General features: G+C 33.0%; 1 protein-coding gene and 1 long non-coding RNA gene across 2 annotated transcripts; both read left to right on the top strand.

Moving 5' to 3' along the window:
- The first annotated feature begins 20,150 nt into the window (after positions 1-20,150).
- On the top strand, positions 20,151-26,677 carry LOC133197893 (uncharacterized). Its single transcript, XM_061334075.1, has 7 exons — positions 20,151-20,442; positions 21,812-22,066; positions 22,200-22,334; positions 22,703-22,840; positions 24,326-24,466; positions 26,267-26,375; positions 26,512-26,677. Exons 1-7 carry the CDS (start codon positions 20,151-20,153, stop codon positions 26,675-26,677), a joined length of 1,236 nt encoding a protein of 411 aa, XP_061190059.1.
- Positions 26,678-38,090: 11,413 nt separating this feature from the next.
- LOC133197981 (uncharacterized) lies at positions 38,091-53,544 on the top strand. Its single transcript, XR_009722474.1, has 3 exons — positions 38,091-38,252; positions 47,110-47,523; positions 52,961-53,544. It is a non-coding gene; the product is annotated as an uncharacterized LOC133197981 (long non-coding RNA).
- Positions 53,545-72,089: the final 18,545 nt, after the last annotated feature.

Raw genomic sequence — 72,089 nt, 5'->3', positions numbered from 1 at the left:
TATGCAGATTCATTGAAGGGTAATAGAAGGGTCGTAATAAATCGATATATTGCAAGGGCATACCCTCAGTGAATTATGACAAGCTTTTACACATAAACTCAAGAAGTAGGACGATATTCTATGTAAAAAATGTATTTTCTATGTAAAAAAATCGCCGATATTTCCATTTGGCACCTTAACTGTACTGCGTGCTCCTGGGCATTACGGTGATAAACTAAGTACATTATTATGATAAGGAGGTGGGCCTCTTCCAAAATTGTGAAAACCATGGCCTCTGGGTCAGGGGTTCTGGTGTTAGGGCGGGGCTCTATTGATTATATATTAAAATGCATTAATTCTTTGAAAATCTTCTTCTCTGCTCCTAGGTATTATTTAAACAAACTAAGTGCATTGTTTTGATGCATAAGGATGCCTTTTCAAAAATTGTGAATTTCATGACCCCAGGGTCAGGGGTTCTGGTGTTAGGACGAGGCTCTATTGATTATATAGTGAAAATGCATTGATTCTTTGAAAATCTTCTTCTCTATTACTGGAGATTATTTAAACAAACTAATTGCATGATTATGACAGGCAAGGATGCCTCTTCCAAAATTTTTAAATATATGGCCTCAGTTTTTGGGTTTTGAGGAAGGGGGGGGGTCTATTGATTATATAGTGAAAAAGCATTAATTCTATTAATTAATCATTAATTAATTCTGTCTGCTCCTTAGTGTTCAGCTGATAAATAAATTGCTTAACTATGATGAAAATGGGAGCTTCGAACATAATTTTTAAATCTTTTGGTCCTAGGGTCAGGGGTTCTGGCATAACGAGGGGGGGGGGGTGGATGGGCTTTTGATAATATAGTGGAAAAGTGTTAATTCTTTGAAGTCCATAGTTATGATGATGAGGGTAACTCTTCCAAACTTGTAAATTTCTTGACCCTTGGTCTTGAGTTCTGGTGTTAGGGTAAAGCTTTGTTGAATCTGTAGTGAAAATGCATTGTACCTGTGAAATTCTTCTCTGCTTCTGGGCATATCGGAAGCAAACTGAGTAAAAGTTTAAATGATATAAGTAAGCGTATTTCTACCAAATTTTTTAACATCTGGACCATTTGTCTAAGCATTCTGGTCCTGGGCAGGGCTCTATTCATTTTTATTCTACTGAGAGAAGTTATTCCCGTTTTCCATTCACCTTTGATAATTAATCACTGTAAATAATGTATTTGAAAGGTTAATAGAATAAGATAATTATGCAAGAATGTTTATCGCATAATTGAAAAAGTACTTTCTTAGTTTTAATAAACAGGTAGACCTGTAAGTAATAGATAAATAAAAATGAGACAAAAATAACTTATCTTATTAAAAGTTCTTCAAAGACCATAAGAGAGGTCAATGCTAGAGGTCTTAAAATGTGTTCAAGAATAGTACAGAAGCACTAATAGTTTGTTAATAGTCTGCATGGTGATGGTGTTAAGTGGGGGACAGATTAGAACTTAATTTATGAGTTGATACTGAATACTAGACTAATTATTTTGTTGATCCTGATCTTCCTACTTCTCTTGCTTTAGGGCAAGAAAGCTTAATTTATCAGTGTATTTACCTGCTAAATTGTTGTATTATTCTCAGGTGACCGTTAAGACCCTTGGGCCTCTTGTTGAAGAGGCACTCTTGCTCATCATAACTTTTTCATAGTTAGTCTGTTTAATACCCAGGAGCAGAGAATAAGATTTTTCAAAGAAATAATGCACTTTCAATATATAATCAATAGAGGCCCCCCTCCTGCAGAACCCCTCACCTTCACAAATTTCACAATTTTGGAAGAGGTACTCTTGATCATCATAACCATGCACCTAGTTTATCTGCTTTATATATGGGGGGAGGGAGAGAGAGAAGAAGATTTTTAAAAAAATTATGCATTTTTACTATATATAAGAGCACCTCTCCAAAATTGCGAAATTTGTGGCGCTATGGTTAGGGGTTCTGCGGATGCCGAGGGGTGTTAGATTCAGAATCTTTTGAATATATATATATATATATATATATATATATATATATATATATATATATATATATATATATATATATATATATATATATATATATATATATATATATATATATATATATATATATATACTTGTTCATTGAATATGCATGGTCCCTTCACTGCCTCGTATTTCAAGAATGGGGGGGGGGGGGGTGCCAGAAAAAAATAAGAAAAAATGGCGATCATACATGCTTACTTAAAAGAATACATTCCACAAGCTATAGGAGAGAGGACCTCCCCCCTCCCCTTCCTGCCCCTTTGTGTAATTTCTGTAAAATATTTAAAGTATCCCTACTTTGATTATGACAGGGATTATGGCAATAAACAATCTTTCTTTCACAGGGAAGAAAATAAATAATCTGACCTCGACTTGTTGTATCCCCCCACCTACCCCATTAACGAGTTTCGACAGTCCCACCTCATCTTTCTTTTTCTTTTCTTTTTTTAAATTTTTGCTTGCCAAGAGAATTTGGCCGGATGAATTTGATATGGATACAGCAGGTTTATGTGAAAACTAAAATAAACATTGATCCTTCAAATTATATTTTAGCATTCTAATGAATCGTGTTTCTGTGATGTAGGAAAGAATTTCTATTTATTTATTTTTTGGGGGTGGGTGGGTGGGGGGGGGTTGTGTTTTGATTTGCTAAAATATGACCAGATAATTCAATCGTACGGCGGTAAATTGGTATTTTAAGGTTATGATCTCCTATTTCATATATTTTTTCAACATCTGAATTAAGGTACTTTGTCAATTTGATTTAATTATTGATTTAATAGATTTAAATTTTGAGAACGGTTGCACATTAAGTCTGTCCTGTTGTGGTAAGTGGACCAAAACATTCTCTTGACTGAAAATTAAAGTATATTCCTGCAGCAAGATGCATTCATTTTCATTTATATTTATGTATCATCATGATGACATCATAAAACGTTAATTTAATAAGAGAGAGAGAGGGGAGAGAGAGAAGGGGTCGGTCTCATAATTAACTGATATACATTTAGCTTTCTAAAATAATTAGATTGAGAACACAATCATGTATGAATGTAACAAATTTTAAACGCATAAATACTCTACATTTCATTTTACGATTCAAAATCATTAAGACGCTAATAGTCACACTGTTTCCACTGAATGGAATATTGCATTTCGAGTCTTGGAACAGATTATCTCACAAGTAGACATAACATCTGTCAGTTACGCTTGTACTTATTCCTGCCCAGGTCTTTCTTTTATATGTGCGCTTCTGCTCCCTTACCGCAGCGAGACCTACTTTTAGTTCGACTATCCTTTTTATTGGGGGGGGGGGGGGGGTGAAGACGATCTGTTATCGAACAACTCTTGATAGGAAGTTTGACCGAAATATCTGAAAGCTGCTGGTTACTCTTCTGCACTCAAGTCAGTGTAAATCACCACATTCATCCACTGGGTTTTGTTGGGTTCCCATTTACAGTAATGAAGTATCGGCAACTTTGGAGCCCCTCCCACCCCTGTCGAATGCAAACAATTAACAGAAATTTCCAATAATCACGTTTTTTAGTTCTTGAGAGGTTTGAAATATTTCTTTATAGCTATATTTTTTTAAATCAAAATCACACTTTAATTTGAAAGTATACAATACTCTTTATACAACTTCCATCAGACGATCACGCCTACTCCTTCCTGCCTTGAATTAATTTTGTTAATTTTAAATTTTAATTTTAAGAAAATGAATTGTGATTTATCTTTATTAATAGAGATTCGAATATTTGACTTAATTTATAATATTCTTCAAACAATTATTTATGCTTTATAAAAACTCGGACAGTGTCCGGTAATTAGTGCTTTCGAGGGTCAAACGTCAAAAAGACTGCACTGTTGAAACCACTATTGAAATAACGACCACTATTGAAATTATTATTTCAATAGTGGTTGAGAATGCATTTCAAAACCAAACACATGTTGTAACCACTATTGAAATAACGTTCACTATTGAAATAATTATTTCAATAGTGGTAGAGAGTGCATTTCAAAACCAAACACATGTAACCACTATTGAAATAACGTTCACTACTGAAATAATTATTTCAATAGTGGCTGAAAGTGCATTTCAAAACCAAACACAGGTTGCAACCACTATTGAAATAATGTTCACTATTGAAATAATTATTTCAATAGTGGTTAAAAATGCATTTCACAACTGAACACAAATTGCAATCACTATGAAATAACGTTCACTTTTGAAACAATGATTTCAATAGAGGTTTTGAGTGCTTTTACAAAACTAATACAAGGTTGCAACCACTATTGAAATAATGTTCACGTTTGAAATTAAGATTTCAATAGTGATTGTAATAATGATTTCAATAGTGATTGAAATAATGATTTCAATAGTATTTGAAATAATAATTTCAATAGTGATTGAAATAATTATTTTAATAGTTGCTGACAATGATTTAAAATGATTTACTAAAACTTCATTGCAAGCCTTATTGAAATAACCCCACTATCGAGAACAGTATAAGGATGATTTTTTCATTGCGTTTTCCAACAGAATAAATTGATATATTGAGTTTAAATAATGATGTGTAAATTTATTTTTCCTTTCTTTTCTAGAAATTACCATTAATACACCGACATCTTTGATTTAACTGACGTACAAAGTATGCAAATTTTATAAGCAAGCTTCCGCTGAATCTGGCCAACTCGGCGAAAACCAACAGACAATCAATCAATATATGCAATTTTTAAGTACTTTTTGTACTTTTTGTTATATAAGGTTCATCTTTTGCATTGATTTGGAAAGGAAAGGATCATAAACACAGATAGTGGTATAAATTCGAATATCTACATTAAAAGGAAGAAAGAAGACTGATATGTATGTGTAAAACCTTTCTGATGAAGATGTGGTTATTTTTAATAAAAAGAATATAGAAATGAACTAAATTCTTGCTCATATTCATGGGCTTACCTACACTACAACTATGGATAGTAAATCCAACGTCTACTCGTCAAGACATTGAAAAAAACTCAGAACCTCAAGGGAAGTTAGTATAAGCATTATTGCAATAGTGGTTGGAACAATGCACACACTATTGAAATAACGACCACTACTGTAATATTTTTGAATAGTGGATATTATTTCAATAGCGGTTTTATACGTGTAATCACTATTGAATAACACCTCTATTGATATAGGCTTATACTTAATTTTCCCGAATGGTTGATTTTAAAGTATTGACGAGTAGAAACGTTGGATTTACTATATATCCATATTTGTAATGTAGGCAAGCCCATGAATACAAGCGAGAATTTACTTCTATTCTATATCCTTTTGATTAAAAATAACCATATTTTCATCAGAGTGTGTACACATAGATATCACATAGATGTTTTCTTTTTAATGTAGATATTCTAATTTCTACAACTATCTGTATTTATAATCTTTCACTTTGCCCAATTAATAGCAAAGATGAACCTTATATAACAAAATTACTTAAATTTACTAGATCAGTTAAATCACAGGTATCCTTGTATTCATAATTTCTAGACAGAAATTCAAACATAAAATTACATATATTTTAAACTCAAAAAATTAATTTATTATGTTAGAAAACATAATGAAGACTTTTCAATAGTGGGGTTATTTCAGTAAGGCTTGCAATGTGGTTTTGGTATTGAAATCATTGTCAGCAACTATTAAAATATTTATTTCAATCACTATTGAAATCTTTATTTCAAAAGTGAGCATTATTTCAATAGTGGTTGCAACCTGGTTTAGATTTTGAAATGCATTCAAAGTCTCTATTGAAATCAATGTTTCAATAGTGAACGTTATTTCAATAGTTGTTGTAACATGTATTCGGTTTTGAAATGCACTTTTAACCACTATTGATATAATTATTTCAATAGTGAACGTTATTTCAATAGTGGTTACAACCTGTGTTTGATTTCTGAAATGCACTCTCAACCACTATTGAAATAATTATCTCGATAGTGGCCGTTATTTCAATAGTGGTTGCAACACTGCACTATCGTCTTTTGAGAAAGAAAGACAACTCTTAATAGATTAAAAATTGCTTAATTCAGTCGATCATGATAGAGGATGGATTCATTATAGGAAGTCCGTTAAAAATAGCATCAAAATTGTCCGACTCTAGATCGTTCCGACTCTAGATCAGTTTACCCTAAACAAAATGTAAATTAGAATAACAAAAATAAATTAATTGAATTAAAGCACGTACATGTACATGTTCTTGTACATTATCTTGAGATGATGAAATACTGTAATTTGTCAAAGACCTTTTTTTTCTTTTCTTTATTTAGTAACAATTGTAATAATCATGATCGTTTTTTTTTTCTTTTATACAGTAAAGTACATATTGTCTGTTAAATTTACGTAATGTATAATAATGGATTTTAAAAATAATAAAAAAAGAAAATAAATATAATAAGCTATCTGGATAATTATAAAATATAAATGTATATATTTTTTTAATCATGTTAATAATAGTTTGTACATTAACATGTTTTGCTTGTACATTGTTTTGGTTTACATCGAATGACAAACCGGCATGCTGATTGATAGACGCGCCGATTGGTTAGCACACCTTATCGCTAATCCTGATTGACAGCTCTGTTCGCAACGACGAACGCGCGTTCGCTTTCTGGGTTCGCTACTGAATTTGGGGTTCGCTTTCGGCGTTCGCTCTGGGTCCGCTGCGGGTTCGCTCCTGGTCAGCTCTAGCGGACCCCAAGGGAACCCAGAAAGCGAACCCGGGGTGCGCTTTGCGTTTGCTTTCTGTTAGGTTGTGTCTGGTCGGTACTGTACATTCATTTTTAACCACATTTAAAACTGGATCAATATTATTTCAACCAGAGAATAAAATCATTCAAAATTGATCACCACTTTTCTGGACTCATTTACATCAGCGTGTCCTAGCATGTGTTGATCATTCTGCAATTGTTCTTTTTTTTATCTTCTGTGTACACAAAGAAAGGTCTCAACTTGAATCTTAAGGCTGTGCTGATGCTGTCGTCTGTCATAAATGCATAATCTAGATTTAAAAAAAAAACAAATAAACAAACAAAATGTAACCAAAGTAAATTCTTTACAGACCCAAGTCCACTAAATGGTGTTTCAATCTATCGAGAATTTTCATTACGTGTTACAATGCATTGTGACGCCATGACGTCATGCTATTTGCTTTTGTGATAGAGAAACTGTGTAGTGTGACGTTATGTTATTTACCCCAGGCTCAAGTCGGGTGTACTATTAGTTACATAGTTTTTTAGTGACAGGGTACGGGATGATACCTGGTTAGTAAATTTCATACCTGGCGAGGCGAAGCCGAGCCAGGTATGGAATTTACTAACCAGGTATCATCCCGTACCCTGTCACTAAAAAACTATGTAACGAATTTACCCCACCGATAAAATATTTATGCATTGTCTGTGGTTTGTAAAATTGTTTTTCTCACTATATATATGTTTCATCACTCATACAATGCCTATTATGACGTCACGTTGTGTGACGTAATGTTGTTTTGCGAGTGTTTCGTGCTGTAATAACGTACTGACAGTTTTGAAGACTTTCAGTAAAGGGAGAAAAAGGTTCCATCTTCGTTACTTACATTAGTTAACTGTAACATTGTCAACAGACACTCGGCAAATCGCGTGAACTCGAGTTGTTCGAACGTTACAAAAGAACGATAACTCCGTATCTACCATGTATTGATTTTCAAGCGACTAGGTATAAGTAATACACCCCCTTCATGTGACAGACTTCAACCAATCGTAAGCCAGGATTTCATCGAAAAATCAACAGAGGTGGGGTAAAGAAATTTACATCCGGATTATAAATCAATCAGATCTAATGTTACAAGTTTCATAGGAAATAATGACTTATATTTTTGCAACACCCTGACCAATGAAAGTCACAAATTTCATTTTTTTCGCATATTAGATTGAAACTGTGACTATTCTTCTGAGAATGTTTTCCTTTCAAGTTGGATGATTTATGGCCTCAGCTATGCAGTGATTACCCTTAGGTTTGAGGCAAATACGACTGTACATAACAGGAATCAGCTTTCAAAAATATTTATAAGTTCTGGATATTGGAGGAGTTGTTCAAATTCACTAATTATCACTTAAATTATTGAAGAAAATGCAAATCTCATTCTAAACCTAAATCTTCTTTTAAAACCCATCTTGTCCCATTCTAGAAATAAATTCCACATTCAAATAAAGAACATTAAACATCCTCCACATTAGGGGTTCTCAGCACAGTTAAGGCTACAAAAAGGGGGCGGAGCCTAATTTGTACCGGAAATATTAAGTATGACATCATACAAAACTTCTTTAAAATACCACAAAATGAAATTATCTGCTATTTTAAACTGTAGGAGACCATAAAACTACATCGTTAGTTAAATCCCACATAGCAAGCTATAAACAAGTCACTGATCGCGATGCACTTTTCGATGTGACGTCATTTCGTAAAACGAGATGCAGTTTGTGTGCAATGAGAGGCGGATCAAGTAAAATTTTCGCAACGAAAAATGTATTCTATAATTAAATAAAATATTATTTACAGATATCTAAGAGGCCAATAACTTTCTTTATGCATTCTTTATGATTTTATTGCGTAGGCCCTGAGGTCCACGCAGAAAATATATAAGCGGGGTTAAACCGGATGCCATGGGCTTACGTCAGGCTACGCATGCGCCAGAATGCTATAGAGCTCGCCTCAAAGACAACTTGCCCTTAGAACAATTCGCATTTTTTTATGCTAATCATTGGCAAACCTCGCTCTTAAATCTTCACATCGTATTAAGGTATTCTTTGGCGTAACCAAGATCCATTTTTCTCTTTTATACATATATCCATCTATACAAACTAAATTATATGGTACAAGCATTTTAAATAAGTAGGAAGAACTTATATAATTTAAAATAGTCTATTTTACTTATACTTAGATAGCTTAACAGCTTGAACATGTTGCATTGAAAACTTACTTCAATTACTAGGGTTTAAAAGATAGTATTCATCATGTTCACCGATAGTAGTTGTTTGCAAAATAATTATGTTAGACAGCAATCCAAATATAGCTTGATACAGACCTGAAGCAACTTTTTTTTCCATTTTGGGGAGAGGGAGAGACATCAAAAAATATTCACTACAGATCTGTGCTACACGTGTACCATCTATCTTTCAGATGATAGAATCTTCCGTATAAATCTAAGTACAGATGTCAAGTCCCAGCCATTATGGGTTACATATATCGAAGTAGCCCAATTCTTTTAAATGACAAAAATATAGGCCAATCGGGGATAAAATTTAACAATTTTGCTATAAGTACTATCTCTCGAAGTAGGCAGATCATTGTAGAAAATGTTAACGAAAGGTTAACTTTTGTCACCTTTCAGAGTAACCAATGAAATCGTCCATGGATGCATTGACGGTCGTTGTAACAAGAATAGGGTTACCCATTTCCAAGATATTCGACTTTTAATTTACTCGAATTTTCACGGTCCTCAGATGATTTCTAAAAAAAGAAAACTTGCACATTATGAAACTGATGTATAGTTCTTCATGTCCGTAGCAAATACTGTCACCAGTCTAAGCGTCACCATCAAACAGCCCACACACCTGTGCTTGCAAGACCAAATAGCCTAGGTCTACACAAGTATGATAAGATTGTCAATCGAAGTTACGATTGCAGGTGTTGTATATTAACCATTCCGTTATTTAAAAAGAGACAAAGAAAGAAATACACACTAAGTTAATCTTTTGTGTCTTAAATTGATCGAGTTAATCGATAACCTAGCGTCGCTTTAGATATCTCGAGACCCTCTAGTGCTCAAGTGCAGGGTCGGATCCAGCATTTTTTGAAAGGGGGTTGGGGGTTCTAGGTCACACCGCATGCACTTAAATTAAAGCCCTTAGCAACGGTTTTCAAAGGGGAGAACCCCCAAAAAGAGTTGACAAGCAAAATAAATAAATAAAATAGAAATAACAACGTGTGCACCACACTGTAAAATCCTATTTCGGGGGGGGGGGGAGTTCTAACTTTTCGGTACATTTTGATTTCTTTTAAATGTTTGATTTTTCGTATTTTGAATCTTCCCGCAACAAAAAGTGCGGGGGAGTTTCCAATGCAAAACAAAACTTATATATTAAAATTGTAACAATTTTTTTTTTAGAAAAAAGTGAGCCCCCCTCCCCCACATACTACGGGGGTATTTTGAACCTTTCTCTCCATTGATTAAAATATTCCTATAACATAAGGATAGAAATAATTATTCTCTTATGCACACTCTCTTACATAACATTTATGCATACTTCTAAAAGTTAGTGACTTCAGAAGATGGTCCAAAAAAGGCATAGCCGTACGTTCGACGGAATCTTCCGATGATATCAAAGTGAAATCTTTCATGTTACGTGTGGATGGTCGAGGCCCGGAGCCGGGGTTGTGAATGCACACGGAGGAAAGAAATAAGCAAAACTCTTATCTAGAGAGCAGAAAAGGCAGAAATTGAAGTACTTATTTTATTGAAAATACTAGACGTAAAAATATCTATATTACAGAAAAAACATTATCTCTGTCTTCCTCTTTCTGCAAAAATAAAGGGGGTTCCAACGCCCGAAACGCCCCCCCCCCCCTGGATCCGCCAATGGAGTTAAAATTCAACTATTACGATACCTGTACGCTTAAGCCTCTTTTAATTCTGTTGTTAATTTTAAAGGCTACATTACAATTGTGATAGACACCTAGATCAGCATTTCATATTCATATCATTTCAAGGTCATGATTCTTTTTAATATTACAGCCTAATTAAACAGACTTAAATAACGATGAAGATTACGAGATACATGTAAAAAAAAACATAATAAATTTACTGACGCCTTTGTAAAATTACTAAAAGAAATTTTCTTTTAATTTCGTTTAGAAACACTTGCATAGGGTCCACGTATTGCAGTCCTTTTTTAAAGGACAGCAATTTGTTCATGTGTTTTCCGTACATCTTATTTAATTGATACTGCCGTATATTTGTATGCAAGTACATTGGGGGTAATGTAAGGGTCTTAATAAATCGATCTGGTGCAGGGGCATACTCACTGGATCATTGTGAGCTTTTAAAAATAAACTCTAGAAGTATTAAGGTATATGAAATGTGCTGCTATCCTGGTAAAATCTTGAAAATGAATTTATCATATCTATATTTAATGCCATTGACCAGCTAAAAAACAGCTGCGGTCATACAAATATGATTTTTAACAATGAAATAGCAAAATCTATATAGGATCGCAGCACTTTTCAGAAACTACAATGCGTGTTGAAAATATTCATAAACTAAATATAAAATTTTAACTTTGTTAGGTCCTTGCACTAGTTAACTTTATGGTGACCTCAATGTTGCAAGTGTATGTGCTAAAATCATGTTACTGCCGCATCACGTGACAAGCCTTACTATAAAATCTAATCGTCCTCAATATGTAGTTATGAACCATAATTACATCTGTCCGATATAAATAAAGTTCTAAAAAAACACCATCCTGACTAAGAATATGTTTTTAATCACACATATTGACAATATTTCAATTGCGCACCTTAACTGTACTGCGTTGCAGGGGCCTGTATTATTCCCTATTCACAATGGTAAAAAGTATGTGTTTTTTTATCAATTCTTTAAAAGAAAAATTCCCGAAAGACAAATATGGTAAAAAAAGAAATGTCCGAACTCAGTAACATGTACATCAGGAATGGTTTTCCAAAAAAAAAAAAAAAAAAAAAAAAAAAAAAAAAAAAAATCTTAAAGGCATGTTCCAAAAACCGATTGACTGAATTTAAAATTAGGTGATAAATACCTTGCAAATGAAAAAAAAATCTTATTTGAATTTATTTAGAACTTTATGTGTCGTAACACCACGAATGCCCTTCAAGTTTTGTCAACATAGGGCTTATGGTTACTTGGAAATGAGATCTGCTCCAAAAATTTCAACCTAGTCACTCATCCGGAAAATGTAGGTCAGATCCATCATCCGAACCAAGCCTGGTAGTGTGCATCCTAACATGTATCATCCATGCAAGTTTGGTCAATAGAGGGCTTATAGTTACATGGAAATGAGACCTGCTCCAAAAACTTTAGCCTACTCCAAAATTACCAAAACCTGGTCATTCTTTAGCTGAAATTGCAGCAACTGAAACCTTGACTGGTACATTGAAACATACTAGAAGCATCCTCCATGCATCTCTGATTAATATAGGGCATAGAAGTACTTGAAACGAAATCTGCTCTAAAAAATTTAACCTGGGACGCCGACACCGAGTGTATTACACAAGCCCCCCCCCCCCCCAACTTGTTCAGGTGAACTAAAAACTGTATCCCTATTGTGGCCCTACGTAGTTAGTACCCTACCCTCCAGGGCAATGATAACAAACCTATGCTACATGTATGACAGGGAGCTATCATGTCTGGTTAGTGCTTATTGAGAAGATTCTAAAGTTACCCGAACATATTTATTTATTACCAATATTTCCCCCTCGGGATGGGGCATTCCCCTACTTTTGAACTTTTAAAAACCTTAATCCCCCTTATTGAAGAATACTTTGTGCGAAGTTGGTCGAAATTGGCCCGGTGGATCCGAAGAAGAAGAGAATGTGAAAAAGTTTACAAAAGATGACAACAAGGACAACAAAACTCACAATGAATGCACCGATACACAACAAAAAGAATTCAATCAGAAACTCCCTAGGGATTTATACTTTTGACAAATTCTGCTTTTCATGTCATTGAAATTGTCTCTGTATTTCTGGATGTGTCGGTGGACTGTCACTTAAACTAAGGTTTCTCTCAACAGTTATATGTTTGTGCTTACTTGACTTGTGCTGAGGGATCTTGTAGATGGCTGATTGTCCAAATCTATGTACCACTACTGTGTTTTAACATTGAGGTATGGGTTCAGCTCCAGAATTCTGTGAAATAACATTGCTGAAGAGACCCGAATGTTTATGCTCAATCTTAAAATGCTGATCAACATGAGGGCAAAAGTCGTTCAACAATGCGTAAAACCCTTTGGTATAACTTATAGTCAAGATATAGTAAATGCCGTCCTTTTGGCGCTAGATCCATCATGACATCCTAGTTAATTTAAACTTACTTTTTTCTCTACTTTATGCTATAATAACTATGCAAAAAATGAAGCATTTTCATGGATCAATTTGAATCATGTCAAAAGTAACCACGATACCTATATCTAGTTTATCATTTTAAAGCACATTAAAGAAGTTATGAAAAAAAAATGTTTCCTGAGAGACTATTGGCAATATTGATACATTTCCTTGGTCTGAGATGGGAAAAAACTCTGATTCTGATATTTGATTTTCTTCATTTTTCATTCACTCACTCAGATCATAGCACTATTTGTTTTTTTACTGAGATTACCTAAAAAATTATGTTCCAATACACCTTAAATTACCAAACTATCTTTGTAAGGGATCATTAAAAGATTGAATTCATTTCTCAAATTTGAATTTAGAAACCTTTTATTTACTATATTTTGACTTAAAAATGTGTGAAAGTATTAGCACATGAAAATGAGTACCAGACAAACAGCTTGTATATAAATTTGCATAAGATGTCAGAAGTTAATTGGTGCAGATTTATTAATCATCAAATCTAAGCTCTGAGAAATTTGTTCTTCAGTGTACAAACCTGCTCTTCCAGTATATTACTACAAAACAGCTTACACAACTTAAGAAAAGTCTACATTTATATTTAATTTTGTTAATAGTAGTAAATAGATTTGTGAACTATTCATTTTATAGTAATAGTTCTGTTTGAAATAATTTTCAAGATGTAGATGTAAGGGACATAACTCTTTCCATGTATTTATTTATACTCAGTATTACGTGTAATACTTTTTTATGATCTATTATTACAAAGTAAATTCATCATGAATAGTATTTAAAATGTAATATGTTTGTTTTCTAAATACTTATGATTTCTTATTGATATTTTCAGGGTTTTTATTTATGTATTTATTCTACATTCAACATGACAGTGTAAAATAAACGATCGAACCTGATACACAGGAGTTTTTCTTTATCCTCATAACAAAACCCTTTTACAGTTGTAAGATCACTTGCTGATCACTTGACAGTTGTTTACATTGACAACTTCTTATATTTTTAATGTCACATTCATTTTATATCCATTTAAGAATTTCTTCACAATGTTATTCATATACATCAACCGAGAAATTACCAGTATGACTGTGTATCAGCTGTTGTAAAAATAGACTAAAATATTTTCTGCACATTGAATCATTTCCCCCTTTATTAATACTGTGGTAAAATATTTCACAACATCAAGAACAACGACAATTATTCAGTATAAGATTTTAATAACATTGACAAGCCCTATATATTTTTATAGCTCCAAAAGATTTTTCTTTTTCCAACCACGTGGAGGCATGTAAACAAAGGACGTTAACTCTAAATGTATCTGATTTAACTTTGTTCGAGTCGATGGAATTCGAGAAATAATGACTGAATGAATCAAATTGTATGTGATTGATTGATTAATTGATTGTATGTTGTTTTACGTCCCATTCCTCATATAGAGTCCTCACCATATACCGGTGAAAGGCTTCAAATTTTGACCTTTACTCGGCACTCAGGGCCACTGAGCAGTGAGGGATCTTTATCATGTCAACGCCTGTCGTGACACGGGGCCTCGGTTTTTAAGGTCTCATCCGAAGGACCCGCAACTTTCACTTCAAAGTGCCGAGTGCATGGTGAAGGAACAGTTGCTACCCATTTTTTATCGACTTAGGTCAGTCGCGGCCAAGATTGAACTCACAACCTCCCGACCACGGAGCGAGTGCTCTACCAGCTGAGCTACCGTGAACGGTCAAATTGTATATGTAAAAGAATGTTTAAGGTATGTCACTCGTCAGCCTTTTAGAAAATTTCAGTCAGAACCTCTTACTTAAAAACTATTTATTACAATTCAATCTTTATAACATATTTAAATTATACAATGTAAAATGTTCAACATTCAATTAAAAAACTGCTCAAAAATTCAAAACGAAGCAAGATTTATAAGGGACTATTTCTTGTGGTGGAAGGATATTTAGCAGAAAATTCTGCAAATCTACACATTTATCAAATTTGATATCGTGGAACTTAAGCCTCACATACTTTTACTAAAGGAATATTTTCCGTTATGATATGCCTGGGATATTAAATATAGGTCTCAATTTATATTTTTATAACAAAATGTACACCTTCTCTCAACAAGTTTTGCCAAGAAAGGAAGATATATTAAGGAAGTCAAGATAAAATTTACGCAGTTTTTTGCCTAAAAATCGCATATTTTGACCAATATTTCAAAATTTACATCACTGACCCCAACTTTTTCTTTCATTAATTTAAACTTCTCGATACTTTTGACCGATCAGCACTTAAGTCGTAAAAAGTTTGATACAAGAAAATATTTTATTGCCTATTTTAGATTTTTAATACCCCAAATATGAGACTTTTTTAGTGCAAAAAGGTCACACAATAATTTACGCGTTTGAATTTGCATGATTTGTTCGATGATAAATATTATTCAAACTATTTTACGTAAAATAAGATTATGTTTATTGTCATGGTTACATCTGATAAAATATGATAACGGTTAAAGTGATTAACCAAAGAGTTACAATTTAAGTGCAAAAAGGTCAACTTAATTGTACCGTAGCTCAGTTAGATGCACACTGACCCCCCATTTTCTCTGCGATTTTGAGTCATACTAAATGAGTACTTATCCAAAATATACTTCTCAAAAAATCCTTGATATAACAAATTTCACGAGTGACATACCTTAAGTAAAAAAAGGTAAATAAAATGAGCTATACTTATTCTTACGTTTAACGTATATATTCAAAACCACACATCCAGTTCCTGTCCAAATCTTACAGGAATGGTAAAGATCTCATACAGTCTCGAGCATGGTCTCGTTAAAGGACATTCGACTCGTCGGATATTATGCTACACTTAAAAACAATAAAGAATATCATCCAAACACATTAGTAGGGGTTTTTACAATGTTTAAAAAGCTTAGTCTATTTTTGATGGTAGACACCTAAAATAAGGGTTATGGATTTCATAATTTTGATGGAACATTATACTCATGTCAATAGTTTGACTGCTTTCTATCCAAGAGGAAAAAAATGTATTTTCAAATGTGAAATAAATTTTAAATACATTTCCTGTTAAGTGTCATGCTGCATGTGCCTAAATTCTAGATATTCACAAGTGGAGTTAATACTCTAGCTAGATATGCAGGTGTACAGAAAAAATATTTAAATATTGCATGAACAAAAATGACTTCAATCTCACCCTTCATATAATTATTATCCTATAAAAACAGCTTATTACTTGTTACTTTTTTTTATATAAAGCCCTGACATTTATCGCTATTTTTAAAAGGCTTAATAAAACTTTAATTTTTTTTTTTTTTTTTTTTTTTTTTTTTTTTAAAAAGACGTTATGATTTTTTGTTGTTGTTGTTGTTGTTTTTTTTTTTTTCAAAAAGGAATAATAACTCTTTTCAAATGGAAAAGGTAAGGGTAATAGCAGAGATCCATCTAAAAAAATATCTATAAACAGTACAAACGTGTGTACAGGGCATAAAACCTGGAACCCCGGAAACTCCAGAGATGAAATCAGCTGTCTAGGAAAGATAAGCATCCCCTGCTGACCAAACACAAGCGCCGTGAGCCCTATGTATTGATCAGGCAGTCAAATTTAGTATAAAAATGCATAACAATTGGTATAAACACATTGAAATCCCTGTAACATCAACTCATCTGTCATTAACCTGCGTAATAACGCCTTTTTCACTTCGCGTTATTAATCTTTTTTTTTTCTCGTTATAACTTTTTTTCGCGTTATAACGTTTCTTCGCGTTATAACGCCTTTTCTGTTTGCCTTATTGCGCCTTTCCCCCCGTTTTAACGTCTTTTCATTTTGCTTTGTAACGCTTTTTATTCTTCCCCCTAGATTGATCCTAATAGGCGTTCGTACGTAGATAAATGTTACTTAAATACTACTTTAATTTTTATTTTACATTATTTTAGCATTACTTATACTTAATGAAGTAGCAATGGTGTGTGCCATGATTTCAAATCATGTATATTTTTGGCAGATATATAATTGTGATATGATAACATCAGTACACTGTGACTCACAACATTTGAATGTTATGTAAAACTCAAACAAACAAACTCTCTCTCTCTCTCTCTCTCTCTCTCTCTCTCTATATATATATATATATATATATGTTAAGCCTTTGTGTTTTTAACAGCATCTTTTGAATTTGTACTGTTAACACGTATTAACAATACACATGTACGAGTTTGGCATCAAAAAACATTTTTTTTTTGTGACATCTCATAAAATTTTCTTTTTGCTGGATGTAAAGGGTGAAAATGGAAAAAAAGTGATCGATGTCATAAAACGAGTCAAGCATATGAATCTTGAACAGGGAAAAAGACAGTGCCCTAAAAACGCCAGAGGTAGGTTCATGTGCCTAGGAGTAGTAAACATCCCCAATAGGACAGTCACGCCCTCACTGATCCCCCCCCCCCCCGTATTGATTAGGTACACAGAAATATGTTTCTGTTTTAGTAGGCCATGTAGTTGGTTTTATTTATACTCTAAAACTGCATGATTTTCCACGAGTACATAACAACACACAACGCATATTCAGCATTATGGTATTTCAAAAGATAAGACTGACATACACCCACACAGAGTAAAAAAAAAATAAATTATCGCAGTCGACAGACCTTGAAAAAGAAAAGTAATCAGATATTGATATGTTAGTGTGTTTTACTGCCTGCTTAGGGTTTGACAATTGCTTACTGATTGTTTATCAAAATGCATGTAACAATGTGCTATTTTGCCGTGATTATTGCTTGCATTCACGGATACAGTAAGTAATGTTTACAGTAGTTTATTGCTATGCGTTTCTAATATAAATAAAGTATTATTATTATTAATTTTAATATTGAAAGATTCTCTAATTTCTGATAAACGTAAAAATGTCAATTAAGGTTAAGTTTACACTTAAAAGTATTCGGTATGAAAATGGTTTGCTAAATTTATTTCCATGTTCAAAAATAGGAGTTCTTGGTCGAAGAATTTTTTTATGTATATATTACATGTAAAAATTTAAATTAAAATTCATTGTAACACATATCATTATTGATTTCCTTTCATTGAATTGTAAACTTACCTATCCTTCACTGCACATCGCACAAGGTAAATATTTCTACATAACATGCAGGTGATATAGGAGGAAATATATCGAAACTGCACGACTTCATAAACAATATACACTGCATCATGTTAATTTTTTTAAGTAGATGAACTATACAATTATTGACTTTTGATGAGGTCTACTCGTGACTTTACGGACCTGATCAGGTATTGGTTGACCGATGCCGAAGGCCGAGGTTAACCAATACCCGATCAGGTCCGTATAGTCACGTATAGACCGAATTCTAGAGTCAAGAACCGTTTTATTAAATGATCAGGAATTGTACAAGATTTTTGACACTTTAGTTCTTGTCTTCAACAAATATAAACACTCATAATATAATGCATAGTGTAACAACACGTTATAATTATATTTTAATTGCTAAACAAATGTTTAAAAGTGGAAAACAATATTATTAAACGATAAATACTCAATCATTTACTAGGAAAGGAGTTTATTCTCTTCGGTATTGGCGTCTACCATATTTAACTTCACAACGACACATGCGTTAGAACGCGCAATTTGATTGGTCGAAAAAAATGTAAGCAAATCTATGGTTTGTCAAGAGGGAAAATCCAAATTAACTCCCGGAACTTTATTTTGAGGTTATCTCACTCGAGGTATACCCCAGGAAAAGACCAATTAGAGAGCCTCAAAATTCCTGATCATTTAATAACTTAAAATGTTCTTCTCTGTCATAAAATCATTCATTGCGTGAGGATCATTAAAAAATACATAGACTTCTGTCATAACTTTTTTTTATGCAACCTCATATTATTGCCAAATTTGGTAGAGATATTTCAACTTATAATTAGAACAGTTTGAGTGAAAAAAAAATCAAATATATCCACATATTTTAAGAAATATTTGAAATTTAAAACTAGATAAAAATGGGGTCACGGAGCAAGTTCATTTGTTTTAATGTAATCGCAACACACTATTAATTTTACTAGTCATATTTCACACGAAGTCATTAAAACAAAATAGAAATTTAATATTTAAATTGAGTATGGATATATAATTTTTATGTCAAATTTTGATGTTATATATTACTTCGTTGAACAAAAATCAATGAAATCAATTGCAGATGAATCATAGTCCTCAATGAAAAGCGGAAAAAGATGACTTCACATGACGTCACGAAGCAGCTTGTAACGAAAAATTTTTGTATATTTCTTTTCAAAAATCGTGATATACCCAAAAATGATTTAATTTTGTGTTGCATTCGAAGGATCTCCATAACAAATAATGAAAATGCTGAGGGAAGCAAGATATATATCAAAAGTTAGTTTTGTATGTTTTATAAAATGGCACAGGATACATCTTTTTTTAAAATTAAAAAAAAAAAAAATCAATTTTTCAATTTTGGACGATGGGCGGCCTCGAAAGAAATAAACTCTCAGTAAAAAAATCTGGTCAAATCTGTTGGTAATGTCATGCTTTTCGCTACACTACTGCAAAGTTTTGAAAGCAGAGACGTAGTAACTAAAGACATTGTCGAACTATTTTGATATTCAAATAACTATTGGCAAACTAAGTATAGTGTTGTCTAAAAACATTTTCTTTAATGAATGGATGAGGCGACATAGGTTTTGTGTTAAGAGAAACTCATGACGTTATGTCTTTGACGTTACGTTAATGATTGTTCAATAGTGACAAAAGATGTTGATTTTAAAATAATGTAACATAAGTTCCACTTGATCAAATGGAATGAAACTGCTCACTTCGTCAAAATAAATGATTTTATATATATATGATAATTTGTTGATCTTATAAATTTTTCAAAAACAGTATGACGAAGGACGACATTTTCTCTGTTTTTAATGATGATCAGCAGAAGCAGCAGAAATGTGTCATTCTCAGCAATGCTGTATGTCATTTTCTTACTAGTGAATCTGGCCCTCAAAAAAAAAACCACGTGGCAAAGCACGTCCCATGACGCCTCTGTTGGTTCTGAGAAAGCTGTTGATGGTTTAAAATCAGATCTGTCCTACGTTGGACAACAGTGCAGTATTTCATTGGATGGACAGACAACTGTGACATGGTGGGTGAACCTCGGGGGGATCTTAAGTTTATATAACATAGTCATCTTCTACAGGACGGACAACCTAGTCTGGAGTACGTATAATTCCAATTGAAATAGAATAGCATTTTTTGTCTGTATAATTAAGTGATTTGCAGTTTGGTAGGAGCAACAGCTTTTTGTCTTACGGTAACAGAAAAAGAAAAAAAAAAAAGAAAGAAAAAAAAGCTAGATTTTAATTTACACAATAAGGATAAAATATAAAAACAGAAATGCGTTTCTATCTAGATATTACTATATATGTATCAAAACATTGTTTAACAATTTGAATTATTACCTGTATCATACGTACGATATTACATTATCAAAATATTGTTTGAGAAACCAATTCATAATATCTTATAAAGAAATATAATTGTGTATCATAATTCACATGTACACCACTATACGAAACTAGACCGCTCGGCTCTCTAGGCAAGTCTAACAACTGAGTTTTAATGTCAAGGAATTTTATTTTAATCTTTCCGAAATATTATCATCGATATTACAATATTTGTTTCGTTAAACAGTAATTGTGATATCAGGGGCTTGTTTTTCAAGCTTCCAGAATATTTTTTTTTTCAAATTTGATCTGGTTCATGTTTTGTTTTGACATATCGGCACGGATAATTTTACGCTGTAAACAAACAAACAAACAGACAACTTGAAACAAAAACAAACAAACAAAAATGAAATTTAAAAAGAAACACTACAAAACGCTGAAAATATATATTATTGATTCATATGGATTCTATGGATGTCTGTTTACTGGAATATTTTGAATAAAAGTCTGAAGTACTTTTATATTATATATTCTTTGAGTTAATTCTATGCTACTAGCTTATGAAACCCTGTGACTTGCGTGCACTCGTTTCGTACAAACTGTGCAGTAAAGTGTAATGTGGATCATCTGTTTTCTTTGTGTACATATATTTTGAGACCCATGGTTTTTTTTTTTCCGTGCAAAGCGTGTAACCTTTGCAGCGTTAATTGTGATAGTAGCACCTTTCGGACTTTGTGCAATGGCAAAAGTTCACAAATTTCGGATGCCAGAAGTAAATAAGAAAAAAAAAATCATATTGTAAATTTTACACATTTTTTTGTGAAAGTTATATTTGTAAATTGTGCATTTATACTATAATTCTAGAAAAATGCAGCTAGTTAATACATCATTATATATTGGGGGTTTCATATGATATGTTTCTAATAGAAAGAATTAAGATCTTTCAGCAACCAAACTGGTTGTTACCAACATCAACTGCATAGGGCACAAAAAAAAAAAAAAAAAAAAAAAAAAAAAAAAAAAAAAAAAAATCGCCAATTGCAAACACAAAGGATATTGGATCTTACATATCATCAATATTTTTATTGATAAAAAAAAATCGTGCACTGAATGAAAATAACGTGTTTTATTATTATTTTTAGATGCTTCTAATGACCACTCTGGTAGATTTCTGGGATTTTCTGTTTATGTATCCAACACAACAAACAGACTTGATGGCATGTTATGTTTTCACGATACAATGTACACCAGGGCCACAATACCAGCTGTCGTCATTATAACATGCATTGTACATGGTCAATACGTCATCTACTACAACGAGAGAATTCAAAATATTATTTATCCAAGTGAATATTCCACGCACGCATTTGTTGAACTCTGTGAGGTTGAGGTTTATGGTGAGAATTTATACAATGAAGCTACATGTACCTAATAAGATCAGAGACTATTTGTTATCGTATTAGGTGACTATTGCTCGTTGCCATAAACGATCTTTTCAAATATTTGCTATGCTTGCAAATATATTTAAAGGTTGTCCTGCTCCTAGACGATATGGGTCAAATTGTTCCCTGCAGTGTCCTACAAATTGCAAGCAGTACTGTCATATAGAATCAGGATATTGTTTTCAGTGTCATCCGGGCTATATGGGCGGTCATTGCGAACAGCGTGAGTTTTTCTTAATATTTGAGTACCTAGCTGAAATACATGTATACTCTACTGAAAGTCGGACTTTTTTATTTTATTGTAACAAACTGTCTCTGTCATATTTCACTTTACTATTTCAATTAACGTTATCTAAGGATATCTATGTCATAGTCCAATCCATATAAAAAATGTTATTATAGCATTTCCTAACCATAACATATGTACATATTTAAATATTTTGGACAATTAAAATCCCAACAAAATCATGATGCGTTTCATTTCAAAAAAATATCATCCAATTGGGTTAAAAAATGAAAACATTCATATCTTCTTCCAATCTGTTATATTGAAAGTCAAATTTTCTTTTAAAAATTGCCTGCACTAATTAGAATGCAGTACGAAGAAATATGGAGAAGACTGCAGTCAGGACTGTGGTATCTGTCTGGAATACAAACAATGTGATCACATAAATGGAACATGTCAGGATGGATGTGATAGAGGTTACCATGGGCACCTCTGTAGAACAGGTAACTAGCTTTTAAGTATCAGGCCCGTAGAAAACAATTTTAGCTTGGGTGGGTGGGAGGGGGGTATAGCCAAACACTCTCAGTATATTATATCAACAAACTTATTGGAGGAGAGACGGTCCCCTGCTCCATCCCATTCCAACCCACCCCCACCCCCTCTGATTCTATGGACCTTCCTACATTGTACTTTCCGAGATTTTCATAAGTGTATATCAAGAGGAAAAAACTGATAAAGTCTAAAAATGTGAATTAATTTATTTGGCATTATTGTTATCTTATATCCTAAACATAAATGACTTATATGTAGGCCCTGTTTTAAAGCTCGCAGGAGTAACTGTTGTTGTGCACCTAGCAAAATTCTTATATATATATATATATATATATATATATATATATATATATATATATATATATATATATATATATATATATATATATATATATATATATATATATATTCCTTTATACTAGTATACAGTGGAACGATATTTTAAGGTAAACTAAAATGAACTAACACTTTTCACAAACAATACAAGAAGATAAGAGAACTATAATTACATGTACACAATATCGAGTGGACAGAAAGAATCTTAAAAAAAAGCACATCCTGTATTTTCAATCGTTCATCTTATTATGTAGATTCGAACGAAGTCATAAAAAAATATTGTTATTTTTCAAACTGTAGTTCTGTTCACAGGAGTTCGAGGATATAACAGACAATGTAAATGAAACTTCACAATATCGACACCAAGTATAATTGTGCATTTTAAATATTCAAAATGGCTACGATTAAAACAGAAGGACAAAGAAATATTTTATTTTTTCTCAGAGACTGCTCATCCAACCTACAAGAAAGTGTAAAGGATTGTTTTCTGCACAATACAAATTCAACTAAAAATACAAACCGTGAATAGTGCAAAAAACAGACAACTGGAGAAATCAAGGGCTAGATTACATTCTTAGGAGGAGAAAAAAATCAAATGTCTACCAGCCCTTCCGCCGTGAGCCTTGTATTGATCATTGTAACGTCAAGTTATTTGTCAGTAACCTGCCGGTGTAAATATTTTTCAAACTTATTACATACTATTGTGTACTCAGTCAGTTGGGAGATATAAACACATATGCAGGTGATATTTGAATATATTACTACATGTTCATGTCGATTTTGAATAATTTCTGCATCTGATGAACATAGAAAGCCAAGCCTTACAAAGGTACAAAAGTAATATTAATCAATTCCGAAGACCTGCACTCAATTGGGAATATTACATTTTACATGTAACAGTAGTTTGTAAAATCAGAATGGATTTTAACAAAGTAATATTGTAGACAACAGATCACGAGATCTGAAAATTTCCAAATTCCATTTTTATAGAAAATGCAAATGAAACATAAGGTAGTAAGGAGACGCTTATATATGTAATTAGTTTACATTCTCTGTACCTGTGATAATTATGAAAGTTCATTTTCGCACTTTTAATTCAGAGTGTGTACCAGGACAGTATGGTGTGAACTGTAAGGACACATGTAGTGAACACTGTTTAGTAACAAACAGATGTAACCATACCACAGGGGAATGTCGGGGTGGCTGTAAACCAGGGTGGAAAGGATTATATTGCGATAAATGTGAGTTATTCAGATATACAAATGTTCTCAATTCAGTTTTACTTGGTGCACTTTAAAGAAAATAATGAAGAGATCAAAAGTTATAACAGATTTTAGTTCAACATAGATACTTTCTCAATAAAGTTTATGTTTTGTAATTTACGCGGCCTAATATGGATTGAACATATTTCAATGTATGACATTTCGTGTTTACCTTCAATCTAATCAAAATCTCTTTGTTTTCCAAAATAAGCTATATTTTGTGAAAATCCATATAAATATTTATTTCAATGTGAAAAATCATTTAAATATATTAACTTTTGAAAATTATTTGGAGGTAGGCGGCAGAACAATACTATCGTTCGCAGTTCTTAGCCATTGACCAGCCTATAAGTCGGTACAACATTTTGTCAGAATCAGTTGACAATTTCAGATCAATCCTCTAATGATTTAACATGTGTTTTAAATAATGTTACGAATCAATCGTTAATACCCACAAATTAATTTCATTTCAGTATCTAATATGTATTTACCTTAAGCTTGTTCTGAGTTATGGCACAGATATTAAACATTTTTTTATTCAACAAATCAACATTATACAATCATCGTCGTCGTCTAGAGAAATAAATTTATAAGATTCGCCTTTAAGTTGGACATAGAATTTTAGACCAAAATCTTACTCCCCCTTCCCCCAAAAGAGAGACTTACAGGCGAGTATATACAGTAATTGACGATCACTTGATCAAACAGGTGCACGTGATATCGCAACAAATGTATTTGTATGTAGTTTGGAGATCCATTTGGGCAAACTGTCTAAGCTTATGTTTATAGCATAGCTTCATATTGAAATCAAAACCAAGCTAGAAATGTAATGATATGCTTTAAATATGATTTAATCATTCCGACAGCCTTAACATAGCTGCGTAATGGAAAATATTCGCACAAACAATTGCTGACTGGTATAAAAATGAACGATCTATTTATAAATTAAATGTCCTCCTCTCTCTAGACTGGATTTTTTTTATCCAACGCATGGAAAGAATCTGGCCTTTGCAATAGACAGTGTAGTCTTATCATGAAGAAACAAAAGCGAGGCAAAGACAAGTTACATGTTTCTGTACAAAGTTCAAACCATCATATAATTGCTATGGGTGTAGGTCGAATACTATATTACGTTTCATTACATGATGTACGCAGTGCTAGTGACCTCGCACATGCATGACCTTGAATTATGGTCACGGTAAACTGTGTTGCATTTAGTTTTCTCAGATGGGTCTAAAATGATCATTCGTTCCAAATTTGACCATGTAAATTACAATGGAAATTTAATCATGTGGTTGAATACAGTATGTGCACGTACATAAAATGTGCAAAATTGATGCTTTTGAGGAAGGCATTTAAATGCGACGAAGAGCTGGCTGTAAGCAAAAAGAAGTAGAGTATCCTTAATCATAAAGCGTGGGTATTGAAACCAAACCAGTCAAATGATAAAGATTCATACTGCTCTGTTCTAATAAATAACTTTGTTACTTTAAATAGCAGTAAGAAAATGTTATAAGAAAGTAATGGAAAGAAAGCTACGACGCCTTTGATTAAATTGAAATTGAAAAAATGGAAATAAATTGGTAAAAAAAGAATAAATAAATAAATAATATTAGAGGTTGCGTCACTCATAATAAAACAACATAAGTGATCGCTTATAATTAAAAGTCCCTAATGATTTTTTTCTTTTATATTACAACTTGAAAATAGACAATAACAGACATTTTTATCATTTAATAATCTAATTGTGTGTTGTTATTGTTATCATTGTTGTTCAAGCTAAAGAAGAGCCCAATTGGCAAGTCCGATTTTATGGAGTTCTTGCAGCGCTTTGTGTATGTGTTACAGTCATTGCCGTGTTGATAGTTGTTATGTGCCTGCTGCAAAGGTGCGTAAAATGGTTGACCTAAAAAAAGATTTTATCTATAACTATATTATTTCATGTATTTTGGCAAGGGAAAAGAATAACTCTCCAGACATTAGTAACCACGATTAACTTTAAGGATTAATTTTTATTTTTACAGGCAGAGCAAGAGTGGGACACATAAGGGGCACCCATTAAATGAAAGGCAACATCCCAAGCTTAATGTTAGTTATATAGAAGAGATGACCGGTGGAAATGTCAAAAGTGAATACCAAGAGCTAAGTGAAAGAGATGATACCTCTCCATATGATGTTATCAAGTCATAGCTGAAATTGTAGAGAATCCCTATGAAGTTGACGATATGTTTTAGATTTTTAAATGATGAGGGCGCATTAAATATTTTCCTCTGAATACGAATTGTTTATTTGTTTTTCCTAAAACTATTCTAAAAGGGTTTTTAATATTTGGGTTAAATTCTTATTTTCGTAAAATGAAAGTTGTTTACATATACTTGAATATTTGCTAATTTTCTCTATTGCAAACAAAAAGGATTAAAAAAAAACATTTCAATAAATCAAATGGACTTTGTCGAATGAAATGTTTATCACGGAATGTGATAAGAGCAATAATTATGTAACTATTTTGAACAACAGGGGATGACTTCTTTTTTTTTTTTAATTCGGTACATAATAAGGACTTTTACAAGAATCAATTTACTAGTACTCTGAAAACTGCTGGGGTTTTTTAAATGGCCATCACATTTGGGAGAACAAAACAAGAGAATACACGATATGCAAGTCCTTTTATGATACGATGTTGTCCAAGAAACAAAAAAAACGATGAGTCTTTTTTGTTTCGGTTTTTCGTTTTCGTTTTTTTTTTTTTTCATTTTGTTTTTTCTTTTTTTTTTTTGTATTTCTATCTATTTAGTTTTAGAATATGCAATCGACACAACATTTTGCGGATGTATGTTTTTACTTTGGATGAAGGTATTAAAAAAAAACATTGGTGGATACAATTATTGGTAATGTAATGTAAAACATGAAATATCTTCTTGGAAAGCATGAGACAACGTTTATTTTATTGTTCTGAAACAGTTTCAGAATAATAAAATAAACGATATATATATATATATATATATATATATATATATATATATATATATATATATATATATATATATATATATATATATATATATATATATATATATATATATATATATATATATATATATATATATATATAATGATATATATATATATATATATATATATATATATATATATATATATATATATATATATATATATATATATATATAATACCATTTTGGACGTCCTCATAACTCGAGATGGAGAGAAACTGTCAACTGATATACACTTCGAAACGACGGGCACCTATCATTACCTACATTTTGCTTCATGCCACCCCAGACACACCAAACGTTCAATACCATACAATTTATCAAGAAGAATTTGTACCATAGTAAGTGTTGAGTCACGAAAAAAGGGACGCCTAGGAGAATTGAAGGAGTATCTTCTGGATCAGCAATATCCTTTAAAATTATAGAAGATGGAATTAAAAAAGCAGAACGACTAGACCGTAACCAATTAATTAATCCATCCTCTACGGACACTGCAGAGGTGAAAATACTTCCTTTCGTTTCGACCCACAATCCAAAAAAATAGAAACATGACTCCATTTGTTCAACATCTAAATGAAGTTTTTAAAACCGACGAGAGAATGTCAAAAATTCTTCAAAATTTCCAATTCATCAATAGTAAGAGGCAACCAAAGAACCTCCGCCGCTTATTATGTAAGTCGCATTTTCAACAAAATAACGCACATTCAGTCAGGAAATGCCCCGACCGTCGTTGTGGAACATGTCCATACATAAAAGAAGGGAACCTTTCAAATTGGGACCAAAAATTTTAAAGTTTTACATCGGCGAGACTGGAACTGCTCTCCGTACACGTATTCGAATCCACAGACAGCATATTCAACATCCGGAACATAGACAGGTCAAAGTTAGTGAACACCTGGACCTTTGCGGTAATGGACATTTCACCGTTGTTCCCTTTTACAAACTATTTACTGACAGCACGGTGGAAAGAAGAGAAAAAGAAAAAAACATTTTATTAAATCTTTAAAACCAACTTTGAACAGTTTAATATAATTTATTTTATATTTGTTTAATTCCTATATGCTCTTCAACAATTACGTTTTTGCTTGTTTCCCGAATTCTCATTGTGACGTCATTGTATTTTTGGTACCGTCATTACCATAACATTTTAACGTCAAATGTTTAAAGTAAAACGTCTGACGAATTTGAACGTTTACAACTTGAATTGTTTTTTTTTTTCTTTTTTAAAATATTTATTGCCGGACACTGTGATAATTATATAATTTATTATACATTTTGGATATATATATATATATATATATATATATATATATATATATATATATATATATATATATATATATATATATATATATATATATATATATATATATATATATATATATATATTTACTGTTGACATCTTTATTAAATATGTATTAATTGATATTTCAGTAATTGAGTATTACTTGTGTACATTGACTGATATTAAGTCTATGTATATTATGCATATAAATATACTTATTGTTATTTTGTTAATACTGTGTAGGCCTAATACTCATTGTTATATATTATTGATTGTGCGCTTAACGTCATTATATGTCAAGTGTGACGTCACAGTACGTCCCTGCCCGGGGTAGCCCGACGGTGTTGTTATATAGACGGTTGTTGTCATTTTAGAGAGAGTGCTGATTTCCATATTGGGGAGAGTTGATTTTGTTATCGGAGTGAGCGGTCGACATTTGACCTGTAAGCATTGTTAATTGTTATGGATGTTTTATTGTTGTAACTAATAAACGGTTAAAACTGAAATCGATTCCTGTCAATTGATTCGGTACTATCGGGCAACCGCCCGTAACAATATATATAGTGTGTGTGTGTGTGTGATCTTCTTCTCGTATTTCAATCTGAATTACGTTTCCCCGATTATTTTCGGTGGTTTTCAAGTTTTCAAGCATGTAAACATTTACTTTCCAACAACACTTTTACAAGCACTACATGTAGCTACATAGTTTGCATTACCTACGCACAGTGAAGTTGCCAAAACTTTCTATTTCCACCATGGAAGAGTTATAGTTCTTAGTGCAATCTTCTGTGAAAAAGTCGGAAAATGTACAAATATCGCGGAATTTCTGGGACAATTGTAACAACATGTTAACAATACCTTGAATATTGATGCTACTATCATATAGTCGAGTGGCTTCTGGCCAAAAGGTATCTCGTGCAGACCTTGGTTAAGCAACAAGCAGTGGCAGGACAAGATCGCGCGTTCTGACGACGAGGCAGACTATGCTGACGAAGACTGGGAGCCGGAAGACCATACTAGTAGTCATGATTAAACAAACATTTCTAGTATTTGCTTATTTGTGTATTTTATCATTATTTACACACATGTCGGGTAATCTCAGTATTTTTTCTTGGAATGTCAGAGGCATTATGTCATCATCAATTTGTCTGTCCAAAATGCTTGATTATGTTAATTGCGATATTGCAATTGTATCTGAACACAAACTCAAGTCAAATAATGCTACATATCTAGACTCCATCCATTCCAACTATTTAAGTTATGTTCGTACAGAACCCATTGTTGAAAATACCCAATTTTCACGTTATTTAGGTAAAGGTGGAGTTGGAATTTTGTATAAAAAGGATCTAAAACAGTTTGTATGTGAGTTAGCAGAAATGGACTCATCACGTATAGTAGGATTAGAAATCAAACAATCATGCGAACGTTCCCTGTTTATCCTTGGTGCTTATCTTCCGGCAGATAATGTTATCCAGTCCTATGCTAATGAGTTAAGCTTACTTGAAGATCTTGTAGTTCACTTTTCATCCATAGGAGATGTAGTTATTGGGGGTGACTTCAATGCTAGTTGTTATGACACAGACTCTGGTCATGTTAATGTGTACAAATCTAGTTTGCTCAAACAGTTTGTAATGCGTAACTTCATAGGATGCCCCCGTGTCTATTTCAACGCATCTGGTTCACAATTTACTTTTCTGCAAACTAAGTCTACACTTGATTATATATTTTGTAGCAATTCTCTTTGTAAGCATGTTAAAACGTATCATGTATTTGAGGAAGGCTTAATTAGCTGTACATCTGACCACCTTCCTGTTTCCATGGTTCTTGAACATTATGTTAGTAATCGTACTTTAGATATAGGATTTCAATGTTTGCCAGCATGGCATAAAGCTGACTCTTGTAAAATCAAATCATATCAAGACTTTGTTTCAAAAGAATCTAGAAGATTGCTACAAAGAAATCTGGATTGTGTTGATGATATTGATGTTTTTTGTTTTGATCTTAACTGTCTGTTACGCAATGCTGCATCCCAGTATATCCCTGTGTCTAAATATAAACCATATCTAAAACCGGAATGGACGCCAAAAGTAAAACAATCCCATGATGCAGAACGACAAAAACGCAGGATATGGTTAAGTGAAGGTCGTCCACGCGGTATGTGTCACGAATCCTATAGAAACTATAAAGGCGCCAAAAGGGACTTTCGTAAAGAGCTTCAATCCGCACACGACGATTTCTTGACAAGTGTATTTAAGGACATCGATGAAGCTTCTGAGTGTGATGTGCGACTCTTTTGGAAGCTCATTAAACGACAAAGACCTCGTAGCTCCCGAATATATCCTGAAATAGAACTTGGAGATGTTACCTATTCAAACCCTGAGGATATAGCTAACTGCTTTGCGCATCACTTCGAAAATATCTACAATCCACAGGATAATGGAACCTTTAACTCTGACTTCTTCCAATTTATCGAAAAATCTTACTACGATCTTAAATCAAGTGCCAAAATTCTGACCGATAAATCCTTTCCAGGTGGAGATGTCATCACCGACGAAATTTCCACAATCATTAGTGAGTTAAAACGCAGAAAAGCTCCCGTGTTAGACAAAATCCAGAATGAACATATTATCTACGGAGGCTCGGGACTCAAACTGTGTATACAGCATCTTTTTAACTCTATTGTTAAAATCGGCCAAATCCCAGATTCCAGGAAAAAAGACATTATTGTCCCTATACACAAGGGAAGCAACAAACCACGGAAATCACCTGACAGTTATAGACCAATAGCTTTACTTCCGTGCCTTCTTAAGATTTTCGAGAAACTGCTACTACTCAGGATTAAAACACACAATCTTTCCACTATTGATTTTCCAAACACACAACAACAAGGATTCCAGCAAAAACTCGGCTGCCTCACTGCATCTTTCAACCTTCAAGAAACCATATATCACAATATAGAACTCAGAAGTCCGGTATACGTCGCTTTCCTGGATACCCAGAAAGCATTCGACACAGTTTGGAGACACGGTCTTATGTATAAGCTACACCGCTTGGGAGTCTCTGGTCGTCTTTGGACTCTTATCGACGACTGCCATACAAATACCTCCTGCTCCGTCGTAGTAAACTACGTAAATTCGGACTGGTTTCCTGTGTCTCAAGGAGTTCGCCAAGGTGGGATACTCTCGACATTCTTTTATTTAGTTTTTATCAACGACCTGCTTCATGAAATTCAAGGTCAGTGTCCCAGTATGGGTATCTACAATATTCGAATTCGCTTATGCGAACTGGACACAAAAACATTCACCAAACAGATATTTCTCCACCTGCTTTTTTCTTACATACAGTCTCCCGAACTTAAACATTATGGTTTTTATCAACGATGTCATGGCTCTCCTGCTCAAGTATAACCTTCATCAACACCTGTTAATATACTTACAAGATGGTTACTTTCCTCCAAAGTACCTGTGGAAAAGGTGTGTCAAAGCAGCTGTCACGAATTTACACCTAGAAGCAAGACGTCAACGGATGTTTTCAGACCCATCCTTTCTTCTGTTCAATACAATAAACGCAGGGAGACCTCCGCAAACTATCTGGGAAATTCCAAGCAACATTCATGAAATAGAAATCTGTCAATTTATTGCCAAACTATGGATTCTTCCAGACTCTCCTCCAAAGCCTTGTCTTCTCTGCAAAGAAAACTTCAGAAACATTTTTGAGCATATCTCTACAACCTGTTTTGGCACAACTGCCTTCCGCGAGGCATGGTGGGACACAATAATTGAGGACTTTGACATTATACTAAGTGCCGAACTCTCCGGTCTCTGTCCACGCGACCTTTATCTTTTTCTGCTGGGCGCTAGATCTTTCTCAAGCACTATATCTCATTTTGATGGGTCCAGTTTACAAATTTTTAATTTTCGGTTCCTCAGGGATACAGCAGCATGGTTTAACAGACAACTACGTTGTACACGTTTATAGTCTGTCATATTTATTTCTGATGTTAAAAAGATCTGTTTTGTACATATAAGTTTTGTGTCATTTGTACATCGCTCCTGTCAGCAACCTTGTTCTTACCTTTGTACATCGCTCCTGTCAGCAGCCTTGTTCTTACCTGTTGTAATTTAATGTACATATAATTTTCTTCTGTTTTTCCCCTGATGAATATGTATTTATATATATTTATTTATATATTTGTAATGTTCCTATAATTTGATGTGTTCATATTCATGCAATCTCCTATTGGAGGAAATAAAGATAGAATGAATGAATGAACATCTAGATGAAGTTTTTAAAACCGACGAGAGAATGTCAAAAATTCTTCAAAATTTCCAATTCATCAATAGTAAGAGGCAACCAAAGAACCTCCGCCGCTTATTATGTAAGTCGCATTTTCAACAAAATAACGCACATTCAGTCAGGAAATGCCCCGACCGTCGTTGTGGAACATGTCCATACATAAAAGAAGGGAACCTTTCAAATTGGGACCAAAAATTTTAAAGTTTTACATCGGCGAGACTGGAACTGCTCTCCGTACACGTATTCGAATCCACAGACAGCATATTCAACATCCGGAACATAGACAGGTCAAAGTTAGTGAACACCTGGACCTTTGCGGTAATGGACATTTCACCGTTGTTCCCTTTTACAAACTATTTACTGACAGCACGGTGGAAAGAAGAGAAAGAGAAAAAAAACATTTTAATAAATCTTTAAAACCAACTTTGAACAGTTTAATATAATTTATTTTATATTTGTTTAATTCCTAAATGCTCTTCAACAATTACGTTTTTGCTTGTTTCCCGAATTCTCATTGTGACGTCATTGTATTTTTGGTACCGTCATTACCATAACATTTTAACGTCAAATGTTTAAAATAAAACGTCTGACGAATTTGAAATGAAAGCGCTAACGTTAACAACTTGAGTTGTCGTTTTTTCTTTTCTAAAATATTTATTGCCGGACACTGTGATAATTATATAATTTATTATACATTTTAGGTATATATATATATATATATATATATATATATATATATATATATATATATATATATATATATATATATATATATATATATATATATATAGTGTGTGTGTGTGTGTGTGTATGTGTGTGTGTGTGTGTGTTTGTAAACCCTGTCAATTGGACACGTGCTTTAGACTGCACACGTTTAAATGAACACGGAAAAATCCAAATGAACACGAAATGGTGGTGTTCAGTTGGATTTTGTCATAAATCAACTAGAAACTGTCCTAGGATGCATCCGATTTCGAAAAATTGAAGTGTTAATTTGACCGGATTCATGAGATCTGTGTAATGAGTGTGTATACGATGACCACCGATCCATCATTTTTTCTTCTCGGCGAGACTTACACACATTGCAAGTGCGCATGCTCGTTACACAAATGACGTCGTAAATGACATCATAATAAAGTACCCGTTTCACACTTAGTCATGTACATAGGGACGAAGTCAACTTTGTAAAAGGTAAGTACAAAATCTGTAAATAAATTAAATAAATTTAATGTATTAAATATGGCCTATGAATTAATAGTAAAGATGTGTCCATTATGACATTAATTGTCTACTCTAGAATTTTCCTACGGTATGTATACATGCATGTATATGCTGTATAGTTACAATGTGCATCGTTGCATAATTGCAGTATAAATGGTAAAAACCAATTTACTAAAAGTTATTATTATTAATGTTAGTAAAAACATAAAGAAATCTTTTCTATATCTGGATGTCTGTGGGAAGGTAAACACGTACATTCCGTATTGACCTATGTACGTTGTACCCGCGGAGAGAAATTATTTCTGTATCTGTATCTGTATCTAATAGCATATTTCAAATCAACGTTGATCTTTTGCATTGTGTACCACAATATACTGTCAGAAATTTTAAATGTTTTCTTGTGTTTCGCATCTTGTTTGTGTCATGCAAAGTTCGAAGGTTTCATATTAAAAACGAAAGTAGAGTCGGTCACGCCATGTGTTATGGGCCGATTTCAAATCAACGTTGATCTTTTGCATTGTGTAGCACAATATACTGTCAGAAATTTTAAATGTTTTCTTGTGTTTCGCATCTTGTTTATGTGTCATGCAAAGTTCGAAGGTTTCATATTAAAAACGAAAGTAGAGTCGGTCACGCCATGTGTTATGGGCCGGGGAAACGTTCAGTCTGCCTGGCTTATATATAGGTACGTGGGCTGTTAAAATCATTGTTAATATTGTGTACATATTAAGCTGTCAACTAAAAACACATGTACGACTGAGGCGTAAACATTAGAAATAATTCCTGCAAGTTTAAATGATGAAAGGGGGGAGGGGGGGGGGGCGCTGTCTACTTCTCCCAGGGACATAATGATATAATTGTTAAGCATGTAGAGGTCCCTGCTTCAACGTGGTCTTCTAGCCCTTGCAAACTGAGGGTATAGTGCAGCTTTATAAGTTGATATTAATGTCAAAGACATGCTGTGCATTTAGACAGTGACATGTCACATGCCCCAATTTTAATGTGTGAGAATTTAAAGATTGATACTTGTCATTTTTATTGACATGCACTCATTATTGCATTGGGGCAATTTTGAGAAAATATGTAAATATAGCTGTGATGATTCATGAATATGATGTGACTTCTACTAATTTAAGTTACAGTAATTAATTTTTTTTCCCTATTTATCATGGAATTCATGCATGTTTTAAAACTTACATGTATATCATAATACATTTCAGGTAGAAAGATTGATTTCAGATGAGAAATTATTAATGTTCATGGCTACTCCGAACACAGCAGGGAGAAGTTTATGGTATGAATGCAATTATATAATATTCATTTAATAGTGAAAAGCTACATGTCAGGAAAAAAACAAACACTACCTGAAGTTCTAATGATCTGTGTTCATGATGATGTGTTTGTGTATCAGCATGATCTGTATACCTTTTCCTGTCATGAACATGATGAATCAGTACTGTTTTACATGTAATACCTTAATGACAGTCTGTCGGTCCAAGACCGGCAAATATTTGGGAGGATCAATGAATTCAAAATTAAGTCTGTATGTTATCAGTTAATTGTGCCAGTATCATAAAAAAAAAATTAAAGGTTCAGTTTAAAAGACAAAGAACTTCACCAATAATAGTCCAGATAAAAAGTAAAATAAAATTATCTAAATAGGATTAAAAAAAAAAGATGTTTGGAACTGACTGTCATACCGATAATTTTCATCATTTAGCTATTTCCATTTTTATAAACATGTACAGGACAGATAATTAACACTATAACACCATTGGCTATTGTTGTGGTCGGGGCATACCATGTAATATATTAAACAAAATAATACGAACTACTATAAATTCTCTTTTATGATGTGCACACTTTTATTTTCAGCAAAACAAAAAAAAAAGACAAAGAAGGAGGGGTACACACTATACAATCATGTTTTTATTGGGGTATAATTCAACCACTGAAATTTAAAATGAAGAGATTTACTTCCATTCAGGGATTTTTAAAAAGATCTAAATGAAAAGATTTTCCAACTGCAGAGAATACAATTATGTTATATGGAATTATGATTGAACATTTACAATATTTATAAATCCTTCAAAATGTTTCTGTCATCAAGGGTGTCATAGAGACATAAATAACAGAGATTTATGTAGCATGTGTACATTGTAGCTGTTTGAAATCTTGCAAATTTTCTAACTCCCTCCCATTCTAACATGAGGCACTGGAAAATGCAGGGAAAAGTCATTTTTGTTTTTTGGAATATGGTATTAATCGTGCATAAATTACTGAAGCTAACATTGGCAGTATGTAAAACTGGATCTATTCATTCTTTATGAAAACTCGATCACTGGTCTGAGGCCATATTCCTATAGGATTAATTAGGGGCAATTAAAATTAAAAAAATCAAAAACTTCAACAGGTTTTATGATTCTTCCCCTCAAAGTAATAAAAAATGTAATCACACTAGATGACTTTGCTCACTTATCTACATTATCAGTAGAAAGGCCAGAGTAGCTACATTTTATATACATGTATATATATCGGTATACAATATATACTTTAAAAGCAGATTGAATTATATTCCTTTATTTCGACAGTTGTTTGTTGTTAACATTATCATCAGAATTAAATCCCCACATGAAATTTTACTTTACAATACATGTATAATGAGTCGGGTTACATTCGTAACAAAGAAATTTAATGCCCACAAAACCTTCTCGGATTCAAATCAACAAAATTTTATCCCCACGAAAATTTGTGCTTCGATCTACAGTATATAACCAACACTTTAATGTGAGTAAAACGTACAGCAGATGCATTAAGTATTTTTAAGTGCAGTGACTGGAAAGGCACAGTAATTTCAGACCAAACTCAAGTTTACTCATTATTTAGTATTTAGGAACAAGTTATTTGTAAGTGTATCAAAAATAATAAGACAAGACATTTAAATATACAACAAAAAATATAAAGGGCCTCATAATCTTTCAGAGGGACTCTATTAATTAATGTTTGATATCGATTGGCAGACTCTGTAAACCTGAGTGAACAATTATGTTAAGAGAAGTTTGTTAATAAAGAGAATCTAGATCTGTTACCACTTAACCAGATTATTAAAATTTAATTTAAAAGGTAAACATGTTGTTGATAGTGAAGAGGTCTGTGTGCCAAGAATATAATATGTTATTTCAAATGAGCAAGAAATGTCATCATCTGACAGTGTGTATTACTTAGATTGCATAAATTAAGTTTTCTTTATATATTTTGTGATGGAATTAGAAGAAATCTGAAAGATTTTAACCCCCCCCCCCCAATTTTTTACCCTCCATGATTATTTTAATTTCAGTTTTCACATACAAATTAATAACACTGTAGTATATACTGCACACCAAAAGAGCTCTGATTTTATGGTATTTTATGGAGATAGAGACTTATTTGCCCTGGGAAATCCTAACAGTCTGTTACTGAATTTCAATTAATGCAAGCATTCTTAACAATTGAATGAGAAAATCATATTGTATAAAGGTATAGATAATGAGCTAATCAGATCTATTTTATTTTCTTGAATTTCAACATGTTCAACATAGCTAGGGTACATGGCATATTTACACCCTAAGAAAAATATTCAAAGACATTAAAGTATTGATGAACAGAAATCTCTACACATTTACTTGAGTGAGAAAGCATGTAAATAAAGTGTTCAATTTATTTATCTTGGAATAAAAACATTTTTGATTTAGTGTATAGATCATGATAGAGGGTCCTTAACAGTCCTTGGTCTTGATTCTAATCGGGATCGGTATTCAACTTAACGTTTACTTTCATTTTAATCATGCGAATGTGATTTTGACAGCTGACAAGAATATGTATGAACTGGTTGTGAAACTTTGATGAGGATGTACAGTATGAGATATGTACATTTAATGTCCTCTACACAAGGAGGATTTTATTCCAATTAAATGTAAGTTACTGCAGATTAAATTTGGACCACATTCACACGGAGAATTTAAGGAGGAACAAGGCCTTGAGCTGAAAAAAATCTAGTCAATGAATTTTTTTCATATTTTGTATATTTTTAACTTAATATGTCATACACATTTTAAAAGTAATTCTGCGTTCAGATTTCTTGACTTATTTAAGTGATATCGCCATACAAAAATCGCTCCTCACAGTGTCTGTAAATAGTTTTGGTTCTTCGTCTTTACGGGTCCATAACTAAGTCTAAAATGGAAATTTTTAAGCACAAACAAGAAATATGTATAAGGACATGCATCTCTTCAAGAATTCAGAATATATATAGAATTAAAATTCTTTAAGCATTTTTGCTATTTTACAATGTATATGGATTGGATGAATACTTTTCAAGACATCTTCAACGATGAAAAATTCATTTGGGAAATAATTCTGTCAATAAATATTTGAAGATTTACGATTGAACTGAAGTCCTTCTTCATAGTACCGTAATCAACTGTAGCAATATCGTAAGGTGAAGATAATTACCTCATATCACAGAGGACACAATTGAACAATACATAAGCGTGGTAAAAACGCTTCATCTTTACATTTTCCGAGTACGGGAAAAACAACTGTGACGTCACAGGAAAACTTATACAACCGAAATGAAATATTAATTCAGAGAATCTTTGCTACTAAACACGTAAAAATTATTTTTGTAGTTCCTGCTTCAAAAAATACATCACGATGCCTTGATTGTGATCTGTTATCATAGACCTAATAGGTATATGGTTTCTATGTTTTTAAACTGACTAAGTCTTACCAGGTAACCAACATATACCTGCATGATCTCATTGCACTGAGAGATCATATATGACATCACTGACTCGTTAGACTGTAGCATAAAGAAATAGATGGGTGGATCGATCAATTTCACAATTTTTAAATATTTACACGATCATTTAAAACTCTTAATTATTTTACATTAAATGTTTAAGCTTAACAAGTTGAACAAAAATTACACAAAAAATGCTGATTTTAACAACGTTTAGCACCTACATTAACAGTAACAAAGGGGATGACAAATCCCATTGCCCAACGCCCGTGACTTGTGAATTTTAAGGGTGGGCAAGTGAAATTTTATCAACCACTTGCCCGTGGGCAAGTGACTTTAAAAAATTAAATCCATATGTACCGGTAAGTCATAGAAATAGAGCTAGACACAGGGGCTTGCATGATCTACTCATTATTTGTCTTCCTATTTTTTGAAATATATATAAATATATACAGTATTAGATTATGGTCATGATGGTGGGGCAAGCAAAAATTCGGGTAGGGCAAGTAAATTTTGACCGTGCACTTGCCCTCAGACAAGTGCCTAAAAAATCTATTTGTCAGCCCCTTTGACTATGATGCAGTCAATTCAATCATGTGACATGTGTCCTGTCCCCCCTTAATGCGAATAATGCAAATTAATTTACTGTACATTAAATTTCTTTGCATTAACTCCATGTGAACACCAAGCAAAGCTATAATTAGAATTAAATTTTGATACATGCTTAACTATAGCACAATTAAGCCACATGCCATATGTTGGTGGTCAGGTACATTATTTACATGATTAAATATAATGAAACAAATGATATTATGACCTTAAGTTGAAAATACACTATTTTATAAATAATTATATTTTGTATTTCCTATCCTATACATACTACCGGTACATGATTAGATATATTATGTACATGTAAATATATTGATGATGCTTTTTCAATGGATAGTAATTATTCATTTTTATTCCTACATTAATTTATTCTGGTGTGACAGGTCAACAGAGTATGCTTTCTCCTCCTAGGCACCTGATCCCACCTCTGGGATTTCCAGGGGGTCCTTGTTTTATCCAGGCTCTCACAGATTTGTATTTTTTATAGATTGTTTGAGATTGATCACTGTTCATTATACATGTATTTAACTTTTTTTTATTCACATGTATATCCCTTTAAACTCAAAATTAAAGACACCACAGAGGCTGATGCATCTGTTTCATATTTGAATATTTTACTAGATAAAGACATTAATGGCAAAGTAACAACTAAACTTTATTATAAACTTTCATTTTTCTATAATTATTAACTTACCTTACTTATGTAGCATTATCACCTGCATATGGAGTTTATGTCTCCCATTTGATTCAAAGGGCAAGAGCATGTGTACTATGTACAAACAATTACTAAAATGGGGCAAGCTATTGGCAAATAAGTTGTATAGCCAAGGTATACAGGTATAGGTATAGCCAACATTTTGCAAATTCTGTGTTTGCAGGGTTTGACACTAAGGCATGTCCAACTGACCCAGTCTAGTAAATGAGTGGTCCGGTCGTGTCAAATGTTCGTGATCTAGACTGACTAGTTGTGTGAATAAAATAATGTTATCTCACATTTCAGTCTTTCAAATAAATGTTCTATAAACTTTTTAAACAATATTTTTAAGGTCTTCCGTTCCAACGGAAGACCTTCTACTGATTCTGATGGTTAAGATTATTATTCTTTTTTTTTTCTTCTTTTTCCTAGACGCCAACTTTGAGACCTCATATCTCGCTCATTTCTCAACGGATTTTGCTTAAATTTGCAGAGTTTATAGACGTTACAAAACTCTATCAGAATGCTGTCAAACAATTCAAAAAGTCACTTCCGCTTTTGAGTTATTGCCCTTTAAATGAAAATTTATTAGGCTTCATTTCCAGACAAAGGCTCCGAGACTACAATAGCTAGAGCAGAAATTCTACCGAATTTAGATAATAGAAGGATTGAAGTTGTGCACATTGGTTTTTGTTTTTCGATTTCTGTATTCAAAATGGCGCTAATTAGGGGTCAAAATTTAGAACGCCTAAAAGAGCGAAAATTTAGACATATTTTCCTTTGTATCTTTAAAAGTAAAAATATTTTGATAAGACATGTAGAATAAAAGTTGTGCACAATTTCAAGGCCTTTCATTTGACACCACTAAAAAGGGGCTGGCCCTTCAAATTAGGGATCTGGAGCCCTTTAAAGGTTTTGCTTTATAACTCAAAAACGGTAAATATTTCGAAATGGCTGTCGTTAAAAAAGTTGTTCTTTAACATCTTACTGATTTCATGAAAATGTTATTTTGTTCGAGTCTTGTGTTTTAAATGCGCCAGAAGCTTGACCCATATACAGGTAAGTGTTTTCATTCAGCAAGTAAACGAGAGCTCTTCATGCGTGTAATTAAAATAAACTTACTATAAATAATAAATCTGGCTACATTAGATGCTAATATTCTTTAGAATAAGGTTCTTGAAGTGTTTTGTGCTTTATTTCCAAGTTATTTTTTGACAACTTTTCGTTTTATTTCATTTTTTTCAAAGTCGAATAAACCAGTCTACTAAAAAAAGGGGAAAAAAGATAACCTTTTCTTCTTATCATATAAAAACAAACAATATACTGAGAAAATAAAACATAACTTTGAAGCATAGACTATTTACAGGCATTAAGTGTGCGCCTTTTACATTCACCTTGTGTGTTTACAATTATGTAACACCTCCCTCGATAGCGCGTGGCAAAGGAGGTCACCGGGGATCAATCGGCGTGTGTGATCCAGCGACCTAGTCATACACAAAACAAATCATAGAATGGCCATTCCAAATTCATTTTGTAAACTAAGTCATGAGTGGATAAATATGTTGAATCTTTCAGATTATTTCATAATATCTTTGATTAAATCGCTGGTGCATTTTATTTAATATTTTATTCGCTGAATTACAGGAAAGTTGCATAGTTATTTTTATAAACAATTTATTTCTCGATATCGAGTTAATTGTCTGTTTTATTCATAATAAAATTCAAAATATGTAACCTTAATTAATTCCTACTAGTAATGGAACTTTTGAAACTTAAATGTACATGTATGTAATCTAATATACACGTATGTACGTTCTTTTGTCGACGCCCTTAAAATGTACAACTGTATATATACAGAGCGCCCCAAATATATGCATATCGAGCGTATGGAAATACAAAATCCCACATTCACACGCGCCTCCAAAATATGTAGAATGAGACATACATGCGTAACTGTATTTGAATATTACAAATTTATTAGACACCTAACCTTGAACAAATTTTTTTTCTACTAAACTTGTTATTGTATGCGAACAAAATGATAAACATGTAATTATTTATAGGTTCCCATTATTTTTTCTGAAAATCAGAACACATTTATCAGCTCTCTTAAGGTTTTACGGATACATACAATGTACACGCATGCAAGTACAGAACGTGCACGTTTTATAAGTGCATATGCAAGAGCGCCCCAAATATATGCATATCGAGCGTTTGAAATTCAGAAAAATTCTAAATCCCAAGTCTTTTTTCCCATTATCTTTGCAATAAAATATCGGTTAAACTGAAATGATTTTATTGATTTACAGCATATATTAAAGTCAATTATAGGTCCGCTGAGTTGATCATGAGTTGTTCTCATAACGGGTAGTCCTCCTGGCCAGTCATCGTCACGGTTTGTAACATCGTAATTACACAGGTAAATACTAAGATGTCAATCCATATATTTTCCATAAGAAATGAATTACCGGGAGATGTCTCGTTTTCTCTGATCATATATTAATTGACAGCGTTTATGAACAGCTGTTAAAACACAGGCCTTTGTAAACCGGTAAATCACAAAAAAGAAAAATCCGAGACAAAAAACAGAAAATGTAAATGTCTCTGGAAATAACATTAATTGCCTTTAGATAACTAAAATCAATTAATGTCCACCGATTTTTGAATTAATCTGAACATTCATTGATGTGTACCTGTACAAGCAGTGTGTATATTTTTTATGAAGCCTTCGTCCAAACGAACAATATAATAAATCTTGAATGAATTAACTAACCCCTCAGTACACACACATTCGCCTACACCTGAAATCTAATCAAAATCAGATCTTTTTTACGGCCCGAAATTCTGATAGTCGCTGTATTTCTAATCTGATTGACTATACATGTACAGTACTGGCAACGCGGATCCCGTATTTCCCGCGCCCCGTCGCGGTTTAAGCACATTTGGCCAGATGAGACAGGTAAACCGCGTTCCCTCCGCGGGAAATTCATCACCTACCTGTCCCCGCCGCGGTTAAATCATCGATCAACTAGTTTCGTAAACAAACGGGAGTTATCTCCCCGAACAGGAATTTTGCGAAATTCCCTCTTTAAAAAAAAACAAATTAAAATCCCGCAGTGTATGTATATTTATGAAAGTATTTTCTTTTATTTCGCAAAAGGTGAAAATAATGAATGAACAAAAAAAAAAAAAATGTAAAGCAGAATATATTTAATCGTTTTTTATTTTATTTTATTTATTATTATTAATTTTGTTAAGTTATATATCAACACTAAAGCGACATCTTTTTTTTAAATAGTATCAAGAAAACTATTTATAAGCTGAGTCATTTGAGAGTTTAACGTGACAAATTTTAATGTCGGAAATATAAGTTCTAATAACTTCTCTTTTCAAATTATATGCGAACTGCAATGTTACATACACGTGCTAAACAATAGTCAGTGCGAGTTTCGATTAACAGTTTTCAGCATTCTTATGAGGAAAAAAATATATCTATATACTGTTCATGTTTTTTTTGTTTTTTGTTTTTTTTTTTTTTACCAAATTTAGAACAATATAATTCATTTAAATAATTTCACTTTACTGTATTAATGTGCAAGCATTTCCCTGAAATTGTCGAATGACCGGAAAGCTGTAATATTCGATGGTGAGCGTTTGCAGTGAGTGGGCGCGTGAACGTTATAAAAGATATCAATAAAATATAACAATTTTTTTCCCCTCGATATTTACTTCTTTTGTAAACAGTGGTTTGTTTTTAATTTAAACATTTCTCCAATTACAGAAGATGGAATGTGCATGGTGATGAACTTCACAAAACAATTAAAACGGGGGGGGGGGGGGGGGGTATATCACTAAAACTTATTATTCTCAATAATACTCAAGAAAAAAATCAATGCCAAGTTTACTTGAATATATTCTGTTTCTTTGTGTATTAAGTATTAGTCGCGATCATTTCCTGTGTATAGGGATTAGCAGAGCAAGATCAGGAAACGGCATGCCCTAGGGGTTTCACACACCTGTCCTAGAGTACCTGTGGTAAATTTCTCTGCATGTGCAAGGCGTTGTCTAGCCATACAACACACCAGTCCCTTCAACGTTTCATTATTTCATTATTTCTTCATTTTCAAATGTAACTACAACCATGAAAGTCACGCGAGTCAATATATACTCTCTTTTTTTACCCTGAGTGTATGTTAAAAGGAAAAAGATCAATCATACTTTTAAAACAAATTAATAGAGTTTAAATGAAATAAAATAGATCAAATCAAATTATGTTTTATTACTTTTTTTTAAATGCCGACGGGCTTGGTATTTATGTTTCTGTTTAATATATATGTACATGTACATGTACATGTATTATGCAAGTAGAATGTAAAATCAAAAAAAAAAAAAAGTACAGAATGTTACGGCACGTGCAACGTTTTTCCTTCGGTCAGTTTATTGATTCATCGAGTCCATCGATTAAAACAAAATATTCATGATAGAATTTCAATGAAATGAATTGCTTCTGGATTATTTTTTTTCCAGTTTCAATATGTAGTTTCTGTGAACAGATAATATACTGTAGCCGATTTATCAGTTTATTGTCCAGTTGTGGACTTTGACTAATTCTACGATCAAGTTTCTGAAAAACACCGAAATAGTGACAGCCACAGACACTATTTAAGGTCTTCCGTTTAAATAGCACGATTAAAGACAAAAATATCTACCGAAACAAGATATAATAACATATTTTGGTGACATGTGGTAGGTACATATATATGATATTTTAGGCCCGATATGCAAGAGGGGTCCAGTGTTAACAAATGGAAGTGACTTACCTTCTCTATTTCATAATACCGCGGGTATGATTTTTTAATAAAACGTTAATTCTACGTTATTTTTATGGATTTTTCATATGGAATACATTGTAAACGTGTACTAGAAGATTAATTTATGGGAAAAGATGAATAAAAATATTCTTGGACCCCGGGGTGTATATTGGGGGGGGGGGGGTCCTGTCCACAAGCACCTGTGCAGCATTCAAGCTTAAAAGACCATTCAAACAATACAAATCAGGAACAGTGCAAATCTTTTGAAATCAGAGGTAGAATCAAGTGCCATGGATCTGTCATGTTGTAAATTTTGAATTTACCGGTTGTCAGTATTTACTGCCACCCGGTAAATTCAAAATTTATAGCATGAGAGATCCTATTCATGCTAGCACTTACCCCGACACGAGACCTTATACGGTCTCATCCAAAGGACCGATCTCCACGTTTTACTACTTATCCAAACTGGGCATAAAACATTCTCAATGAATTTTGTAATCATTATGTTGAACCTAACAAATTATTCCGACTCGCTGTATGATCTGAAAAAACATGGCTGAACTTATCCATTCAGAAACTCACAGACTGGGATTGCTTTTAACCAGTGTGTGTTATGGCCTTGATGCAAGGTCATTTGGTCAAGTCAAGGTCACTGACAGAGAAACTGTAATTTCGCTACCGTATTTGTACTAGTGAAACATTGCTGGTATCATGCAGAGTGTGATATGGCCTTGACTCAAGTTCAAGGTCACTAAGGATAAGATGTTTTGACTGTATGTATGGACTAAAAGAACATGACGTGTCACTGTGAACTTTTCAAGTCGGTAACACACAGATTGGGTTTTATGACGAGAGTGTGTCATGGTTTGACGCAAGGCATTTGGAATGTTCAAGGTCACATACATTCCTTTACAGTTTTTCCTAGCGAAATATTGTAAGTTGCTTCCCCTTACAAGATTGCTTACATGTATAACTTTAGAATGTGGCATGACCTTGACTCAAGGTCACTTCTTCCTTCTGCAGCTCCAACGGAAGACCTATTCGTTGCTTTGCAACGAGCTCGCTCTAGTTTAATTTTCTGATTGTAAACACAGCCATCGCTCTGAAAAAGAAAACTTCACAGCATGACACAATTAATCCTTATTTTTATCCTGGCTGTAATAGACAATTTGCGATCGAAACTAGCTTCATTCAGTATCAATTGGTATGAAAATTATTGAATAATATATATCAAATAATATATTCTTTAATTTATTTATATTTACGGTAATAATTTTTTAAAGTTCCTTGCATGTTCTTTAAAGCCAGCCCTATAATATTTGCATGTTCTGTTTAACCCGACTCAATGGGCTGCGACCTATGGAAAAGTCTGACAAAATGTATTATCTTAATACATGCGAGAGATAGTATTGTTTCGAACTTTTTTCACTAAAATACCAGGTTATAAAAAGAAAAAAAAATTAAGTTTGGTCGGGGCTTAAGTGTTTTTACGGTCAGTGCTAGTCAAAATTATGGGAAGTAGCCCGACTTGTATAGTAGTCATAAAAGAAAATGTCAAACCCTGGTTTGATACAATGACCTTGTTAACAAATATAGTCTACACATAAGTCAAATGTTTACTGATGTTTTTCATACAGAAAGTGCTAGGCCATTATTTTTATACTGAATTGTCAACAGATTTATCCATTCTCCCTATTATGACAAGGAGCTCACAGCAGGTGTAACCAGTTGACAGGGGATGCTTATTCCTCCATGGCAACTGATCCCACCTCTGATGTTTTAAAGATCTATGTTTGCTATGCTCACAATTAGTAATGTTTCAATGCACCTTTGAGCTTAAATACTGTTTGTAATCTTCATATTTCAGTAAAGGTCTGCAAAATTCTAATAGATGGGAAACAATTTGTCTTTTCAGTTATGAACATTTCTTATCAACAAACCCTGTAAGAAGAAGGACCTCTGTTCTACAGCTTGTGGTGGATCATAGAACACATGATATCAACCAAGTTTAAAGGAAGCATAGATAGCCACAATAGAAAGATTTAAGGATTGTGAGAAACCAAATATGACACAATTCAGAATAAAGTCCATGGGAGTGTGAGAAAAAAGAATAGTAGAGTGTAATCCTAAGGACTGTCTTCAGACTTCCACAAAGTCAGAAAAATACTGTTGAACTCATGAGTGAGTGAGTGACAAAATTAACAAAACTCATGATTCTCAAAAATTCAAGGAAGATGTGGGAGTTGAGACTAAGACGGATTTTAGGAGTTTTGATGACAAAGAATCAACCATTGGAAATATGGCTATTTGAACTTGGATCTCATTATTGGTAAGTAAATTAAACATTCATATTAATTAGTTATCTTGATTGTTAATGACCTAGCAATTTTAATTACTACCATTTAATTTTAACTAATTTTTACATGTAGCTTCTCACATTGATTTTTTTTTTTTAAATACATGTACATATATTTTTAATTTTCATGAAAGCTAATGGACAAGGTGCATGTGTGACTTAACACCCCCCCCCCCCTTTTCCAGTTTTTAGCTCACCTGAGCTGAAAGCTCAAGTTAGCTTTTCTGATCACACATTGTCCAGCGTCTGTCCGTCCAACTGTAAACTTTTCACATTTTCAACTTCTTCTCAAGAACCAAGTACTGGGCCAATGTTAAGCAAAGTTGATACAAAGCATTCCTGGGTAAAGGGGATTCTAAATTTTAAAATGAAGGGCCAAGTTTCCTTCCAAGGGGAGATAATCAAGAAATGCAAAAATAGGTTAGGGCCATTGAAACATCTTCTTTCAAGAAGCAACGAGCCAGAAAAGCTGAAACTTATATGTAGGCTTTCTGAGGTAGTGTAGATTGTAAATTATTCAAATCTTGCCCCTGCGGGGCATGATGGGGCCACAAATTAGGGGATGAAAATTTTACAATGAAATATATAGGAAAAATCCTCAGATATCTTCTTCTCAAGAACCACTGTGGCAGAAAAGCTGAAACTTATATAAATGCTTCCTACAGAATATTAGATTATAAATTGTTCAGATCATGGCCCCGCGGGTGGAGGGTGGGACCACAATAGGGAATGGATGTTTTACATTGAAAATATTATAGGAAAAACATCTTTAAAAATCTTCTTCTCAAGACTACTGGACTATTAAGAGGGTTGTCCCTAAGTATTGAAAAAAGCAGGGAATATATATAAAGTAGAACACTCAGGGGCATGATGGAATCAAGTTATTTTTTAAAATAACTTTTTTAGGTTACTTCACTTATTTATTACTAAACAAAGAAATAACTCATTTGAGTTAATTCTTAAAACATAGAATGCCTATCAATTTTGCCAAAAAACATCAATATTTTGAGTTTGCTGCAGATTTAAGATGATGTAAGACTGAGAAAGTTGTAAATATATGTACTTCTATTAATATACTCAACAGACTTCATATCTCCTGAGCAGATATGATGATATTTATCAAAATATATATAACTTCCGCCAATTTTGCCAAAAGTGAGACTAATTTTCCTAAAATCCTTGGATATTACTGTACAATCTCTTAGTATGTCTTACATTTTTTGTGCAAAGCTGTAGATTTTTGTGCAAGAGTTCTAAAGTGAGGTTGGTTTAGGTTTAAATAACTGAAATAAGTTATGATTTGTTGAATTTCAACTTGTTAAATCTTAAAGATAGATTACTTTTACTGTCATGAACCTTTTCCATCTACTTAATAACCTAAGTACAGCATGAATAAAGCTTTTCAGATACCAGTAGGTTTAAAATAATGAATAGTAAAGTATCAATAACTGGAATAAGTTGTATTTTTTTCAGCTTAAATTAGAGGGATTGACCCACTAAAATACCAGTTTTTTTTATAAGTTGTGTATAAGTCGGATAATGAGTTTTGGACCAAAGTTTAACTCCCAAAAAACCGACTTATAGGTGAGTATATATGGTATGTAGGAAAAATTTTAAATATCTTCTTCTCAAGAAATACTGTACTAGAAAAGATGAAAATTAGATGAAAGCTTTCTTAGGTAGCGTAGGTTTTAAATTGTTCAGATCATGGCCCCTGGGGGTAGGGTGGGGCCACAATAGGGATTACGTTGGATAAATCTTTAAAATGCTTAATTCTTCTCAAGAACAACAAAGCCACGATGAAACATAATAATGTAAGAAGCATCATGGTAGTGTAGATTCATTTTTTATTAAATGATGGCCCCTATATATAGGGTTGGGCCACAAAAGACAACAAAATTTTACATAGGAGTACATGTATATGGGGGAAAAAATCTGTGGCAGAACAGAAGGCCAAAGTGACTAATAGGTGAGTGTTGTTGCCCATGGGCCTCCTGCTTTGTTATCAGCAACTAGCTTTGTTTTGAGTCTTATCTCATAAATGCTTTCTCATTCAAAACTTACACAAAGTCTAGAGTAAATATTCATTTAATTAAAAATAGGGATGAGTATCAAAATGCAAAAAAAATTAATCATGACAATATTTTGATTGATTGATTGATTGTTTGTTGTTTAACGTCCCTCTCGAGAACTTTTCACTCATATTGAGACGCCACCACTTGCCGGTGGAGGGCTACAAATTTTGACCTATACTCGGCACTCTGGGCCATTGAGCAGTGAGGGTTCTTTTCCGTGCCAGCACCTACTGCGACACGGGACCTCGGTTTATATGGTCTCATCCGAAGGACCGGTCTCCACGTCCCGCAGTGGGATTTGAACCCGCGACGTAAGGATCAACTCCTTACTCCGCGACTCTAGAGCAGATGCTCTAACCACTGTGCCACGCGGGCGACGACAATATTTTGACTTGTGTTTTATGATATATATTGATGCATATCACTTAATTTTTTACTTTTGTTCTACCTGTTCTATAGCATATTAAAAAAAATTCCTAGAAGTTTCCACTGTAAAATTGTTAAGAATAAATGTATTCTTCAATCATTATGAAATATGGTTTGTTTATAAATATAATTTATCATGTTTATAGAATCAGTAATCCAAAATTCTATATCTCAAAAAAAAAAATTACATTTATAAAGTACAGTGTAGTTGTACTTTAAGATGACTCAAATTCTTTTCTGATTTTTAAATTGAAAACAAGAAAAGTAAAGATAATTAAGATTGCCTTTAACTGGTAACCAACTTCAGTTGAAAGGTATCTCCATATACTGGTGTAACAATTAATACACCCCTAATTAAGAGACTATGTGCGACAAATAAAGGACATATAAATTTTATGAATTTATAATTGCAATAAAATCAGGAGATATTTTTAGATAAAATCTGTTGAAAGCAAGTTTACGTGTCAGTTAATCATGTTAATTGTGTAAGTTTAACTGATAAGAGGGATATGGTTAAGACACCAAGTTGACAACATATTTAAAAAAAATGGTGAATGAATTCTAGCAATGGACAGACTTTCTACAGCACAGTGTATATATAATATAAACAGTGTATATATTTTATATATTTATGACACATCATGTACATGTACTAAGATCAATATTTTCATGATGTACATTTTAAAATTAATGAATATACTACTGTTCCAGAGTCTCCAAAATATTTGTACACCATATTATGTAATTATTTTAGTCCCCTAGCTACCAGTGAAACTGGAGGGGACTACAGGTTTCTCCTTTATCTGTCTTTCAGTCTGTCTGTCTTTGTCACTTGGTTTTCTGGATTTTTTTTTTCTAAACTATGGGCATTGGTGGCATATTTCTGTCCCCTACATGCAAGATAAATTATGTTAACATGCAACATAATTATGTAGATATGCGACTTTATTTATGCCAACATGCAAAATAATTATGTTGACATGCAAGTTACCAACTTCTCGAGAGAATCTAATTTTAATGTTGGTAAACTTACTTACGCACGCCATTATATGACATCATGCAAGCAAGATGTAACAGAATTATGTTGACAAGCAACTTATTTATGTTTACATGCAAGATAATTATGTAGACATGCGACTTATTTATGTCAACATACATGATAATTATGTTAACATGCAACTTATTTATGTCAACATGCAAGATATTATGCTGACATGCGAGTTAATTATGTCAACATGTGAGATATGTTTGTTGACATGCAACTTATTATCTTGCATGCATATGTTGACATATATAATTATTTTGCATGTTTAAATATAACTCGCATGTTGACATAAATAAGTTGCATGTTGACATGAATAAGTCACATGTTGACATAAATAAGTTGCATGTTAACATAATCATCTTGCGTGTAAAATATATAACTCGCATGTTGACATAAATAAGTCGCATGTTGACAAATATAAGTTGCATGTTAACATTATTATCTTGCATGTTGAGATAAATAAGTCGCATGTCTACATATATATCTCACATGTTTACATAATTATTTTGCATGTTGACATAGATAAATCGCATGTCTACATAATTATGCTTCATGTTAACATAATTTATCTTGCATGTAGGGGGCAGAAATATGCCACCAAATAAACACTCGCAGATCTATACGTGTATTTATGTAACCGGGTTTTCCCATGAATGATGAAAACACTGGTCAGTTTGTAATTTAGGGTTCTTTAATTCTGATGTGGATACTATTTTATAGATATATAATTCAGCCCAAATTGTGGACCTAGGCTGCATACATAGGTGTTACCGCTACTTTATCTAAACCATATCTGGACTGTGATCAGGTCTTATAGTCCAGTCAGAAATATATAATATCTAATTAGACAAGATCCCAGCACTTTGGCTTGTGGCTGGATTCAAAGTGAATTTTAAAAGAACAAAGAGTAACTCACTACGGAATGTGACCTCAATGACCTACCAATAAAATCTCTGCAAAACAAGAATAGCCAATCGACTATTCCTAACCTCTAAACTGGTTCTCATATATACTAATGAATAAACTAGAGAGTTCTAACTATGAAAAGATAACTCTAAATCTAAAATAAGTATTACCATACAATATGTGCAGTAAGGTTAGTAAATGTAATTATCAAATGGAGTTTAAGTTTATATTTATTTATTTATGGCAATGTGTTCATTTATTAAACTATTTTATATTCAATTTATTTACAGTTTAAAATATAACATATAACCCATTACTACATTTAGCTGATTTTTAGTATATGTGAGTGTACCTTGATAATTAAGTTACAGATCAAGTTTGCATTTCATTCCACTTTGTTGATTTTTGACAGAATTATAGCCTTTTAAATTTTTAAGGGGAACCAGATTACACTTGCCAATAACTCCAAATTCAAATAATATACTGTTATATATATATATTTATCCCATGTTTACCCCTTTATCCCGTGGATATGACTCATGGGATAATTTTTTCATAATCCACAGTTGTGACGTCACAATGGTTTTTGCGTTAGCGCTATGAAGTAAAATAAAGTGGAGTCCTATATAAAACAGTGTAAAACATTGGTTGTGAAGTATTAAACATGGGATAAAAAGAATCTCCCATGATTTGTTGTTGGATATGACTTTTATCCAACTCGTTGTGTGTTTTTATCCCCTTGCCAAGGCTCAGGGATAAAAAACACAACTCGTTGGATAAAAATCATATCCAACTACAAATCATGGGAGATCCTATATATATATATATATATATATATATATATATATATATATATATATATATATATATATATATATGCAGGAAGCATTTGATGATTTGAAGTGCTTTTTTTAAACATGCATGATTAAATGATCATTTAAATTTAATTTCAATATAGATGCATGCATGATGGTTAGCTGAAGAAGAATACCATGACAAAAGAAAGTTCCTAGTGTTCATCATGCAGCCATTTTGAATGCCCAACTGAGAGAGCCAGCCAGTGTGAAAAATTATTTCTTGGAAGTTAAACAAAATCTGCTGTGAATTAAAGCTTTAAAAGTACATTTAAAAACATTCTGATTCATCTATAAGTGAGACTAGATTGCCTTTGACAGTTGCCAGTGGAATTCGGATCTGAATTGTACCAATATTAATAAATTGAAGTGATTTGCCTTAAAATTACATTTGTATATGGTGTACATTAATTACTTCAAGGAGATATAATACACCTGTTTAAACAATGAGGTCCATAGCTAAAAAACATGGATTTGGAATTTAGCTCACCTTATCCAAAGGCTCAATTGCACAATTCTGATAAAAAGAAGTCTCTGGTATCCAACAATGCAACATTTATATGTTTGACCGTTTGTCCTTCATTAACTTTTAACATTTTCTTTTTTTTTTTTCTAACATTTGGTCAATGTAAACCACATTTGGTACAATGTATCTCTGCTTAAAAGGAATAAAGCTTATTCAAATAAAGGTGCTGAATCCTTTTTCAAGGGGAGATAATGAAGAAACATGAAAAATGAGATAATGTCATTAAAAATCTTTCATTTTAAGGTATTCAATGTATAATGAAGGAATGTTGAGCAGTTTTGAATCATTTTAAACTAGTTAAATATGTATTGCTAGATAATGATGAACGTAAAATGAACCAAATTCACATGACTGATAACATATTAGAAACTGACCATTTTGTACCGTAAACATTTTCAAGAGTTATCTGCCCATGATGCAAAGAAGAAAATTTAAATTTTGTCAATATATCTGTAGCAGATGACTTATTTATTTCATATTTTATTAAGGAGAGAGTTTATGCATATTTTCACAAGAGATTTGTATGAAGTTCAAATTACCTTTTAGAATATCTAAACAAAACATGCGCTGCCCATAGACTTCAGTGTAAAATTCAAGGTGCAATTACATGTAATTGGACAATAATCAAAATTTTGTAAATTCCTTTGGTGGTGTACTTTTATTTAATAACATCTTCAAATGCTAACTTGATTAAAAACACTGGACAATTCATTTATTAGGTACAGAATATGGTCATTATACATTGAATACCTTAAGAACAACTTGGTCATATAAGACAAATGTTATCCAAGAGTTTTCTTAATGAACATAGGTTCAAGTTTTTTCATTGTCCGTAAGGTGAGGATAGAGCTGCAGAGGGGTTAAAAGTTTTGCATGAAAATATGTATAAGTGAAAAACTAGCAGGGTGACATAAAGCAAATTCATATGCCAACATTACAACATCATTATGATAGAGATTTAATTTTGTTCAAATTATAAACATTGGGGTTAGGTAAGGGCTAAAAGTAGGGTTTTCATTTTGCATGTATCTATGTGTCAATATTTAATTTTGTTTAAATTATGGACATTGGGATTAGAAAAGGACTAAAATTAGGGTTTAAATTTTACAAGTATACAGGTGTCAACATTTTTCATGGGAATATGGAGGGGAAAAATCTTTAAAAACAATCTTTTTAAGAGCAATAGACACAAAATGACTCAGGCAAGCATTCTGGCTTTGGCATCTCCAGATTTCATTCTTACAATTTTAGGAACTTAAAAGTACACTCTATTTTGAAGAAACACAGCGAGTTTGATTTTTTTAAAATAATAAATGATTTTAATGGAAAAAGATGAATTAAGCCTATAGTCATAAAGGTCCAGTTTTCCTTTTGAAGTATTTATAAGGGGTTTTACCTATTTAAGAAGTAATTTGAATTTGTACTTGGTTGTACATGGCATACATCCATATCTATGTAACAGTATATTATATGCAAATATTGTTCAGAATTAGTCGACTTATTAATGAAATTATTTGTTAAGATTAAAGTGGGCCTTCTGGTCAGGTGGTTTTTTATTTTGCAATTACTTTTTCATCATTTTTTTTAAAATCAAATTTGAAAATATGTAAAGAGATAGGCTTTATTCACTATTTATATTTCAAATCTCAGTCTATTTTATTATTTGATCTACTAGCCTAGCCCGTCTTCTTTAATGTGCTAAAATATTCTCATTACATAAATGAATTAATAAAGTAAATTCATATTCATTTTATCAAATATCTATGTATGTTTGATTGTGTCGGTCAAAAGTTTTTTAGAACTTGTAACCAAGCTTAAAAAATTTTTTGTTTGCACATGCAATATCCGGTAACAATATCCGGTAACATGCCTCAAATTTTGACCAAAATTTGCCACACTCTTCCTGCGACCGCCCTACGTTCAACGAAGGATTTTGGTGTATTATACTTTCATGTAAATTACTGGAATTTGATTCGTCGAGAAACATTTGTTAAAAAACACCGTTACCCTCTGAATGATGAAATCGCGCCTTCCAGATAGAATTTAACAACAGTCATCATTGCTTGACGACAGATGGTATCATCCCCCCCCCCTCCAAAAAAAAAGACCGCCCGGAATCTATGCGCGAGCGCTTCAGCTTTATTTGTATTTGTATAAAACATTCAGAATAATATAATATAGAATAAAATAATAAATACTTCATGTAGTAGAGGGTAACATTTGAAAATTTACAATGTTACCCTCAACTATATACATGCAGTATTTATATAATATGATGTCCACGGATACTAAAATCAAAGAGGTCACTTTTTTCGTTTATGCGGTATAATGACGGATCAAAATTATTCGTCCCTGGCACCTGTTTTACTTTGTATGCGGAGTGTACTGTATCTGTTAACAATAGTCTCAAGAAGTTCTTCAAAAGCGCGTGTGTAAACACGACAAGTTATGTGAATTGCTGTTTAATTTTAACAATTTCCCATACATGTATATTATACTTTCATGTAAATTAATTGAATCTGATTCGTCGAGAAACATTTGTTAAAAAACACTATTACCCGCTGAATAATGGAGCCACGCCCTCCAGCGTAGCAACAGTTAACATTGCTTGACGACGGGTGTTATTCCAAAAAAAATATTGACTGCGCAGAATTCATGCGCGCAAGGTTCACTGTAATATGTATTTGAATAAAACATTCAGTATAATATAATAAATACTGGTTTTCTTGGGGTGAAAATTTTAAATGTTACACTCAACTACATGCAGTATTTATATAATATCTAATACCTTTCAATAAATGAAATATTCAAAGAAAATGATGAGATTTCCAGAGAGCAGTAGGCCTACTTCAAGCAAATGGCCTTCAAAGATCTACCAATTCTGTGAAGACTGTGTGTTTTATCCGTGAACAATTTCTCTGTTTTAATATTTCTAAAATGTTTTATTACATAAAATAGATTTTATATAAAAAGTGAAAAAAAATCTGCTCAAAGTCCTATATTCACTTCCCTCGTGGTGAGCAGAAAAAAGGTCTTATACACGTGTTTGTTGTACTTGTAATCAATATGTACATAAAAAAAGCCGCTGGCTAATGAACGAAGCAATGTAGAGGTAATATAGCGGTAATGTAATCTTTTTTGTAGTGGTAATGAGTATGTAGCAGTAGTGAAAATTTTGAAAATGTAGCGGTAATGATATGCAACCTCCAAAACATATGACTCGATCTACATCCCCCCTCCCCCCACTCCACCCCGGCCATTTGGCCTACCTATTTCAATACAAACCCCCTTTGATATTTTTTTTATTTGTAACAACTTAAGTTTTAAATTAAAACTTTTAATTTTATTTTATTATTTAAAGATTGGAGTTATTATTTACGGATTTGAATTAATTTTAATATTACACCAAATTTGTCTTCTTAAAAAAAATTATCCCAGGAACGTGTGTCGGTAGTAGTCGATGTTAGGGCCGGTACACACGGTAAGGCTTGTCTTATAAGTCTAAAACCTTACATTTTGCCGGACGGACGTAGCGTCCACACGCTAAGGCATGACTTACAAGATTATAAATAGCATTTCCATAAATTCCACTTGTTTTTGAGGCGTAAACAGTGCACATCATTAAAATAGAAGTATAGATTACTTGCTAGGACTTTGAAATAATTTTACAGACTAGTGCAATCACACTTCTTGAAAAAGAGGAGGTTGAACAAAAGCATTTGCGGATATTTGCATTATCTTATTCGAATATACTTAAAGTTCCCTTTAATCTACCCACGTGTTTGATAAAAAAATAGATTGAAATTTGTGTGAGTGGATTTCATTATTATAAGGCAAGTCTTACCGTGTGTACCGGTCCTTAATGATAATGAAAAGTATTACATGTATGACGATAATAAGTAGATATACATGTAAAAGGCTATTCGAATTGAACAGTCTCGTATTTCTTTATACCGAACAATCAATCATTTAAGACGACAATAGTACTAAGATATACATGTACTCCTAAGAGCAAGCCTATTTCCCGAGGCGAAGTCAGCAAGATTTCAGTTCCCCAAGAGCATTTTTTACAGATTCCATTCTGTATTCATAATGTGTACACTTTAATTTAAAATTTCCAGTAAATTTATCATTTCAAATATAACTCGTTTCATTCATCTTTGATTTTCTCTGTAACAGAGATTTTTTTAGCAAGGCAATTGCATCATAAATAAATTATAAAGTAATCACGCTATAAAGAGAGAGACCCCCCCCCCCCCGTGTTTTAAGGGGGCCGACTGGGGTTTTCATTGCGCAATACTTCGCGCAGCATATATAGTAAAATAAGGCGTATTTCTTTATAAAATAGATGCTCTTGAAATTTTAAACATAGTAAATTGAGAATCTCGCAATCATTTTTATTATTTTTTATGTAAATCTGTGGTATCTGTCATGTTTTAATGTACTCCAGAAAAACAGGAAAATATCATGATTTTTGAGATGCCCCCCTCTGGAAACCAGATAGTAGAATTTTGTTTTTCTTGCATAAAATGTACAATATAGTATTACCCATCAAATAATATAATTTGGCAAAAAGTCTATAGTAGCATTTGTATAATTTGCGAAAAAATTGTATTTCTCTATATAATCTATATAAATGTACCTGTATTTTGAGATGGTCCCTACAAAATTACCAGACGGTAGATTTTCACTAAACTTGGCATGTATACTGAAGTCAATGTAAGGTTCATATGGAATAAAATTAAAGAGTTTCTCTATAATAGTTTTTTTTCACACAATAAAACCCCAGTCGGCTCCCTTAAATAATTAAAATACGAAAGAAAAAATACACAAAAATGCAATATGCAGAAAATAACACTTATTATAGTACACTATTTTATAGTAAAGGTTAGCCAGACAAGGTGGTTGGACTCTTCGTTGACAAATTCCCGATTGCAGCTTGTTGTAGAATGCACTGGATGTGACAACATTTGAGAGCTGAGTTTTTCAAACTCGATCTCCTCCCCTTCAGACAGGATAAGTGTTGGTCGTCCAAGAAGTATGTTCATCTTCTGGCATAGACCGAATACAGGTAGTTCAGCTTCCAGGTGAACATTGAATGAGTCTGATAAAGAGTTCCACCATATGTTTTACTGATTCACTAGGACCGAACAATATATACTGTTGCATGTGAAAAAAAAAAACATTTGTAGTGGAGGGTTTTGACACAATAAGTTGCAAATGAATATAAGGTTATGACCTGAATTTCGTTAATGAAACTTAGTTCATCTCGAACACACGCTAATCTAAGACGCTCCGTCTTATTCAAATAAAACAATGACCTACATAGCCGTAATTGCGTAGCCCATGCTTAGAGCTATTAACTAATGATAGCGAGCGAAATCGCAATGTTATGAAGGTTCATCCTTTAAAGTGACATAGTGTCGTTCATTGGCACATATTGTCGTTGACATAATGTGCCGATATAATAGTTATGCCTTATTTTTCTTCTGCTGAACGAGTGACATTGTGAGTAGTTACAATTTTGCACAATGACGCAGCAGGCTACGATGTGTGCCATGATGTGTGCCTTAAATTATCAATTAATTGATAAATAGTAAAAATAATTTTAATTGCAATCAGTGATTATCATCATGTAAACTCTGATGTTGAGGACGGCAATATGTGTCACAAGGTTCTGCACACTTTGTCGCCTTCGAGAGTGCGTGCAGGTATATTTTATCCCTGGGCGACAATTTGTACCGGTGGGCGAAAATATGTGCCAAAGCTCAATTCTTTATATAATGTCGCCAGCGACAATATATGCAAAGGCAACAATATGTGCCGCTACAGGTCTCTCTTGGCCCATTTAAATCTTATAGGTTATAACCAGTTTCCAAAAACATTCTTCAGAAAACTGCTATATGGTCTTTTACTTGTAATTTATAATGCTTATTTCCTTGAAACTACGTATGTAAGTATTTCTAAAAAGTTAAAAAAAAAAATAAATAAATAAAAAATAAAAATAAAAAATAAAAAAAGCATTATGATAGATAATTGAAAGTGAAAACAATTACTGATTAGGGGCCCGTTTCATCAAAAGTCGTAAATTTAAGGCTTAAGTTAGGTGTACTTCTGGGGTTTACGCCAAAATTTAGTCGGACGTAATTTGCGTTTCACGAAGTGGCGTAAGTCTAGTCGTAAACGATACGCTTAGTCTCAGGACTAAGTCCTTTACAACGCTGCATTGCACATGCGCAAAAAACATACATGCGTATTGTGTACAATGTCTGTAGAACAACACACATATACATTATCTTAAATGAAAACTTACGTGGATTTTTAGAGACCTTCTAGAAAACATGCAACTTATATCTAATTATCATAAAATATTAACTACCTACAACATACCACCTGATTAAACTCCAAAATTAAAGGTCTGAAAAAAGAAATAAATGTTCTTGCAAATGTACTAATTTTGGAATATAGACATATAAATTTTGGAGTATCTACAAACCACCCCTCCCCTGGATTTTGATAAAGGAAGAGAGGAAGAGACAGAGATCTAGACAGCGTAGGGGGGGGGGGATAATCCGTTACAATTTTATGTACTTGTAACTGGGCATATGATGGACTACTAAATAGATAAGAATCAATAAAATATTACAAAATATGCATTATTATGAAAAAATAAAGATTTTTTCCCATTTCTTCTATGACAGTACCTTGTATGTCATTCCGTTTGTTCCTAAAAAAATTGTAGTATTTATTTTTTTTAATGCGGATTCTTTTTAATTTTCCCAATAAAGAAAGGCAAGTACCATCGATATTTTTGAAAATTTCAGAAATCTATCATACATTGTTTAAACACTAATATATTGTCATACATGGGCGTAATAATTGTAAAATTACAGTCATTTCCGAGTCAAGTTTCTCTTACAGCTGATTTTCAAAAGCTTTCGAGTGACTTTGTTGCCCCTAGTCCCTATGGTAAAATCCTCTTTAATTTGTATACAATATCAGGATATATTGACTTTCAATTATATTTACGAAATCACCCGGAATCTTTTTGTCTTTTGAACGTTAACAACTTTTTTCTGGACGCAGGCGGGTCCGTGATTTTCTTTTCAAGGGAGGGGGAGGGTAGGTCATCAGTAAACAAAAATTCCATCCGAAAAACTTGTTGACAAGCTAAATATCGCAATTTTCTTTCCCAAAGCTGAAAATCTTATTTCGGGGGGGGGGGGGGTCCCTTCGTCCTTCCCTTCAATTCTTAAACTTGATAAATATGGCTCTTCTTACCAACCTAATAACTTAACTTTTTAACAGGGGTCCAAGGTCATTTTCATTTTTTTACTTTCTTTAGTCTCAGATTTGTATACCTGAATAACTCCGCAAATTGCGGCGAAGAGGACTGGACCCTCTCCATGACCTCCCTTGATCCACGCATGTGGACGGGGAGTAAATAAGAAATGGTGTTTTTGAGCACGATAAAGTTTTTAAAAAGCCTACTTGCATGGTTTTACGATAAGTTAAAAAATATTTTTTTAAATATAGGCATTAACCAAACTTAAAGAAGATACAACTGTAACTGTGCTTTCTTTTTTTTTTTTTTTTTTTAAAAATGTTGGGGGAAATAGCTTTTTTTTCAAAATAAACATTTTAATAGGTTTCTTTTCAGTGAATGACACAAAATGTATATACAATACCTCGTACTCAAAATACAACAATCAAATGTGTATAAATGCAGAATTATCAAAACTTAAGAGATGGTGTAAAAATGAATCCCTGTTAATAAGACAATCTTTTACGAAGAAAGAGCCATAGCTGCCTCCCCGACGACACAACCGCACGGCCAGGAACACGTTAAGTTCCTAGACAGTACCGTTGTCAGAAACTTTTTAAAGTTAAGCACTGAAACTGGTTCGTTGTCATGAATATACAGGTGAGGTTATGGTAAAATCTGTCCGGTGTCATGATTTGAGAAGGCAGACTGTGAGAAGTTTTTCATTTTTCAAGTTAAATTATCTATAACAATGTCTGAAATTACAATGGGAAACAGGGCTGACACCCTTTTTGGTGTTGTATGAATTTCAGCCGTTAAAAAGAAGTAATAAAAGAAGAGTTTGCGTTGGCGACATTAACCCAGTTGAAATCACTTGTGGATTAGATTTATTTTCCTACTGAGATGTTATATTTTTCGTATATAGAATATATAATATACACACCAATTGGTGCAGACAGTATCAAGACATGTTGTAAGCCTTTACAGAAAAATGAGAACAAATTAAAACTGAAAATTTTGATTTATTTCATTTTTTGTCCGTTGTCATGACAAGATACGAAAATTCAGTCTGTTGTCGCTACTGTACTTTATACACTACGAAGGACGATCTTATGTTGTTTTAGGTATTGTTAAGCATGCCATCAAAAAGAGGAGTGTGACGGTACATATTGTCGTTTTATACATATTGTCGTCGGCGACGAAATGTACCTACCCTGACTTCACTTATCGTCGTCCATCAGTACATATTGTCGCCGTCGACAATTTGTACCGAGACGAGCCTTTTCTTCCTCCTACGTAATGAAATACAAAATGTACAGTCAAGCATGGGCACGTTTTGTCGTCGGCGACAATATGTACTGTGAACATTTGCACATTTTGTCGCCGATATATTGTGTTGAATATTTACTAAGGCTGGCTGAAATTAATTCTACGTTGAACGTCACCTATAAACTTCAAAACCTACGAGGGCGGGAGGAAAAAATTAAACAAACAGAATTTTCAAACAAATGAGTCGTTACTCATCTACATGAATTAAAATACTGTAAGTATTTGTAATCATGTACAGACTCTTGATTAAATAATCATTTCAGTAAACCTGTATCTTTAAATGATAGGCCTCATAGAGGGCCCAAGTATTGTCTATCTCTATGGAATGTAGTTTTTAGGTGCTAAAAGTAAGAGCAAACTCGAACAGAAACATTAAAAAATGTGGATTTGTTTGTTTTTTCAAAGTGCCAATTTCTCTGAAACCTACGCGCGCGGGTGACGTTAAACATAGAATTAACTTTGGACAGCCTAAGGTCGTGAAGAGAGACAGAGAGAGAGAGATTGACGCACATACACAGAGAAAGAGAGAGAGAGAGACAGATAGACAGTTAGACAGACAGAAGGATAGACAAAGTGTTTGGCTGATAAATAACTAAACAGGTTGTATTTAGCATTACTCGCAATACTGTAGGGAGAAATGGTGTTGCTCAGAAAATTGTGTCCAGCATTGGTTTACATGACTATGATATGTTAAAATACCGTAGATCCTGAGATATCTGAAAAATCAGTCTATTCTTTTTTCTCGTTATGTATAAATGGATATAAGATTGAAAGTTATTTGTTCAGTAGTAATGTTATCTGGAATTCATTTTTTTTTTTGCTTAATTCTCATACGAGTACCGATATAATTGGTGTAGGGGTTGACTTTTTAGCTCACCTGAGCTGATAGCTCTAGTGAGCGTTTCTGATCACATTTTGTGTCGTCCGTCTGTCTGTCGGTAAACTTTTCACATTTTCAGCTTCTTCTCAGGAACTACTGGCCAATTTCAACCAAACTTGCCAGAAAGCAAACGTGGATAGAGGGAGTCACGTTTGTTCCAATTTATGGTCATGCCCTCTTTCAAGGAAGTATAGTTAAGAATTAATGTAAATTTAGTGACATCTTTAAATAATATTCTCAAATATCATTGTGTCAGAAAAGTTGAAACTTTTATGAAAGCTTTATTATAAAGTGTAGATTCATTTTTATTCAGAACATATCTGGAGAGGGTGGGGCTACAATAGGTGATCAAAGTTTAAATAGAATATTTAAGAATAACTCTTTCAAAATTTTCTTCTCAAGAACTTCTGGATCAGAAGAAATTATACTTATGTGAAAGTACATAGTGTACTTTTAATTTTGTAGATTCTGGCACGAAAAAGATCCCACACTTCTCAATGGCCCTGAGTTCCGAAAATAGGTCTAAATTTTTGGCCCTCCACCGGCAAGTTGTGATGTCTCCTTATGAGTGAAAAATTTCCTAGAGGGATATTAAAACAACAAACAAACAAAAACAAATTCAATTTTGTTCAAATCATGACCCCCATGGGTAGGGTGGGGGCATAATTGATGATAAAAGTTTAACATTTGGAATATACGGTATACAGAAATTCTTTAAAAATCTGCTCAATAACCAAAGGCGGACCTAGCACCGGGCATACTAGCTAGGATGCAGGTTTCTTAAGAGAAAATGAATTGAAAATTAAAACATCGAAGAATAGTTAGCACGTTCGTGAAAGCTGCTTTAATACGACCCCTAGATCCAATATTATCTGTAATATGATTTGTATTCTTTTAAATTAAGCATATATTTGATCATTTCTGTTCCATTTTATTGATTTACTTGCATATTAAGAAAAATGACACCGGACCAGATAAACTTAACATGTACTGACAACGGACTTTTTGCTTATAAATTGCGATTTCTTAAAACATGTTAGCTACAAAAGGCTGTCAGTTGCCTAATACATTTAAAATGAAGTTTCTGTTCATATTTTAAAATAAAAGTACCATTTCGATGAATTAAATATAAGAAATATATGATTTTCCAGCTCACGACCATGCCCTCACACATGGGCATGTGATCGCCAACCAAAACTCCTCAAAATGTATTAAGGATATCAAATACATAAATCTTTGTATGGAATATTGAATGTTGTATCTGTTTCCCAAAATTAAAATTTATTCTTAGAATTTGTCCAAAACGTTAAAATTTAGGCATTATGTATAAATTCTTGTATCTTTTGCATGACACCGGACGTGTTCCTGGCCGTGAACCGACTCAAGAATTTAAAAGGAAGTCACCTGTTTCTATTTATAGATATACCTTTTCAATTCAAGATCAAAAGTTCTATGTAATATGGTTTGAGGACGAGTATTATTATATTTTCATAGTTGCGAGTATGTCAAATGACATTCATTTAATATGTTCAATACTCTAATTCTGAGACAAAAGATTAAGAAAATCAATAAAAATAAAACAAGTAGCTATGAATCTACAAACTTTAAAGCTATATATGGCGTATCTGAGCTAAAAAAAAAAAAATAAAATAAAAATACGAGATTGAGTGAAGATAAACGTAATATGTTTTTTACGTTCAAATAAAAATTTTCACCGATTTTTACCTTGAATAACCTAATGTTTCCATAGATAGATTGATTTTAAACTGTGTCTGTTAAATCAATGCGGAGTCGTTAAATAAATCGGATATTGTATTAGATTTCTAATATCTTTGAAACGTGATTGATTTTTTGTGTAATTTACAGGAAAGTCCTATCTTTATATAAAGTGATAAAACAAATAGAAAGATCTTTTTAATTTTAGTTAAATACGCCATATATGACTTTAATAAAATAGTTTAGGACTGTCTTTTCCCGAGATACTTTCAAAGTGTAATGTGTATATTATAACTTTCTGAAATTATGCATATTATAAAACGTAATAAAGAAAAACGTAGAAAAGATACACAGAAAAATGGGGGGGGGGGGGGGGGTCGAACTCGCAATCACCATATTTACATTCCAGCAATCATACCACTGCGCCAACGAAGTCAATGACGTCGAATCGATATAAATTTAAGACAGGTTGCTAAATCTTACGATTATATGAGAAGAAAATTTGAATATATATTTTCATCATTTTCAATACGAAGACCACCTTTAACCAAAATTATCTAAATGTAATGAAGTGCAGTCATATTCAAATAAAATTATTCAGAAGTTGTTTTTCTGATTAAGGGTGGTCTTTGGCAACAGTTTGTCATCTTTAGGTGGATATCTCAATATTTACTATACACTCCACACAAACTGGATAATTTTCATATTTATCATATGAAGGAACTATTAATATTGAAATATCATTATTGTGTGGGTTGGTTTTACGTATGTATAAACTAATATTGTATGACAAAATTTTGGTTAAACAATCAATTTAAGAAATCACTAGTAGAGTAGGCGAAAATGCCTATCAAATGCGCTATGGCTCTTTATTAAAGTTATGTAAATACTGCATGTCAACTACTTCCTCAAATGGGTGCCCCCCCCCCCAATTTCCGCTCCCCCAAATATTCATAGTTTGTGAAGTTAAATAATGCATCGTTTGTATTAAAAAGACTTCTTAGAATTTACTGTAATTCTTCTTAAGGAACGGCTAAATTGTTTTCAGATCAGTAAAGTCGCTTTATTTTATGTTTACGCCCGAACTTACACCTACCCATGAGTAGACATAAAAATATGGCCTAACTCTAGTCCAGTGTTGGATACGCTGTTCAATGAAATGCAAATCTTTGTGCTAGTCCCGACTTCACGCCGGCGTAGCGCTAGGACTTGGCTTACGACCTTTGATGAAACGGGCCCCTGGGACATAAAGAACATTGAAGAAGTTTGCATGAGTACTCCAGAAAGATGCTCAGGTGATTTTGCAAAATGGTGAAAACTGAAACGAAATAATCTCCTGTTTACAAGTCATAACATGCTAGTCATTAAACATTACTCTCTAGCTACATGTTTATTTCCGTGAATAATTTATCTAATCGACTTATTTAATCTATCTAATTGGTAGTCTCGTTGTAGTCTTGCCAGAGTGACATGTATTGATGATTCCTCGTGTATTATAATTTACTGAACACCGAAATATAGAAGGTCCCAAGCACGTTTGCAGGGATGAAATATGGAGCTCATTGAAGATATTGTACATGTTGTAGCAAAACGATTTGTGTCTCCACTTGGGATTGGACCCAGAATTAATCTCTAACATGCCAGTCCAATACTCTATCAATCGAGCCAAGGAATTAAGCCACTAGCCCAAGGAATCAGTGTATCACACAATACAAAACTGTACCCATCCAGAGATAGATGTGTCCTCATTTCTTAAGGAGTGCTAAAACATGTAGGGTAGTTCCGGAGTCGGGGCTGGGGGGGGGGGAATCACATTCACCCGATAAGGAATACCCAATCACAACGTTGGGCATCAAATGTAACAGAAATCCGTTTGTGCTTGGGATTGAACCTGGGATGTCTTGTCTGTCCAGGCCTCCACTAATCGAGCTAATGCGTTAACCGTACAAACCCTTATAACCGTCTCTGTCGCAATATTGCATAAATATTGCATGTAGCTGAGGGCAACATTGAAAATTTTCACCCCAAAGAAAACCTCTGTCAACCGAGGCGCAATCGAGGTTGAACTTGGGGGGTAGGGTGAAAATTTTCAATGTCACCCTTCAACTTCATACAATATTTATTATATTATACTAAATATTTTATACAAATACATCTAACGGTGAACGATTAACGGTGAACCTTACGCGTAGTAATTCCACGCATTTCAATATTTCAATATTTTTTATAGAATCACCCATTGTCAAGTAACAGGCACGTAGCATGCATGGGGGGGGGGGGGGCTATTTTTAACTGCTAATATAGTATGAAAAAAGTACATCGACTTAGCGGCCCACTCCCCACATTTTGTTGCAAATCCTCCGATGCGAATGTTATTTAAAAGAAAATTCTTGGAAACTACCCCCTAATCCCTCCCCCCACCACCACCACACCACCATCAGCGCGAAAGATGATATCGAGTTTGGACAAGTTTCCTTTTTTTTGGTCAAAGATTTTCAGGTAAGTTGTCATTTTTTCTCCGGCTGTCCCCCAGTTTCAAAGACGATGCTACGTGCATAACTAATGGTGACTGTTGCTGTTCTACACCATGCTGGGGGCGTGGTTTCATGATTCAGATGGTAATTCTGTTGTGTTTTTCAACAAATGTAACTCAACAAATCAAATTCAACTAATTAACCTAATTTACATGAAAATATGATACATAAGAATTATTTCAAGATATCAATTTAATTATTGCAAAAATATTTTCATTCTTGCAATAATTAAATTTAATTAACTTTTGCTCTCGTTAACTTATTTGATGCGCACATCAGTTTAACAGTTCAATGCTTGATCTCAACAATGTACATGATGGAATTATTGTTCGCCAAAAATATTTAAAAAAAAAAAAAAATCACAAAAATAAAATCAGAATTTGTAATTAATGATATTAGTTTTAATTCAGACAATTCTGCCCCAGAAAAACCCATTCTAAACTCAAACCAGTTACCAACTTGCGTAATCTCCGTCGAGGCCTTATATCCATAAAGAGCTCTAACAGAACATGTATACCTACCTTTTTTGGTCACTCAAATTTAGTGTTTTCATTATAGACGTTATTCCTCACTTGATTAGAAATATATTAGGGTTATTATAAAAGTTTGCGGACAGGTTCTATTAATTGTGAGCTCGCTATTTGCATGCATGAAAACAGTAAAACTCTGCAGATAAAAACTATTTCGTATATTCCAATAAATATGCAAAGATTATGTTTTCGAATGATCCTTAAAAATATACAGCTATAATAATTAGATAAAACATACTTTATGGAGAATGTCACTTTTTCGCCATCTTCGCTAGCCAAGGGTTTCCGATCCGAAATCTACTCGGGTGGAGCGAATCGTAAACCCTTGGATAGCGAAGATGCTTTTTCACTCGTTTACAGTACATAGTCATTTTTTTAAATTAAAATTTCACTGTTGTACATTTGTAGCGCATAAAGATTTATGATATTTCACCTGTAGATACATGAAACGTCATTGGCGAAATTTTAAATTAAACTAGAGGGGTTATGACTGTTTTATCGGTAATTATAATTAGGCAATTCCAAGTTTTTTCTATGTTTAGCGTCCGCCTGCGCCTTGGTTTCTGACACCCCATATCAGAAAAACAAACAAAATTAGGGGTCCTAAAATTGATTATTCTGGTCGAAATCTTTGAATTCTTTCAATTTTTCTACATATTTGTCTACAATATGTCGTATTAGGTATATTTTAAGCAATTTATACCTTAGTTATGCAAAAGAATAAATCTTTTACAAGAAAAAAAAATCTTAAATGAAATTATATCCTTCGACAATGTAATTTGTATGACTTTAAAGTCTGTGTTTTTATTTTTTGGCTTGTGTGTTTTTTGCAAATAGGTAGGTAGGTTTTTGAAATATGGGTGGACGCTAAAACTTGGGAGAAAAAACTTGGAATGGCCTTATTACGAGAAAATGATCCCTTTAGCCCTCTTCATTGTGTGTACATGTATGCTATTCCATGGGCAAATGATTTCACTCTTTGTTACATTTTTGCAAATTGTTGAGATTTTATATTATAAGTATACTTTTATGTCAGATGAAATATCAAAGAAAATTTTGTTATAATTGAGGTTAATTTTTCACCTTTATATTTGTTTCACTAAAGGAATATCGCTCGCCCTATTAGCCCATCTTCTTTAAAACTTACAGTTAATGGTTGATTAGTAATTCCATCACATCCTTTCATAAGAAAGATAAATACGCATTTAGGCAATAATTTAATCAGGCGCATATCAAAGTTTGCCATTTAGATAAAACAATTAAACATGTAGTTTTACACCCCCGCTTGAAGGGCAGAGTTAATAGTGATTGGGTGTATTATTTTATGTCAGTATCAGTTGGGGGCTCCCATCTCTTTTCTGCAACTCCTCATATACCACTGAATAAAATTTATGAGACTTTCACAGAATCTTTTTTATTACACTGTACCATTGTGCATCTCCTATTTCATATTCTGATTGACAGATGTTTGGGGTTTCCCTCAGCTAAAAAAGGACTTTGCTATTATATATGCGAGGCTTGGTCGCGAGGGAGGTAGGGGGGGGGTGTTATAATTTTGTGAGCTCAGTTCCCACAGTACCTCTAGTGTATATGTCGTCCTCTAAACTGGGATAGAAGTTTTTGGACATAACTCACATGGTCAATTGACAAAGTAGGCGAACTTCAAATATTATTAGTAGTGACTTGAATGAACATGTAGACCTTCTTAATGCTCCACAAACGAACATAATTCGTGAAATTGTTTCAACACACAAACTTGTTAACAATATCATTGAATTCGAACCGACTATAACTTCACACACGTCGAGCACGCTTCTTAACCCAATTCCTACATCTGTTGACATTCAAGTATGCGAATCAGACACTCCAACAATAGGCGCTTCTATCAGTGACTATAGAGCAACTTATATTTCGCTTTCTTTCAGTATAAATTATAATCGTTCGTATAAGCATAAAGTGTGGATTTATAACAATTCAGATTTCAAAAAGTAAATTCTCTTATTAATCGAAAATTGTGATTGGACAAAAAGTAGCAACGAAAATGAAACAATAAACCTTGCAGCTGAACATTTTACATTGGAATACCTTTCCTGTGTTCATGAATGTATACATGAACAAACTGTAACCATTCCTCGTTAAAAAACATGGTTTGATTCAGTGCTACGTGAAACAATAAGAATTGGAAACCGTCTTCGTAACAAAGCACTATAAACTAAAAAAGATTCCGATTGGTCCGCATATAGAAAGGTCCGAAATTTAGTCAACAATATGAAAAAGAATACGATATCAAATTGTTACGACAAAATAGAACCTACTTGGAAGATTCAAGTAATATAACAATAAGTTATATTGGAAGTTTCACTTATATCAATTGTTTTATTTTTCTTAATTTGCATGACATACTGTATTGTAATATATAAGGAGAGGGACTAGTAAGTTATAAGAACTTGTTTCTATCCTTGTGATATATTCAATAAAATATGTTCAAAACAGTGCTTTGTGAACAGTTAACGCGAGCGGATGGTAAACGCTGAACACAAAACTGTGAATATTAAGCGCATGATGATCTCATGGTGAGCGGACGTTGAACACAAGGTGAACGAATAGTGGGCTAACGGAAAAATGGGAAAATAAAACGTTTCCTAATACATCTATTATATGTGTTTTGATGACAGTGTGTGTCAGACGTGCTCAGTTGATCGTGTGTATCAGCAGTGATAAGTTGACTGTGTGTGTGCTAAATGTGCTTAGTTGACTGTGTGTATTATACGTGTTTAAAAGACAGTGTGTGTCAGACGTGCTTAGTTGATCGTGTGTATCAGTAGTGTTCAGTTGACTGTGTGTATGCTAAATGTGCTCAGTTGACTGTGTGTATTATACGTGTTTAGATAACAGTGTGTGTCAGACGTGCTCAGTTGACTGTGTACGCTAGAAGTGTTCATATGAAAGTGTTCAATTGGTTGTGTATTAGTAAACTGTACATATTAGGTCTGATATTATGTTTATTGGTGTTGTAACGGTATGCAGTGCTAATTTAAAAAAATGGCCCCTAAAAAATTGAAGTTCAAAATGGATAGGAAAATCTTACCAAATTGTATTTAAATTTATCAGACCTATGCTTGAATGTGCTTCAGTTGTTCGGGATGGCTACTCTAAACCTTGAAAAAGTACAACTTTCCACCGCTAGAATTGTAACAAGACTACCTATTTTTGTGTCTAGAGAAGCACTTTATTCTGAAAATAGTTGGGAAACTTTAAAAATGACTACTATATTTCAAAATTCACAGGGGAAGAGTACCTGAATATTTGCATAATAGTGTTCCCAAAAAGCGTGATAATGTATCCATATACAATACTCGTGACAAACCAGATTATTTAATTCCAAGATGTAGATTAGAATTATTTAGAAATTCCGTCGTACCTAATGTTGCAAAACAATGGTATTTATTAAAAACAGAGGTCAGAAAAGCCATCTCAACATACATTTCGAGAAAAAAACTTGATAACAAAAAATTAAAAATCCACCATCTTACTTTTCTTTCGGTAAAGCGAGATACCAATATCATTCATACTAAGCTACGACATTACTGTATACTAAACTATGATCCATATAAAGGAAATTATTAAGAGTCCTTTATGCTCAAAAACATGAAGATGTGTAACATTTCTTTTTTGCCTACAAAAATTGTTCTAATGCAAGAAGTACTCTTTTCAATCGCTTGTTCATGCTTTAATTGGTCACTATTGATATAAATCTATTATTAATGATGTTAATTTGCCTTTACAGATAAATAGCAGTATATTTGCTGCTGTTAACGTTCATATATTTATTGACGAAACATATAGATTCTCTAGTTGATATGTTATTTAATAGCATTTTCACTTGTATCAATTGTATTATTTTCCTTTAATTTGCATGAAATATTGTAATATATAAGGAAAAGAACTAGTTAGTTATAAGAACTTGTTTCCTATCCTTTTGATGTACTCAATAAAATATATATTCAAAACAATGCTTTGTGAACAGTTAACGCGAGCGGTTGGTGAACGCTGAACGCAAAACTGTGAACAATGAGAGCATTATGAGCTCATGGTGAACAGACGTTGAACGCACGATGATGAAAGGTGGGCAAACGGAAAAATTGGAAAGTAGAATGTTCCTAATATATCTGTATACTTAAAATATTTCAAAATATGTTTATTTACATTTCTTGGCTGTGCTAAAATTCAGAAAAAAAAATAAATTAATGGACTTTTTCAAAGTAAATTCTCAAAAAAGATCCATTTCTTTTGATATCATTGTGCTTCAATTGACAAAATTAAACGTTTTCCACTGTAAGTGTTCTCACCATGAGAAACCAAAATACATGAGTGGGCACTTTTTTGTACGATTCGGTTGATCGGTGATCATGAATTCCAGGATGTGTTAAATCTTTTCCATAAAGAATATGTAT

This window comes from Saccostrea echinata, unplaced genomic scaffold, assembly GCF_033153115.1.
Source record: "Saccostrea echinata isolate AGI-Se365-2 ecotype Australia unplaced genomic scaffold, CSIRO_AGI_Sech_v1 ptg000032l, whole genome shotgun sequence".
NCBI lineage: Eukaryota > Metazoa > Mollusca > Bivalvia > Ostreida > Ostreidae > Saccostrea > Saccostrea echinata.
This window is presented reverse-complemented; position numbering and strand designations above follow the sequence as displayed.

What these genes read in the sequence shown, in the direction of transcription:
- LOC133197893 (XM_061334075.1), top strand. Translation starts at nt 20,151, where the DNA reads ATGATCAGCAGAAGCAGCAGAAATGTGTCATTCTCAGCAATGCTGTAT. An exon ending in CTGTGAGGTTGAGGTTTATG is followed by an intron (nt 22,067 to 22,199) that starts GTGAGAATTTAT and finishes ATATATTTAAAG; the next exon opens with GTTGTCCTGCTCCTAGACGA. An exon ending in AGGATTATATTGCGATAAAT is followed by an intron (nt 24,467 to 26,266) that starts GTGAGTTATTCA and finishes TTGTTGTTCAAG; the next exon opens with CTAAAGAAGAGCCCAATTGG.